The sequence below is a fragment of the Cryptomeria japonica genome, chromosome 1 (genome assembly GCF_030272615.1).
Source record: "Cryptomeria japonica chromosome 1, Sugi_1.0, whole genome shotgun sequence".
In the NCBI taxonomy this organism is placed as follows: domain Eukaryota; kingdom Viridiplantae; phylum Streptophyta; class Pinopsida; order Cupressales; family Cupressaceae; genus Cryptomeria; species Cryptomeria japonica.
Window position 1 is genome coordinate 17,187,357 of NC_081405.1, and position 72,089 is coordinate 17,259,445.

General features: G+C 33.5%; 1 protein-coding gene and 8 non-coding genes across 9 annotated transcripts; 5 read left to right on the forward strand and 4 right to left on the reverse strand.

Annotated features, from left to right (window-relative positions):
- The first annotated feature begins 3,639 nt into the window (after window positions 1–3,639).
- LOC131068207 (uncharacterized) lies at window positions 3,640–8,789 on the forward strand. The gene is made up of 3 exons (XM_058003389.2): window positions 3,640–4,821; window positions 7,831–7,937; window positions 8,118–8,789. Exons 1-3 carry the CDS (start codon window positions 3,979–3,981, stop codon window positions 8,227–8,229), a joined length of 1,062 nt encoding a protein of 353 aa, XP_057859372.2. The 5' UTR covers window positions 3,640–3,978; the 3' UTR covers window positions 8,230–8,789.
- Window positions 8,790–20,516: 11,727 nt separating this feature from the next.
- Window positions 20,517–20,588, forward strand: TRNAQ-CUG (transfer RNA glutamine (anticodon CUG)). The gene has a single exon. It is a non-coding gene; the product is annotated as a tRNA-Gln (tRNA).
- A 79-nt stretch (window positions 20,589–20,667) lies between these two features.
- On the forward strand, window positions 20,668–20,741 carry TRNAN-GUU (transfer RNA asparagine (anticodon GUU)). Its single transcript has one exon. It is a non-coding gene; the product is annotated as a tRNA-Asn (tRNA).
- Window positions 20,742–27,921: 7,180 nt separating this feature from the next.
- On the forward strand, window positions 27,922–27,993 carry TRNAQ-CUG (transfer RNA glutamine (anticodon CUG)). The gene has a single exon. It is a non-coding gene; the product is annotated as a tRNA-Gln (tRNA).
- Window positions 27,994–45,125: 17,132 nt separating this feature from the next.
- TRNAQ-CUG (transfer RNA glutamine (anticodon CUG)) lies at window positions 45,126–45,197 on the forward strand. The gene has a single exon. It is a non-coding gene; the product is annotated as a tRNA-Gln (tRNA).
- Window positions 45,198–45,579: 382 nt separating this feature from the next.
- On the reverse strand, window positions 45,580–45,653 carry TRNAN-GUU (transfer RNA asparagine (anticodon GUU)). The gene has a single exon. It is a non-coding gene; the product is annotated as a tRNA-Asn (tRNA).
- Window positions 45,654–45,792: 139 nt separating this feature from the next.
- TRNAP-UGG (transfer RNA proline (anticodon UGG)) lies at window positions 45,793–45,864 on the reverse strand. Its single transcript has one exon. It is a non-coding gene; the product is annotated as a tRNA-Pro (tRNA).
- Window positions 45,865–60,226: 14,362 nt separating this feature from the next.
- Window positions 60,227–60,298, reverse strand: TRNAP-UGG (transfer RNA proline (anticodon UGG)). Its single transcript has one exon. It is a non-coding gene; the product is annotated as a tRNA-Pro (tRNA).
- Window positions 60,299–60,393: 95 nt separating this feature from the next.
- TRNAQ-CUG (transfer RNA glutamine (anticodon CUG)) lies at window positions 60,394–60,465 on the reverse strand. Its single transcript has one exon. It is a non-coding gene; the product is annotated as a tRNA-Gln (tRNA).
- Window positions 60,466–72,089: the final 11,624 nt, after the last annotated feature.

Genomic DNA, 72,089 nt, shown 5'->3' on the forward strand with positions numbered 1-72,089 from the left:
CAAATATTGTCAAGAGGCCTAACCACAACATGGGGTGAAGTGTAATGGGTGAGCGTGTTAATTGTAACAAAAATAATTTTAAAAATAATTAAACTAGTATACATATTTTTAGAGAAATATAGGTAAAGTATGTCTTTGTTCATTATTTGACTTAAAAATAATTATATTTATATTATAATTTTAATATTAAACTATTATTATATTATGATATTGTAACCCATATTAAATTATAATTAAGATATTAGTATATTTGTATATTTCTATTAAACTCTTCAACAAAGCAAAAAAAATCTATTAAGACCCATTTAAGTGCCACAAACACGTCAAATTTAATGCTTCAAGTTTTTATTAACACATATTTGTGCATCCATACACCCTGGACGTAATAACTCATAAAGTGATATATCTAATCATCTCTTAACAATTATTTATTTATTTATTTTCAATTGAATGTAAATTATAATAAATAAAGGTAAAAATTTATTACTACTTTATACATGAGAGGTGAACAAGTTGTCACCCTCTTAAAACAATTTCAATTTTACTTTTTTTTTAAATTATAAATATGATCTTCATTTTCATTGCTTTGAAAATCACATATTAAACATACATTGAATAATTTAAATTTAATGATTGTTTAATAATTCTAAATATCTTAATAATATTCTATTATCCATACTATTAAATACATGATATATTAAAATATTAAATACACTCCTAAAAGACAAGAATACATATATGATGTATCTAAAAATAAATATTATATATAATACACATTTAAATAAATATGAATATTATATATTATAAATATATATCTACTAGATCATTGTCTATGATCTATGCAACACCTAGGATACATCTTTAATTTATTAATTGAATATTTTAATTAATTGATTATGGCGATAAATCTACTAGCATAAATACCTCAAATACATCAATCTAAAAGATATCAATCTCTAGGTCCCATGTTTAAATTTTCATAGGTAGATAATATATAGCCCCTCTTAGTTCTCAATTTCTTTTGGATAGATGAATTTAAGACATCTATGCTACTTTACTATTATGATTTGTCTACTAGCATTAATACCTTAAATACATTAATCTATAAGATATCAATATAAGACAATAAGATAATAGTTCACATATTAATTTATTAATATATGATAGTAATATAATAGGTCTTATTGTGATAATTAATTTTTTAAGTAAAATTTTGAATGAAAGCCTCGATATCTCTCGGCTTTTTTTATATATATTTCTATATATATAGGCTAGTTAATATATGATAGTAATATAATAGGTCTTATTGTGATAATTAATTACAACTATATAAAACAACAAAACTCAAAACTTTTGATAATAGACAAATTATTTGAATTAATTTTTAAAAAATGTTACTAAGAGTTAAAATTTGAAAAGAAATATATAAAGAAGTGAAAAAGATTAGATTATTTAAAAAGAAACAAATATATTTTATGATTTAGTTTAAAATATTTATGTTGATAAGCTATTTATATTATAATATTTTAAATATTTGCAATACAAATATAGTCAAGAGGCATAACCACAAAGGGGGTGGAGTATAACATGTGAGTGTGTTAATTGTTAACAAAAATAATTTTTAAAATAATAAAATAACTCATAAAGTAATATATAAAATTACTTAAGAAAATTAATCTAATCATTTCTTAACAATTTTTATTTATTTAATTTTAATTTAATGTAAATTATAATAAGTAAAAGTAAACAATTATTATTACTTTATATATGAGAAGTGAACAAGTTGTCACCCACTTAAAACAATTTCAATTTTTACTTCATTTTTTTTTAATAATAAATATGATCTTCATTTTCTTTGCTTTGAAAAACATATATTAAACATATATTGAATAATTTAAATTTAATGATTATTTAATAATTCTAAATATCTTAATAATATTCTATTATACATACTATTAAATACATGATATAGCAAACTATTAAATACACTCTTGAAAGACAAGAATAGATATATGATGTATCTAAAAATAAATATTATATATAATACACATTTAAATAAATATTATATATTATAAATATTATTACTTTATACATGAGAAGTGAACAAGTTGTCACCCACTTAAAATAATTTCAATTTTTTCTTCATTTTTTTTTAATAATAAATATGATCTTCATTTTTGTTGCTTTGAAAAATACATATTAAACATATATTAAATAATTTAAATTTAATGATTGTTTAATAATTCTAAATATCTTAATAATATTCTATTATACATACTATTAAATACACGACATATCAAAATATTAAATACACTCCCAAAAGACAAGAATATATATATATATATATATATATATATATATATATATATATATATATATATATATATATATATATATATATATATGATGTATCTAAAAATAAATATTATATATAATACACATTTAAATAATTATGAATATTATATATTATAAATATATATCTACTAGATCATTGTCTATGGAGCACCTAGGACACATCTTTAACTTTGTTAATTAATTGAATATTTTAATTAGTTGATTATGGTGATACATCTACTAGCATAGATGCCTCAAATATATCAATCTAAAAGATATCAATTTGAGGTCTTATGTTTACATTTTTATTTAAGATATCTATACTAGTTTGTTATGGTGATATATCAACCAGCATAGATACTTTAAATACATCAATCTTGAGACCTTATGTTTAAATTTTTAGAGGTAGAGAATATAGCCCCTCATAACTCTCTCTTTTAGATAGAAGGATATAGGATATCTATCCTAGTTTATTGTGGTGATATATCTACTAGCATAGATACCTTAAATACATCAATCTAAAAGATATCAATCTAGAGACCCTATGTTTAAGTTTTTATAGCCTAGAGAATATAGCCTTTCATAACTCTCCATGTCTTTTAGATAGATGGATATAGGATATCTATGCAGTTTATTATGGTGATATCTCTACTAGCGTAGATACCTTAAATACATCAATCTAAAAAAAATCAATCTCGAGACACTATGCTTAAATTTTTATAGGTAGAGAATATAGCCAGCCATAACTCTCCCTCTCTTTTAGATAGATTGATATTAGATACTTATGTTAGTTTATTATGGTGATATATCTACTAGCATAGATACCTTAAATACACCAATCTAAAAGATATCAATCTCAAGAGCCTATGTTTAAGTTTTTATAGGTAGAGAATATAGCCCTTCATAACTCTCTCTTTTAGAGAGATGGATATAGGATATCTATGCTAGTTTATTATGGTGATATATCTACTAGTATAGATACCTTGAATACATCAATCTAAAGACCCTATGTTTAAATTCTTATAGAAAATATATAACCCCTCCTAATTCTCAATGATGGATTTAAGATATCTATGCTATTTTTTATAAACACAATCTAAAAATCAATTAAAATATATAAATATGATCATCCATAATCAAATTAAAATATGCAATACAAAGTCTTCTGAAAATACGCTTGGACGGTGATAATTTTTAGTTGTTGGGACAAAGACTATTAAGTATAGAGAAAGACTTATAAGCGCTCGTGCGCTTCCAGAAGCTCTGACACATCTGATCCTTTCACTATCAATGACGACAACATAACCAGTCTCCTGTTCACACTTGGCCAGGTTGAAATGACGGAAGTCACAGGAGAAATTTAACACCATCGATGTCAACAAAACCCATTACTTAGATCTTACATTTTACCTACACGCAAAGACTTGCAATAGGTCCTTCTACCCCATCCATTCAGACTCGACACGTTTTCAAGCTTTTGAAAACTTCACAGATCTGTTATTAGTTTGCACCGTACCTGAATATTCATTTCTTATATGATATCAGATTCAACAGGGTACTTTTATTTACTGGATATATGATATTAGATTCAACTGGGTATATGAAATTAGGACTCAGGAGGGTCTGTAGCATATAGATAAAGGGATGCTGGGTGTTGATGAGAAGGGGGATAAAGCAGAGTTGCCATCTGAAGGGTGGAGTAGCCCCACCTTCATGAATTCTACAGAGATCAAGTTTCCCAGGTCTCCTGCAAGGAGCAGTGATGGGGCTTCCAGCCCTCCAGGCTTGAATTTCTCATGGGCAAGAATGGTTGCAGAGCGTGAGGGGGAAGATGAAGAAAATGATTTCTCGCCTCCCCTTTGGAGGCCTGGCTCATCCATGTCTAGTGTCTCCCACCCCATGTCAATTCGGGCTCAGGAAATTGCCAGGGGGAGGCAAGAGCTCATGAAATTGTATGAAGGTATGCCTGAGTCTGCCTATGAACTGTCTCTCAAGGATCTAGTTGACCAGAGGACTGCCATGGACAAACAGAGGGCTAATTCTGAAGGGCCCAACTCTCCTATTGGCGGATCCAGGGTGAAAAAGGCAGCAAGGGCTGGTGGGAATAAGAGCAACTATCAAAAGCATGTTATGTTGAATATATTTGTTCCAACCAGTCTAACTGTCCGCCCAACTCCTCCTCCTTCCAGGCCATTGTCTCGCAATTCTTCTAGACGGAGTAGTAGTGATCAGAATGGTAAGAATCACTCAAAGCAGATGGCCAAGCCATTGCACCATCGAAACTTCTTGATGTCTCTGTTTCGGATTAGGCCACCTAAGGCCGCTGAGCTTTCACATTGCAATAGTTTCTCTAAGGTTTCTCCTGGGCCTTATTCTGGCCAGTCTGATTCCCCTTTCATCAGCAGCCCCATTGAGGCTAAACCAAACAACTCAAGACGATGCTCGGCCTGTTCAGGGTACACAGTTTTCTTCAAGACAAACTGCCAGGTGATGCTTCTGTTCAACTGTTATTATTGTGCAATTTGGTGAATAGTAGTGTAAGAATGAGCTAGGGTGTTCGGATACTTTCTGTTTTAAAGCAATATATTTAGCTGCTTCTTACTAAATGTTGAATGGAACTCATTTATTTACAAACAAGATCAGTTGTCCTTGAAGATGATCTAGACATTTTTTTTTCTCCACCCTATAGGGCATGGAGCTACTAGTGCAAGTCTAGTTTGAGTTCTCATATAGGATTGAACCTGCACAAGGTTTACTCTTTTGCGTTTGAGATAAAGTGCATACAATTCTGTCGAAAGTGTGAGAGAAAACATATGTATTCATTGAGACAAGCTGAAGCAATTGAATAAATCAGTTATGCTCTTGTGAAAATGGGTCCTCCATAGCTTGTTTTTCCGGTACTGTAAATGAAAAGACAAACTTTCAAATGGTTCCAAAACCAATATACAGGGCAAATCGTGCTTGTTCTAAAGGATCAACTTAACCTAGTGTATTTATCAGCGGGCAACTATTTCTCTAGGTGATTACAGTTTAGGAGTAGTACTCAATGACACCCTGGGACAGCCCTTGGAGAAGACGCACTTTGTTAGTACGGTCATAGTATTCATGGTTGGCACAGACCTCTGGTTTTCTGTGACTAGCTGTTGCGTGCCATCTTAACAGGCACAATCACCATTTACTTACAGCGGCACAAGTTTCAATCAGCCATGCACAAGATTCTACAGAACATCCTTCCTATTATCTATTCTTACCCCTAGTTAATCTATCAACTGGTATTACATGTTTTCCTGGAGATTAAAGGCCCTTTTTCCAGACTGGGCACACCTCACTCAGTTAGCGAATCTTTTTCCTTACATTGACATAAGTCTCTATCGGCCAGTTAAGCATGTATGAAATCTGGCTTGTTTATCTATCGCAAAATGTTATTAGTAAAAGTACTTGTCGTTGCAGTTAATTGTGAGAGGCTTTCTTCAGGAAGGACTGATTCAAATGATAGTGACTGTACTCAAAGAAACAGAGAGGTTCTCATTCAAACTGTCGTTGGGGAAGTAAGGCTGGTGTCAATAACTGGATGACTTTCACACTGGATTTCTTCATATGCTTTCTGTTTGAGTACAGTGTCTTAGGCTTGTTTAAACTTTAAAGCTTTTTCTTGCTGCTAGATTTGGATAGTTTAGAGATCTATTTCTGCAAAGCTAATTTTACATCACCTCCGAGTTAATTTTTTTTTTGTTATTCTAGCATTTCTATCTCATGTTATTAAACCTGTGGAAGGTTAAACTTTTTTCCATATCAGTTTGAATGTATTCCAATCTTTCGAAAAAACACTTTGTATGGACTATATTTAAGAACAACCATCCAGGTCTAAGTAAAAATTTCTAGTTAATCTAGAAATTTCAGGATTAAACCCATGAAGGTTTACCTTTTTACATACGAGATAAAATGCATGCAACTCTGTCAAAAGTATATGATCATAACACTAAATCACCTGAGAGAACATATTTATTCAGTGAGATGAACAGTCAAGTCAACAGCTCTGGTCCTGTGAAATGGAAAACGCAAGTTTTCAAATGATTACAGAATTAAGAGAAAGGGAAGGCATGTTTGTTTTCAAGGAATAGTTAAGCCTGGTGAATTTTAAACAGATTATCATTCCTGTAAGGAATGAGGCTTTAGCAGCATGCCTCAATAGCTAACAGTTGTGTAACTGTTTGGAGAAAAGGCGTTTTTTTATCTAGTTTTTCAAGGTCAAAGTTTTCTTGGTTGATACATAGCTCTGGTTTTGTGTAATTGGTGTTACATGCGATCTTAAAAGACAACCAATTTCTGTACATACAATCAGGTTAGTTTGAATCAGACTTGTACAAGATGCCACAGAACCTTGTTCCTTATATCCATTATTTTCCCTTGAATAATCTTTGAACCCAGGATTACATGTTACGCAGACATTTAAGACATTTATTTCATTCTGGGAACACCTCACCTCGTTAAGGCTGGCTTGTTTATGTGTACCAGTATTTTGTAACTGAAAGGACCACGAGTACGACATTGCAGTTAATTGTTAGGGCGTATCTTCAGGAAGGAATTATCTGAATCGTAGTGGTGTACTCACAGGAACAGGTGGAATCAGGAACAGGTGGAATCTTTTTCGAATTGTAACTGGGGAATAAAGGCTGGTGTTAATACTTAAATGACTTTGGCACAGTGGATTTATCTTTTAAAGTCTGCTTCCGCCTAAAGAAACATATCTAAAATAAAAAAAATCATACTTTAATCTTCAAGCAGATGTAAATTATGTCTGGTATGCTCAAAGAAAGATAGAGAATATGAGTTAGATGAAAATTACCTGTGATAACGGATCCAAGCCTAGGATTCAGTACCTATATCAAACACACAGATCAGACATTTACATTCATGTTCTCTCTGGGTAAGAGACAATACGTTGAAAGGGAAATTCTGCACTAAAAACCACTATAACTGTGAAACAAACTTTTTTAGGCTTTGATTGTGAAGCCTTCAATTTTTCTGTAGGTACTATAATAGCCGTCCTGTTGTTTTCCAAGAAGATCTTGTAGCCAAGAACAAATTATTTGTGTTGTTCCTCGCATATTTCTTCTATCATTTAGTATTTCGTATTTTATATGTCTAATACTAAAGCCATAGCAGAGTAACATTTCTATATATTTTCTGCTTTTATCAGTTTTTAGATATCAATCTATAACGCAAGTAAACTCAAAATGCACATTTATGCAGCATCTCTGTAGTTTCATCATCCCTTGTTTCTCATCTCTGGCCCATGATGGTAGAAGTTTGTAAAATTATGCAGCCACATTCTCACCTAACAAGTATTGACAGCATTACAATCTGGCTTTCATAATGGATGTGCTTTCACATTTGTAGTGTCTCAGTGCTCCTTGCTTTCGAATTGCTAACTATTAAGCAATTGATTTTAACTTTTAGTCAAGACACTAACATTTCAGTTGATTCTGCATCCAGGCATGTGAAAAGACCTACTGTAGCAATTGTGTTAAGGAGGCTATTGTAGATACCCCAGAAGGACGAAGATGCCGAGCAACTTGTATGGATAAATTATATGATGAGAGGTAACTGAAAATAATGTGATTAACATATTGCAACATTTTTTTTTTCAAATTTAAAACAAGAGTTCTCAAATTCGCCTTCAATATTTGGTACAAAGACATTTACAACTCCAGTAGTCAAACAATGTGCAGTTTTTGAAATAGAATGATAAAAGATTGACGATTTCTTGTCCTCAAATGCAGAGACTTGGAGCCCCAGATGAAGGGTTGTTGGCCCAGTTTCTCCAAAAAAAAAGGTAAATCTGCAAGGAGGACAAAATTTTCTTTTAGAGAGGAGGACACAAAAGGTCATTGACTTCAATTGAAATTTGGTAATATAGATTTTGGGAATGCCTGTCTGTCTATTCAAGGCAAATCATTTTGGGTTGCAACTTCTGAATCCATTACCAGTCATCCTTGAATGTATTCTAGACCTCCTGTTATAACTGTAGATAACTCCAAGTTTCACTGGAAGCAATGGATTTAGAGCCTCTTTACAGTGGGCATTGAAGGTGGCATCACTGCTTTCTGTTGTTGAAAGCAAAACTTTGCTCTACTAGATTTGATTTTGTGTTTCCTTCAGTAGGAAGGAAGAAAATGGCTTGGTTAAACTAAATTCCATTTTCAGAATCACCAAGCTATTGATACTTCCAGTAAAACAAAGATCAAGTTGTGTGTATATATTCCCATTTAGTTCTATTGAGAGTGTAAAGACTCTTGTAGTCGTAGCAACTAGTTCTTTTTAATGTTTGTCTTACAATTCAAGTTGGCAAAAGAGAAGATCACAAGAGAAATCCTGAAAATTGGATTAAGCATTCAACTGTTTTGTTTTAAAGGCTGTTCAATATATTAAATAAACATATATTATAGAGTGTACTAGGTCAGAAAAGCACCTGGCAGGGGATCACACCCCCAAATCAAGGTTACAGATTGTCATTGAAATAGGATTTTGTACAATGTAACTGATCAATCCAAACATGCTCTAATTACTTTTTCGTTTAGTAGTTTTTTCAAAACTCTGATAAGACACTTCTTCTCTGGTTACGGCAAATTTAATTCTGAACATTTATGCATCACAATGCAATATTTTGGGGCAAGACAGTTTGTTTAGGAACTCACCTAAGAATTGAACCCTGACACGATCTGGTAAACCTTGTTAATTTATTTTAATCAGCATATACACTAACCTAATTTTATTTCACTGGCATGAAAGCATTTTATCTTCAAGCTCTCTTTGAAAGAAAAAAAAGAGCCTTAAGATTTTCTACTCTTCTTTTGTTCGGAGGGGAGAGGGTTCAGGCCCGGGTAAATTGAGCATGTTCCATCACTTCCACGGCTTTCCATGGATGACTCATGGGCTCGTTTCCATTTGTAGTATTCCATTACCAGATGGATTTTAAGGACTTTTCTGATTATAAACAATGAATGCAGTATATCATTCTCTATCACATCTTAACGACTTTTTGAGACAATAAGCCATTAAATTAGGTTTTCTCTTGACCGGGTATATTCCATGTTAATCAATAAGTTATAACCATTAAAAATTTCGTGGGCAATTCAGTTAATGTCTGTATTATCTATATTGATTTATAAAGCCATTAGTTTATCTTCCCTACTGTTCCCTGAATTTAGTGTCCCAGCAATTTTGCAAGCTTTTAAAGTGACACCCAATGGAGAGATTAATCCTTATCCTCCTGTGAGAAGGCAGGCATGAAGGCAAAATAAATCTAGCTCTTTCAGATTCCATCTAATGCCACCACCATCAATCTCCCAACTACTTTTCAAATCCCCATTGTTGGGTTTTGTATTTTCTTGTCAATTGGTAAATATTTTCAATTCTTTCTATAGTGGAGAACTTGTATTTTTGAAGGAGAGGTCACAAGTTCAACTCCTGCAGGGGCTAGGGTAAGTACACATGGTATTTGAAGCACAGTAGGTGCCTCCTTACCATACTATGGTAAGCGATCTGTAGACCCAAAAACAAATCACCTGATAGTAGCCATGTGATTTCTACAGTCCATAATGTTATTGTGTTTAACTTCTGGTGTTAACTGTGTCTCTTTCTGATCAAACAGATTACTTCATATTGTGGACTATAAAATAGAATTTAATTTAATTCTGTTAGTTTTGGAAAGCTCTGAACCTTAGGTTGTAACATGGCTCTGTGGTTAGTCCAAGGCTTATTCCCTTGGTTTGTTGTGGATAGTCTCTGACTATGTTAAGAATCGGCACCCTAGTTAATGCTGCTTTTTTAATCAAAAACATCGCTAATTCCCATCTGAAAATGTTACAATAGTTATTAATTTGGAATTAAATTGTTCTGTTAATCTTTTGCTTTCTGTTCATTGAATGATTCAACTAATTTGGTTTAGACTTTAATGATTTAATTGAAGGCCGAATTGTTGTTAAATGGATTATATTGGCTAATACTACATAATATTTATTAAAGTATGTGTAGACAAATGTATGCTACCATGAATTAATTATTGGATGAATTAGATTTGATCTATGAAGTTTGACGAAGTTGTAATCATGGGTGAAGCATAGGTGGGTTTGAATTTGTTATAATAATTAAATCAATTTAATTTGATAATCAATTAAAAATAAATAATATTTATCTATTTAGTTTTTAGGAATTAATCAATTTGGAAAAATTAAGTCAAGTCAATATTTGAAATTTAAACAACTTTTATTCACAATTAATTAGTAATTTATGATTGAAGTCAATAAAGATTTTATAAAACTTATTTATTTTAATTATGCATTGTAGAAAGGTTTAATTATAGATTTTAGAAATTAGAATAATCTTTATTTGGAGTTAAGTTGAAAAAAAATTTGGAATTCATTTTTTTTTTTTTAAATTAAATTCATTAAATTGTACAAAATTAACATTTATTAAAAACAAGGAAGATAAAATATTTATGTAAAACTAAATTCTTTTAATTTGTATCAGTAAAATTAATTTCTATTTTTAATTTAGATTAAATATTTATTTAAAATTAGTCTTATGATAATTTATATTTAAAATAAATTAAAAATAATAATAGAAGAGCTTTTATATGGGAAAGTGCAGAGAAAGATATATTATTTTAATTGGGTTTTTATTGTTAAAATAAAATCACATTCTTATTTTAAAGATTTTGTAATTAGGGTTTGAAGATGAGAGATAATATTTAACAAAAGGATAGGGTTTTCTTCTTTGAGGAGAGTTTGCCATTAGCAATTACATGCTTTTGGATTACCTCATAGCTTTCAATTATTTTTGGGATTTTAAGGATTCTTACATGCTTTTGGATACCTTTGAGCTTTCAATTTTTTTTGGGATTTTAAGGATTCTTGTTTGCAAAGATCTTGGGATCTTGTTTATGGAAAGAATAGTAAAGAATCCAATTTGGTTTAATCAATCAAATTATTATTTGTATTTGAAATTATATACTAGGTTTGTTTAAAAAGTCAAGTGAATCTATGTTTTTTTCTTACATAATAAATTAGTTTTAATATAGTGAAATCATTAGGAGTTTGAGTGTATATCAATTTATGAAAGAAATACAAATTTGAAGAATGCTTAATGTTTATAAAATCCAATTGAATGAACAAATTCAAAATTAATATTTTGAGGTAAGAAAATATAGGTTACCGAATCTACATTAGTAAAAAGTGGAAAAATTAAGGTGAAATCTAATAGAATGAACTAGATTAGTGTCATAATGAAACTAGACTAGTTTAATGGGGTTTCCTTTAGTGTTGTACATCTCGAACTAAAGGGCCATAAATACAATCACAAATTAATCTTGATCTCACTATATGCCATTTTCTTCTTATGATGGGTAAGGTATCAACTTTGTTTTGAATATTATCAAGCCGCTAAGGTTGGTATCAAGAGTAGTTTAAGGTGCACATTAGGAGTAGGGAGAGGAGTGGAAATATCAACATTAGAAATGATGCATTAGGTGTATTTTGGTTTGGTAATAATAAGCAAAGGTGGGATGACAATGAGAAGTAGACACAAGACTAGTGGGATGAACAAGAGAAGTAGGCACAATGAGGGGATTGAAGGGAGTGAGATGCATGTGAGAACTGGGGACACGGGGTGGATTAGTTGAAAGGTTTAAGAAACATGGAACATTTAGCATAAGTGTTTGAAAAAGAGCTATGAGGGATAATGGAAGAAGAGGCTAGGGAGGGAGGGAAATGAGACATTATTCAAAGGATTTGATGAACTTATTGTTTGGCTCATACTATTTATTAATTTTATTCTATAAGGACTGCCAATTAATAATTTGTGAAGGACATCAATCATGGTAAAGAATATACATCATAACCCAAATTTACAAGATTATAAGCTTGTTGCTTCGTGGAACAAGCCTATTTAACCTTACCCATCACTTATTCATATCAATATGCATCTTGACACACATACATTAGTAGCATTCTTAGCCAAAATAATTCATTTAATGATAATCCTTCTCTATTATATTTAATTAGATCACTAAAGTCTAATCAAATTACTTTCATCCAATGAGCAAGTAAAGAAGGATTAATGAAATAATTCAAAATCCAAATAAGTAACTATTGCAACTTATTCATTCACAAGGGGTGAGAATTAAGGATGTTACATCCTTTTCCCCATAAAAGATGTTAGGCTAGACATTATTCTCACACAATAATGGATAACATAGATGTAAGACACTTCTTAAGTAAACTCTAGCTAACCTTATAAATACACAATCCTGGATTCTGATCAAATAACAATAAAAGCTCAATCTCACATCATTAAGAAGAAACTCAAACATCTTGAATTCTCAAAATACTCTTCAACACATGGCATTACAAACAAATACAAACCAAGAGAATAATTCCAAAAGGTTTTACCAAACATTAACTCCTAACCAAATCATCACAAGTAAACACAAATCTTAAAGTGTTAATCTAAGTGTTATGTTGATGGTGGTGTTAGCACAACCAATGGCATGCGATTCAGTGATGAGTCGCCTCTCTTGAAAAGTAACAAAGTTATTCCAAGGTTCCTTTATAGCCAAGTCTTGGGTGTGTTGAAATGCCTCAATTGGTTCGTGTGGTGGTTAAACGAGGGGCATTTATTGATAATCTTAAGAAATGTAATATGCAAGATTAATGATACCAAATTTCAATCATGCGTATATTTATAAGCAGATTTGAAAGTTAAATTGCTGCTTTAACTATAAATTTGTTCTAACATGAATTGAAAGAAATAACAAAATATGATAGGGTAGCAAGAAATGATAGTGAAAATACTAACATAAATTCACTTTTCACTTCAAAACACTAGAAGATGAGACTGAATCTATCAAACCAATATTGTATTAAATAGAAATTCTTAGAATTAATTGTAAATATTGATGCAATCATCTAAGGAAAACATAAATTTTAAATATTTTCATATTTCATAAAATTAGAATGCCATACTCATGCTAAGACGAAACCGTGTGAATGAACATTCAAATGCAAACCCAACCAAGCTATCCAATACTTGAGTAAGAAAATTCACAATAATCAATACCAAATAATTGAGCAATTCGTTTTAAATGAACATAATGTTCAATTTTTTATTTACTTCTCAAAATTCTCTAGTCTCTAAAAGAAAATCACATTGATTACTATATAACACTTGTTTAAGATGTCAATAAATGAAATCCCAAACCCTAATTGTGACATGCAAGTCACTTTATATAGAGTTTACAACAAAATTTGTGATCTCATGGCTAGGGTTTTTAGCACAACTAACTAGGTGTCCAAAATTTCTAGCTAAAACTAACTTTCAATCAAACTAGTGACTATATAATCCCCAACTAAAACTAAATGCAAGCGTTGACTAGTGAAAAAGTTAGTCTTTTATTAAGAAAGACAGGGAAGGCAAAATGTGACCCTAAATAACTGCCAAATTGTTTGTTTGTGCACTGAAGGCATTCACAACCCTCTTTGATCTGTAGTTGACTTCCAACATGGTGTTGCGTACATGACGTGATGTAGTTGGCATATCCAAACCTTAGCTTGAACATCAAACATGTTGCGACTTTCTTAACTCGAATGTGACCCATCCATATGTAGGAAGGTGTGGGAAAACCAACAAAACACACTGCATCAATGAATGTGAACCAAGACACTAGTGCATCTCCATTTTGTATCTCTAACCTTCAATTATTGAACAAAAATAAGACATATTTTATTAATGTTCTCCTCCATGTCTTTGATATATCGAATGAGGCCCACTAGGAGGTGGAAGCCTTGTCCATTAGTGACTACTCGAATCACCACAATGACTATCATGATATATCTAATGAGGATCACCACCACTCACCCCTACTCTAGACATATGAGGTAGATGTGGCCAATGGTATATGTGGGCACCAATGCTACCCATCTCGTGCATCTCAAGATGTCAGTGGCTCATCGAGAGAGACTCACTCCCCTTGAATGGAAAGTTGCATAATACAGTAGATGTCGATCAATGTGATAGTCATATCCCTTGTCACAAGATGAAATAATATGGTGTCAAATTCCCACCTCTCTATGAGTAGCATCAACATAGCAAATTGAAATCTCAACTTTGGCATCTTGTAGATCCAAAAGAGGCCTACTTGGCGTAAGTGTGCACGATCGTTCGCTCTAACATCTCTTATGCACCCACGTAGGAGTGTAAGAAAATGTCCACTTGTATGCTCCTGAACCTCTAGAAAAATCTACAAAAATATAAATTTATTATACAAATATTCTACTTCTAATCTATCTATCTCTATTCTAATCAACATTCTAAGATATTTGACTCTTGTTTTTTTGTGCTTTAGCCCCTTGAACACTAGTGCATCCTTGGGAAGCTAGTGCAAATTTTGGTACTGGACAACCAATGTGTCATGAGGATGCCAACATGAATCTATGCTAGGATGAATGTGCGAGCTTTGGACACCCATATGCAATCTGGATGCATGTGTTGCTATTGTTTTACCTACTAAAATAAAATACATTAAATGAACTCAGAACAAAAAAAAATGGCCCAACTTGTCTAGTTGCTCATCCATCCCTACTATTGGAATTAAGTTCTCTCAACCTTTGAAAGTCATAACATTTCTATTTGGTTTTATTTATTTAGTATTTGGTTAAATTTATGAGCCTACAAGGACAATTTTGTTAGCACATGCTATTTCATCATCTATCAAGGGTTCACATGTTGACTTGCCATCCTACTAGGAAGGTGGCATGGCTTAATTTGTCCTCACATGGAGATAGGTGTCCCACTTATAGGACCTTGGACTTTTGTCGTGGTGGGTGACAAGTGTAATGCAATGACAAATTTACAACACACCTACCTATGACAACTTATGACAAATTTATGACACGCCAACTTATGACAAATTTTGTGACAGATTGAACAAGTGCTAGAGACACTTTTGCATGGAGAAGTTGGATACCCAAATTGGGTAATGACAAGTTATAATAGAATCTAGTACTATTAGATAATTATGATTGATTCTCTTATAGTAGTAAGTGTTGTTAGTAATTACTATTTTTATTACAGTTGTAAGAGGTGTAAGAGCATATGTTATACCCAAGGATATTAAATTTTGGGTGCCTGACTTGGGAGGTTTGATTGGGGAGTCATTTGGAGATGTACATGTGTCATTTGCATGCTTACAATTGATTTAAAAAGTATGCCAAGTGTTTTGCATGACCCCATCTTTTGTCCTCATCTAGAAGCTTCCTCGTTTGTTGTATTTCTCTATATAAGGTGGTCTTGGAAGCATTATGTATGTTGGGTTTTGTAGGTGAATTGTTATGCTTCTGTAATTAATCTAGATTGTATGTTGTATTTTGCAAATGAATTGATATTTTATTGTAACTCTTAGTTTACCGCAATACAAAGTATCATTCTTTTGGAGTGTGAGTTTTTTCTTCTGAAAGGGCTTTCCCAATGATATATCTTGTGTTCATTGTTGTATATATTTATGCATGTTCATTATCATCTTCTAAATGTGCTTCTATTTTTATAATAGTTAAGATTTGTAAGAAAATTTGCACTATCTCCCCTACTAGATTAGTGTTAGGAAGTGGTTTTCACACCTTAGCTTCTTTTAATCTACAACGGTTTGTAGCTCCTATACGTATGTCGGCTGAAAATCTCATCTACAAGACATTTTTACTTTATCTCTATAGAAATACACAAAAAATCCTCGAGATGAATAGTAAAAATGACCCTTTTGGGGCCCACTCCTTGAGTATAAAGTTGTAGTTCGCCAATTTTTGAAAAAACATTGTGGTGGCTCTAGCTCGTCTTCCTTCCTATATTTACCCTCTTGGCTAGGGGTAAAAACATGAGGAGATATATACTCCCACTTTATCAACTTTTTCTTTCTAACTCACTAACAACTCCTTAAGTATTCTGCTTGTCGAAGTAGCTTCTTCTAATTTTGGCACACAAATTTTTAATTTTGTAGTACCTAGATCTTCATGTCAGATGTAGTTTTTTTGTTGAGCACTAGGACATCATTCATATCCACCTAGTTGAACCCTACAACCTCTATAGTATCCTTTTTAAGGGTAATTAATGCAATTTACATATTTAATGTTTTTCATCTTTCTAGCTACTTTAGTGTAGTTAATCCTTCTAGATGATCAACTCACTAAAGTAGGGGCAAAATGTAGTATCACAAATTGTGTCCTATGCTAGATTCACAATTAAGCATGCACCTGGTGTATTTATGAGAAAATTTATCATTGGGATTTCACAATTCTAACATCATGGATGAAAAAGATGAAGTATTAGCAACTCGTAGTTTGAATTTGGGAATAAATTAGATAGATGAGAACATGGCACGTAGACATTTGTGCAACACTCAAGTATCCTAAAATATTTTGAGTTTCAAACAAGCATATTCCATGTAGAACATTCTAACATGTGTCCCAACATGCAAACACATTCACAATGGCTACTCCCACATATTCCATGAAACAAAATTCTCTTTCTTTCTCATTTTTTCATTCTAGATACTCTCTACCTCTTCTTCTCAACTTGTCTTCATCTCATTGAAGCTTTGTCAAAATCACTCTAGATATTGACTCTTATAGCAATAGCCAAGGCTCATCTCAAGCTATCAATCATGTTTATTATCTCAAGAGGGGAGCCACAACTGTTGGTAACACTCTGTTACAATCTTGTCTATTAATCACATATATTTATGTTATCTATTTGATCTTGTCTAGTGCCTTTATTTATCATAATAGGGGCTTTCCTCCATAGTAGGGATTGTTTCCATTGCACATATTTTTATCTGATCCTATTTGATTGTTTGTGGAGGTGGAAACACCAAAGTGGGGGTTTGACTAAGGCAAACCCCTATATAACCCCAACATTTATTTTTATCTCCAAGTGTGTAGGTGACAAATAGGTTCAAGAAGTGAGGCTAAATCCTATTGGTTTTCTAGCACTTTTTTGGGTTTCGTCCATACAAACGACATTGTGGAACACAAACATCCTCGCAACATCCTAGCATCTGAGGCCAAGGCTTTGCCCATTTGGTATCATGATCTTCACATTTTGTACTTTTTATTTCTATATTTTAAACATTTTTTAGCATATCGTATGCTCAAGTTATTGATGTTTTTCAATTTCAGTTGATAGTTTGGTGTGGTTTAAAGTTTCAATTCTAGTACGTTATCTCTAGTTCACTTGAGTTGTGTCATTCAAGGTAGTTGAGAGCTATTTTCTCCTTGATACCTCATCATCTTGAAAGTATCAAATCTTCTCCTTTACAACAAAATTGGTCCCAACATGGAAAAACATTAATCTTTTTCACATAATCCCTTTAACATGCATGATCACTACTCTCACTCTACTTCAAAAGAACTTGATATAATAGATCACAAATATCTAGATCTCAAATCGCCAATTAGTCATTCTTAGGCCACCGTGACAACAACTATGAAGCTCAAAATTGAGACAAAATTAGGGTAGTCACATGTAACCTTGAGCCATTAAAAGACATGCATGATTAAAGAACAAATAGGTTGAGGTCGAGATATAAAACACCAATCTTATGAGCATGAATATTTAATCACAAAGGATGCATTAGATTGATAACCAAGTTAGGATATGTGGTGCCAATGCAACATTCAAGTTTATAAATCATGATATAAATAAACATAAACATAACCTCAATACCAAAACAATATACATGGACCAAGACCCTAAGCACACAATGAAACTCTAGTATGAACTACCATAATTCTTACAATTATAGACTTAACTAGATCACTAAGGTAAATATAATACTAATAATATACTTTAAGGGAAGCCAACAATCATCACATTCATTTGCACACTATTCAACTTATCCCATGAACACATGCTTCATACATAGCAAACTAGTCTGTCTTGCTTATTAGGAGCTAATTGTGTGCTTTTTGTTACTTGTAAGCATAAAATTATCAAAAAATAAGAAAAAATACTCACACGTCATCATAATGGAGATATGATACACTATTTACCTTGGATAAATTTGCATAAGGAGAAAATTTTAATAAAATCCACTAACATTGGGTGCACCAAATTGACTAATACAACCCCCGTAGAATTTATTTACTATTAACTCAAAAAATGGATAAATAAGGTTTCAAATATCTCCCTAAATTATCTCATCACCAACTTGGTAAGTCATAAGAATATTTAATCATGTCCTAGAAAATTGGAAGGTCAAAGCTCTAGAGCATGGTAAAAAAGTTCCTTCTTGATGTTTCCTCTCCTTACACATTTGGTCAAGATGAAACCACCACTTTTCTTTGATTTATGATTACAAAGCTATCGATTTTCACGAAGAGGTAATTATGAAGCTACCCATTTCTTGACAAACTTCCCATTTCTTGATAATAAAAAAATCATTTTTATGGAAACCCACCACTTTTAATAGTAGGCAGTTATGAAATTGCCACTTCAAAGCAATCCTTATCGTCCAACTTCTAAATGTCATAAATTTTATTTGTAGAATCAAAATAAGGCATTTTTTTTTGTTTAAAAGTGCATATGTTTTTAGGGGAATATGAATATAAAATAATATTCATTTTTATGCCACAAAAATTTTAATTTTCCCTATAGCACAAGAAAATTATGAAGCAAAATATTGTTAAATCCAATAATTAAATAAACATTTCTCTCTTTTAGATCCTATTTTGAGATGTATTATTACATATAGAACCTTCTCCATATGAAAATATTATCATTAGACACCTTCACAACTTTATCAGAAGGTATGAAAAACAATTTATTGAAGAATAAGACTAAAAAACAATAAATTGGACTAAGAACTGCTAATAAATTTTCAACACACTAAAACAAAAGATTGTTAAGTACCAATCCTCATATTTTCAAATTGACAACCCCCTTCCATGTCCACATAGATTATTCCAACATAGTATCTAGAGCAATTTTAACATTGTAACCTTGAGGAAATGATGACCATCCCACTGCATTTGCAAGCTACAAACTTTCATAAGCAAAGAGAAACTATACCACCATTGAAGGGAGGCTCTAGTGATAATGTATGTTATACAAAAATGTAAACATAATCTCTTGTCAATGTCATTTACTTTTACATTGACCACGAACCCTCACAATATTTATCGAATGGGCCAATAATCCAAGGGAGAATATGTCAATGATTGTTTTTGTTTCAAGAGTATAATATTAACATCATGGTCAAGCTAGGTAGAAACAACCAAGGCCCAAATTACCTTTATATAGTTGACATAGGAAAAGAAACTAATGAACATGAAAAAGATCTACCTAGTGCAAGCATGTTCAAGATAATTGTGACACCCTAAGAACTTCATTATGTAGCCACATTACTCTCTACAAGTTTAAATCCATCTAAAATGTCACCACAAGATAAACAACTCTTATTGTGAAAATCTATTCATTTCACACTAATAGAAGGAGAGCTATATAAGATAGGGGGAGATGATATTGTTTGACAAGTCATATATGAACATGAAAGATAATATATACCAAGGGAGGCATATGCAGGCATATCTAGTGGTCACAACTCAGGAGATGCCACCTCTAAAAAGGTAAATTTAGTAAGATTATGGTGGCCTATACTACATAAGGATGTGAAGCAGTATGTTAAACAATGCAACAATCGTTAAAGAGTAGGAAGACCTACTACAAGGTATGAGATGTCCTCACTCCTAGTATTAGCTTATGCACCACTTGAAAAATGGGCTATAGACTTCATTGGGTCAATAGATCCACCAACCAAATTATCCAAAGCCAAATTCAATATAATTGATATGAAATATCTTACCAAATGAACTGAAGTAGAGCCCACTAAGGTATATACAACAAAATCTACCACCAAATTCATATATGAAAATATCATCACTAGATTTAAAATATCCACTGAATATAACTAGCAATCAAAGAAAACATTTTGTAAAAATAAAAACAATCTAAAAATTACTTAACAGTCTTATGACAACTCATAATAGAAGTGCACCTTGTCCTCAGAAACCTGTAAGTATGGACTTTTCGGTTATCATTATTGTCTAATACCCTCAATGAAAACGAGGGTATCAAAGGGTCCCATGGTCTAGTGGTGAGGACATTGGACTCTGAATCCAGTAACCCGAGTTCAAATCTCGGTGGGACCTTTTTCTCTTATGCACTGAGAAAAACGGCGTTTTTTCCTTAATGAGTAATAATGATAGAGGCTGTTAAACAAAACTATAAGCTGGAATAGCTCAGTTGGCCAGAGCGTGTGGCTGTTAACCACAAGGTCGGAGGTTCAAGCCCTCTTCCTAGCGTCACAAATCTCATTGCAGTTATCTGTTTTTAGTATTATGTGTCTCCGCGTCATTAAAAATATATGTATTATTATGTTGTTTAATAATACATTTTAACGAGGGAAAGTGTAAAGCTATTCAAATAAACTTTAATTTATAAATAAACTTTCGCTTTTTAACTAAAATAAACTTTTGTAGTTGAAATAGTAATTTATTAATTGTATCTAATATATTCTTAAATTTAATTTATTTTGTTTTATATTATTATTTTTTGTTAATTGTAGTTGAAATAGTAATTTATTAATTGTAACTACTATATTTTTAATTTTATTTTTTTTAATATATTATTTATCTAATTTTTTTTTTATCTATATTATAAACTTTGTCATGATACATGCAAAGTTTGGGGGATTTTAAAACAATAATATCTATAATTGTAAAATATTTGATGAATAACATATTAATAACTATATTTTAGTTATGATATGTGAAAGTTTTTACTGGTCAAGAAAATATGTAATTACCACTCCTGTGTGTTCCTTGTGTTAATTTTTATTGATATGATAAATGTTATTTGGAGTTTTTGCTTGGTGATTCCGAAAAACCTAAGATTATGGGTTGTTCCGAGAAACTCGCCTATAAGAGCCAAAAAGATATTAGCCAATCGTTTGCAACAAAAATAATTTTTGTAAATTATAATGTTAACAAATGTGCATCTATACTATAAAATAAATTAAAAAATTTTAAAAAAAGAAAAATAATTGCTTTTCATTGATCTAAATAATTTTTTTTAATAACCATATAAGCACAACAAATGAATTTTCATTACAATAGTATTGCGTAACGACAAGTACTAATAATAAACTTTAGAAATAAGTATAGCATTATTATTATAATAAGTACAAAATTATTATATTAAGCATTAAACAAATTCTTATTATAAGTATAAAATAAATAGTAATAAAGTTATATTTTCAATTATATATATAATAAAATTAATTTATAATTGTTACTAAAAAATTATAAAGTATAACTGAATAAATTTGATAAGTGAAACTTTATTCACTTTAAATTAAAATAATCTTTAATAAGTATAACATTATTTTGCAATTTTTTGTATATTTTCAATTAAAAATAATATAACATTATTATTATAAAATAAGTAATAATAATGTTAGTTTTAAAATTAGGGTTAGGGTTAGGTATATAATTAAAGATAAGGTTGGGGTAATAATTATTGTGAGGGGGGAGTTAGGGTTAGAATTTGAGTTAGGGCTAGGGATAAAATTATTATTGATGTTAGAATTTTATATAAAATTATGAAAGATATATATACTTAATTAGGAATTAGATTTAGTGTTAAATTTTAATAATGTATTAAAGTTATATATGCTAATGTTATAAATTTAATGTTATATTTTTATATAGATTGTTACGATTTCCTTTTGCTATGTTAGGAGGCTAATGATTACCTTAATGCTTACATTCGCATTTCCAATTAGATATTAAAAAGTTTTAAAATTATATAATCAATATATATTTAAAAAATAAAAGAAATAATTTAAATAAAATATATTAAGAAATAAAAAATAAAAATAAAAACATTAACAAATCTATTTAAATCACTACATACATCTCAAAAAATATTTTAATTAAATAATTAAAATAAATAAAATCACCATTAACTAAAACACAACTCTATTTCCTTAGTAAAAAAATTTAATTCTCTAGACAAGAAAATACATATATCACAAATCTGATAAAAATATCTTAAAATTAATCTCCCATCAACTTTTAATAAATATATTTAAAATATCTACAATTAATACTAATAAATAAATAATATATCTGGAATTTAAAAAACCAACTAAATAATCGCTGTGGTCTTGGCGTGAGACTGTGGGGCATGGGCTGGCAGCACATGATTATTCTCGCACGCTATTATAGGAAGGGGCCCGCTGCAAAGCCAACCTTTTGATCATGCATTACATCGGGCCATTTAAAAAATGATCACACTGCAGTAATTTAGTAATTGATTTGACAATATTTATTAAAAAATAAATAATAATTTGATTTTCACACTTACTGTTGTCAGCATAAATCAATAAGAAGAAAGATAAATGAGATTTTCTCAATTTATTAAATTAAAGAGTAATTATAAACTATAGAATTGTTTTCAAAAAATTTAAATTCTTAAATCTGATTGGTCAGTTAAAAAAAATAAATGACCTAAGTGAATGCATAAGTATCCTACTGTGGCGGGAACTAATAAATATTATATTATACTATTATAATGTTTAATTTTTTAAATCGATACTTCCATTCTTTTTCTAGAGGTGATATTAATCTCTTGCTACATTACTATTTATATAACCAATCCAAAGTTTTAGTATTCATTAATAGAAAGGAAGGATGAATAATCATTTTATTATTTTCTATCTACCAAAAGGATAACATAATATTCACAAGAAAGGTGGCTCGTAAAAGGCAAATCTTCAAGGTTTGTGTTGGTTCAAACCCAAGCAACATGAACCAACAAAGTCATTGAGGTGATAAGAACTACACCATCAAGGGGGTCACAATCATTTAGTTTATCCCATACATTATTGGGGATGAAAGCATGAATAATTGGTTCCTAACCAATAAGACCAGGACTTCTTGACCTTCATCTACAAGTTGTTGAACATAAATAGGAGAAATCACCAAATCTAAATGAGAAAACTTAGCAAAATCTAGATAGAGAAGAGCACCATTCCAATGTGAAAATGCTAAAGATGGGCAAGAAGGTTGAGACCATCCATAGGCAACATGATTCGTAGATCATTTGGAAGGTGGTTAAGAGTCATGTGATTGGGAGCGATGATCTCTTCTAGTAGGTTAACTGTGTCCATGGCTACATCCAATTGGAGGGGAATGACCCTAGCGGGAGGTAGAAGGAAATGACATTTTGACAAATGTATAAGGCACATTACCCTGGTGATTTAAAATCACTTATAGATAAGCACCTTCAAGTGCAACTTTACATATTTGCATAGTTACAGTTAAAGCTACATAAGCACATTGGAGCAAATCATAGATATAGTGTGAAAGACAAATTGAAATTCCAAGTACAACTAGTAAAAATAATAGATTTTTTATCTTTCAAAATGTTAATAAGAATCACCACCTTCAAAGTGGCCAAATCTAGGTGAATTTAAAAGGGAGGTAAGTCTAATCCCCTAACAAATTATCTCATAAAAATGGTTCAAGCTTGAATAACTTAAAGAAGCCATGCATCCAAGAGTGGGATTCTTGGGCTTAGGTACAAAACCAAAAATGATGCCTGAGAGTCTCACGTTTTTCAAAAAATAGACAATAGGGATTAAGAATACCCATATTAGATACATAGGATCCAAATAGAAGGCATTGATGCACAATTCATCAAACGAAATGAGCAAAGTTGTGTTCAAGAATAGCTAATCAAATAATCTAGAATCAATAGTGCCAAGTTCCTAGAGACGATTTGGAGGTGCTAATGGAGATTTAACTAGGTCATAGTGGGGAGATGATGTATAAGCCAAAGACACTCTTATAGGGTCTAATTATGAAATAATGTATCAAGATACCATTTCAAATTCTTTCATCTATGCTCGAAAGTCCTAACCCTAAATTTTATGAACCATGTAGGGAGGAATGAAATCAATATTTTTTTGGTTTGTCTTATGGTCTTGGTTTGATTACTACAATTTTAACTTGGCTTAGGTCAAGTTAAAAAAATCTTTGTGACTTTGCAAAAAGGATCTTGCAATATTTTAGTGTCTCTATCTGAGAAACTCAAAGCTCAAACCTAAGGGCCTTTAGCTACAAGTTTGTCTTGACAATAAAGAATTAACGTTATTAATTACGATCTTAGCATCTAATCATTATAAATAAAATAAAATGAGAATCATACAAATATAGATTTAACAAATTACACAAGATATACATGGGAAAAACCCTTCTGGGTAAAAATCCCTATAAAGCATCATTTTATTAAAACACTTACAAAATATAGTCCATTTGATAAAAATAAATGCAATCATCTATAGGTTTTCATGTACTTTGGAAAGTGTCCAAGGGGACATAGGCATTTAAAATAATTTAGTATTTATTGCCTATGTCAAAAGACAAATATAATTTTCATGAGTGGACACATATTATTTGGCATCCACATTTGGAAGGTGAAGAGTCATGATAAGGTAGAGTGAAATGGACACCTTTCTAGGTGCAAATATTGGGAATTTCAAAACTCACCTCCTTAGGTGCCCTTTTGGGAAAGTTTTAGGGAATGTCATGGGTTTTGTGTTGCAATTTTTTATTTCCATGTGTTTCTCTCCAAGAAGGGGCGTGACATTTACAAGAGGCATGCAAGTGTTATAAAAGAGAGGCTTGGGCTAGTAGTTAGGCATTTAGAGTTGAGTCCTTCAATCCAAAGCTCAAGAAAAAAGGCTTGTAGCTCCAACTTGTAGATTTGTAAAACCAATTTGGCTAATATTTTGTGAGTTTTGAATATTGTAATTTTCTATCTCATTAAAGTAATAAGAAGAAAGTATTTTCTTCTCGCATTTCTTGTTTTGTTGGTGTGTTGTTACTGTAGGTTGGAGTAGCCCTTCGTCAAGTGCTATCAGAGCGAGATTTCTTGAGTGTACAGGCGTAGCACTGAATGTGAGGTATTTTTCACCAGGACTTGTGGTTTTCGGATCATGATCAAGATGCCTCCACAACTGATTCATGGTATGTGTGGTAGAAGAAATACTAGTGGAAGAAATGTTGTTTTAGAAGAGGATTAAGGAGTTCTTAAGAGAATCGTTGAAGCATTGCAAGAGGAGTTACACAAAAAAGTAGATCAAAGAGGTCAATATGAAAGTGAAGATGGAGTTGATGAGGAAGGAATTTTCAAAGAAGAACAAGAGTCGGTGAAAGATCTTGAAGATGATAGATTTATGAGGGCCATATCCAAGATTGGGAAGAGAACAAAGGTGGGAGTTTATACATTTTTTGCAACTCTAAATCCAAAGGAGTTGATTCAATAGATCAATGATATAGAGGAATTCTTCAAGAATGAAGAGGTGGAAGATCCTGATAGAGTCAAATTGGCAAAGACCAATTTGAAAGGTCATGCCAATATCTGGTTGAGAGAAGTTTAGTCGAAGAGGCATAAACAAGATAATGAGATGGGATCATATGGTAGACAAGTTGAAGAGGTTGTTCACCCCTATGGATTATGAGTTTGAGTTGCTGATGAAGATGCAAAGTTTGAAGCAAGTAGACAAATCTATCAAAGAGTAAAAAGAAGAGTTCTATCAGATCTTAATCATAATAGGTCATTCTGAGGCCAACAAAGAGAAGATAGCCCATTACACAAAATTCTACCCCAAATAAAAAAAAATGCTTGCAAAATGGAGCCTAGATGACTGAGATATTGCTATTTGAAAATTGTTTGTGTAATTATGACACTCATATAACTGTGATACCTCCAAATTGACTAATGCAACCCCCGTAGAATTCATTTACCATTAATTCAAAAAATGGATAAATAAGGTTTCAAATATCTCCCTAAATTATCTCATCACCAACTTGGTAAGTCATAAGAATATTTAATCAATTCGTAGAAAATTCGAAAGTCAAAGCTCTAGATCATGGTAAAAAAGTTCCCTCTTGATGTTTCCTCTCCTTACACATTTGGTCAAGATAAAACCACCAGTTTTTTTATTTATTTATGATTACAAAGCCATCAATTTTCACGAAGAGGTAATTATGAAGCCACCCATTTCTTGACAAACTTCCCATTTCTTGATTAAAAAAAATCATTTTTATGGAAACCCACCACTTTTAATAGTAGGCAGTTATGAAATTGCCACTTAAGTGCAATCTTTATCGTCCAACTTCTAATTTTCCCTATAGCACAAGTAAACCATGAGGCAAAATATTGTTAAAACCAATAATTAAATAAACATTTATCTCTTTTAGATCCTATTTTGAGATGTATTATTACATATAGAACCTTCTCCATATGAAAATATTGTCATTAGACAACTTCACAAGTTTATCAGAACGTATGAAAAACAATTTGTTGAAGAATAAGACTAAAAAACAAAAAATTGGACTCAGAACTGCTAATAAATTTTCAACACACTAAAACAAAAGATTGTTGAAGTACCAATCCTCATATTTTCAAATTGACAACCCCCTTCCATGTCCACATAGATTCTTCTAGCATAGTATCTAGAGCAATTTTAACATTGTAACCTTGAGGAAATGATGAACATCCCACTGCATTTGCAAGCTACAAACTTTCATAGGCAAAGAGAAACTATACCACCATTTGTAAACATCGTCTCTTGTCAATCTCATTTACTTTTACATTGACCACAAACCCTCACAATATTTATCGAATGGGCCAATAATCCAAGGAGAATATGTCAATGATTGTTTTTGTTTCAAGAGTTTAATTTTAACATCATGGTCAAGCTAGGTAGAAACAACCAAGGCCGAGATTACCTTTATATAGTTGACATAGGAAAAGAAACTAATGAACATGAAAAAGATCTACCTAGTGCAAGCATGTTCAAGATAATTGTGACACCCTAAGAACTTCATTATGTAGCCACATTACTCTCTACAAGTTAATATCCATCTAAAATGTCACCACAAGATAAACAACTCTTATTGTGAAAATCTATTCCCTTGACACTAATAGAAGGAGAGCTATATAAGATAGGGGGAGATGATATTGTTTGACAAGTCATCTATGAACATGAAAGATAATATATACCAAGGGAGGCATATGAAGGCATAGCTAGTGGTCACAACTCGGGAGATGCACCAACCAAATTATCCACTTCATTAGATCAATAGATCCACCAACCAAATTATCCAAAGCCAAATTCATTATAATTGATATGAAATATCTTACCAAATGAACTGAAATAGAGCCCACTAAGATCTGTACAACAAAATCTACCATCAAATTCATATATGAGAATTTCATCAGTAGATTTTAATATCCACTGAATATAACTAGCAATCAAAGAAAACATTTTGTAAAAATAAAAACATCTCAAAATTACTTAACAGTCTTATGATAACTCATAATCCTCATAAAACCTTGTCCTTAGAAAATATCATCACTTTTCGGTTGTCTTTATTTCGTTAACATTACAATAAAAAATGGTCATAAGAAGGTCCTATGGTCTAGTGGTGAGGACATTGGACTCTGAATCCAGTAACCCGAGTTCAAATCTCGGTAGGACCTTTTTCTCTTACGAACTGCGAGAAACGACATTTTTTCTCTTACGAAAAATACAGTTAGGTAGTTTCACTTGTTATTGTTTTCTTATCATATATAAGTTGAAATAGTTCAGTTATCCAGAGCGTATGGCCGTTAACCACAAGGTCGGAGGATCAAGCCCTCGTTCTAGCGTCACAAAGCTTATTACAGTTATTTGCTTGTGTCTCCGCGTCATTAAAAATATATGTATTATTATGTTGTTTAACCTATTTTAATATATATATATATATATATATATATATATATATATATATATATATATATATATATATATATATATTATCATAATCAGAATAATATATTGCTTAAAATAGGAAAGATTTATATCCAAAATGCTAATAAACGGTCTGTCACTATATGGGGTCTCGCCTTTACATAACCAACAGAACCCGAAAAGACACCAGAGGTGATATTAATCTTTAGCTACATTACTATTTATATAACTAATCCAAAGTTTTAGTATTCATTACTATTCATAATAGAAAGGAAGGATGAATAATCATTTTATTATTTTCTATCTATCAAAAGGATAACATAATATTCACAAAAAGGGTGGGTGGTAAAAGGCAAATCTTCAAGGTTTATGTTGGTCCAAACCCAAGCAACATGAACCAACAAAGTCATTGAGGTGATAAGAACTACACCATCAAGGGGGTCACAGTCATTTAGTTTATCCCATACATTACTGGGGATGAAAGCATGAACAATTGGTTCCTAACCAATAAGACCACCCTCCTCTTCTTTACCTTAATCTACAAGTTGTTGAACATAAATAGGAGAAATCACCAAATCCAAATGAGAAAACTTAGCAAAATCTAGATAGAGAAGAGCACCATTCCAATGTGAAAATACTAAAGATAGGCAAGAAGGTTGAGACCATCCATAGGCAACATGATTTGTAGATCATTTGGAAGGTGGTTAAGAGTCATGTGATTGGGAGCGATGATCTCTTCTAGTAGGTTAACTGTGTCCATGGCTACATCCAATTGGAGGGGAGTGACCCTAGTGGGAGGTAGAAGGAAATGAAATTTTGACAAATGTATAAGGCACATTACCCTAGTGATCTAAAAGCACTTATAGATGAGCACCTTCAAGTGCAATTTACATAGTTACACTTAAAGCTACATAAGCACATTGGAGCAAATCATAGATATAGTGTGAAAAATAAATTAAAACTTCAACTACACAACCAATAAAAATAATAGATTTTTTATCTTTCCAAATGTTAATAAGAATCACCACCTTAAAAGTGGCCAAATGTAGGTGAATTTAAAAGGGAGGCAAGTTTAATCCCCTAACAAATTATCTCATAAAAATGGTTCAAGCTTGAATAACTTAAAGAAGTCATGAATCCAAGAGTGGGATTCTTGGGCTTAGGTACAAAACCAAAAATGATGCCTGAGAGTCTTGTGTTTTTCAAAAAATAGACAATAGGGATTAAGAACACCCATATTAGATACATAGGATCCAAATAGAAGGCACTGATACATAATTCATCAAGCGAAATGAGCAAGGTTGTGTTCAAGAACAGTTGATCAAATAATCTAGAATCAATAGTGCCAAGTTCCTAGAGATGATTTGGAGGTGCTAATGGAGATTTAACTAGCTCATAGTGGGGAGATGATGTATAAGCCAAAGACACCCCTTATAGGGTCTAATTATGAAATGATGTATCAAGATACCATTTCAAATTCTTTCATCTATGCTCGAAAGTCCCAACCCTAATTTTTTTGAACCATGTAGGGAGTAATGAAATCAATATTTTTTTGGTTTGTCTTATTGGTGCAGGAGCACTTGATCAATTTTGTTGTGTAGGTTCCAGGAGTTTGGAATCATGTGATTTTGGTTTATAATAAGGTCATTAGGTTTGTGAATAAGTACTCATAAGTTTGTAAGGACCCTAGGAGTCACTGATTGGCCAATGTTGGCATATGGGCTCTTAAGGGTGTCGGGAAGAGTACTTGGTAGAATAAGTTGATTTTGTGTTAGAATAGGATGGTTGTTGTTGTGTAGTGGTTTTTAAGGTCATTTGAACCCCTAGAAGTGATCTAGGTTTGATTTGGGCAAAAGTTACTCAACTATGTAAAAGTTGCAAAAAGTTGCAAAAGTTGCTCATAGCAACTTTACAACTTTTGCATCTTCCAAACACCAATGGCTAGTTGGTTGTCTTTTTTAGTTAAAAGACACTTGTAACTAACCCAAGGCCGATATAAGGCTTGGGACAACTGATGAGAATGTTGGTTGAAGAATTGAATTAAGGAGAGTAAGTTTTATCCTTCAATTTTAGCCACACAATGAACCGGTGTCCTGAAAAAACTTTGAGTTCTTATGTAGGTGAAAGGAGAACTCGGTTGGTGCAGGAGGAAGACAATCAAAGTGTTACCTCACCAATCAGCAAAGTTGGACCAGTTCTAGATGGAGAGAACTTGATATTAAGGGGGACCTTATTGAAGGTACAACAGGCCAAAGAACCTACTCAAAGAAAGACACTCTTCAAAACCACTTGCAGATCATGTGGTAAGATTTGTAGGGTCATAGTGGATTCAGGGTCTACTGAGAACATTGTAGCAGTTGAGATGGTAGATAAACTCAAGTTGAAAAGGTTGCCACATACCAATCCTTATAAGGTATTATGGTTGAGTAAAGGACAACATGTGCTAGTTGATGAGCAAGCTTGGATATATTTTTAAATTGGAGAGTATAAGAACAGAGTGCCATTTGTTGCTTGGACACGCTTGGCAATATGATGTCAAATCCATACATGATGGGGAGAAGAATTCTTATGTTATCACCAAGGAAGGAAGTTCCAAATGGATCCTTTGGTTGTTCAGGGAGAAGAAAGACATGTAGGATCAAGTGTTATGTTTCTTAGCGAGAAGGAGTTCATAAAAGAGTTGAAGCATGAGGGGGGACCAAGGATATGCCATCATAGTGAAACCGAAAGAAGAGGCAAAGTTTGAACCTAAATCAGTAGTACCTCAAGAAGTGAAGACCTTGTTGGACCGGTACAAGGACATTGTTGTCAATGAAATACCAGATGCTTTACCCCCATACAAAGATGTGAACCATCAGATAGACCTCATACTCGGAGCTACCTTGCCAAACAAAGTTTCTTACAAAATGACACCTACTCAAAATGAAGAATAGCAAGACAAGTGCAAGAATTGCTAGATAAGGGGTTGATAAAGAAGATTTTAAGCCCATGTGCAGTACCTAATGTTTTGGTACCTAAGAAAGATGAAAAATGGAGAATGTGCACCGACTCAAGAGCCATTAACAAGATTACCATTAGATACCGGTTTCCAATGCCAATAATTGAGGACCTAATGGACTACCTAGGAGGAGCTTGTTACTTTTTAAAGGTGAATTTGAAATCAGGCTATCATTAGATAAGGATCAGACTTGGAGATGAGTGGAAAACAGCCTTTAAGACCAATGAGGGGCTCCATAAATGTTTGGTGATGCCCTTTGGGCTCACAAATGCACCTAGCACTTTCATGAGACTCATGAATGAAGTGCTTGCATAGTTTATTGGAAAATTTGTGATTGTTTATCTTGATGACATTCTGATTTTTAGCAAGTTAAGGGAGGAGCATATCAGACATTTGGATTAGGTCTTGAGGAAGCTACATCAAGAAAAGTTGATGATCAACTTAGACAAGTGTGAGTTCTTCAAAACTAAACTAGTATATCTTGGTTTTGTAGTTTCTCAAGGTTGTTTGAAAATGGATCCAACAAAGGTAGATGCAATAGTTAATTGGCCTACTCCTAAGTCAATAGGAGATGTGAGAAGTTTTCATGGATTAGCTTCATTCTATAGGAAGTTTATTAGAGGGTTTAGTCATGTATGTGCACCCATATTGAATACCATCAAAGGAGGAATGAAATGTCAGTTTAAGTGGACTAGTGTAGCAGACAAGGGGTTTGAGTTGTTGAAACAAAAAGTAGCAGAACTACCTTATCTTAGGCTTCCTAATTTCAATCAACTCTTTACTGTGGAGTGTGATGCTAGCAAGTTGGCAATAGGAGAAGTTTTGAGCCAAGAAGGTCATCTGGTAGCATTTTTCTCTGAGAAGCTCAATGAGGCAAAGCAAAAGTATTATACCTATGACCTAGAGTTGTATGTCATGGTACAAGCCGTTAAGAAATGGCAACATGATCTACTTCCCAAGGAATTCATAGTTTATACTGACAACCATGCACTTAGCTTCTTGAATGGACAAGAGAATTTGCATCAAAGACACATCAAATGGGTTGAGCACTTGTAGGCTTATACCTTTTCCATCAAACATAAGAAAGGAGTCACCAATAAGGTAGCAGATGTCTTAAGTAGAAGAGTTCTTACCATCCAAGAGGTGCAGCTCCAAAGTGTGGGATTAAATGATCTCAAAGATCTATACCAAGGTGACAAGGATTTTGGTGAAGCATATGAAGTTTGCACCAAGTTTACTAATGTTTGTCATGTTGCAGGAAGGCCTTTTGTTTAAAGGACACTTACTTTGCATACCTCAATGCTCTATGAGAGACAATATCATTAAGGAGAAGCACCAAGGCATCTTAGGAGGACATTTTGGTCTTGACAAGACCTTAGACCAGGTTGGAAGGTTTTATCATTGGCCTAAACTTCAGTCAGATGTTAGAAGGTTTGTGGAGCAATGTCCCATATGTTAGAGAGCTAAGGAAACCTCCAACAATGCAGGTTTATATTAGTCATTGGCCATACCAACCAGACCTTGGGAATGTTTGAGCATGTACTTTGTTCTTGGCTTGCCTAGGACTCCAAGAGGGTATGACAGTGTTTTTGTCATAGTGGACAGGTTCAACAAGATGGCACACTTTGTGCCTTGCAAATGCACTAATGATGCCTCTTACATAGCAGGGCTATTCTTCAAGGAAGTTGTGAGGATTCATGGCCTACTGGTTAGCATTGTGAGTGATAGAGACACTAAATTTGTAAGTCACTTTTGGCGAACCTTATGGAAGAAACTAGGCACAAAACTCTCCTTTTCATCAGCATACCATCCACAATCAGATGGTCAAACTGAATTTGTTAACAGATCCTTAGGTAACTTGTTGAGATGTCTCACCAAACAACATGGACAAGCTTGGGATCTAGTATTGGGTCAAGCAAAGTATGCCTACAATGACTCAGTTAATAGAAGCATAGGTCGGAGTCCCTTTGAAATTGTTTATGGATGTCATCCTAGGGGTATCTTGGAGCTTAGAGACCTCAGTCCTATGGACCATAGAAGTGCACAAGGGGAAAACTTTGCAGAGAATGTAAAAGAGATACATGAGCAGGTCAAGAAGACATTGCAGCAACACAATGAGAAGTACAAGGCATTAATAGATAAGAAAAGAAGAGAAGTACACTATAAGGTAGGTGATCTAGTATTGGCCTATTTGAGGAAGGAGACGCTACCCAAGGGACAACCTAGAAAGCTATGCATGAAGAAGATTGGACCTCTTAAGGTGATACATAAATTTGGCAATCATGCCTATGAGTTAGAGTTAACTCCAAACTTGGGCATATCCCCAATCTTCAATGTATGTAATTTGTATCCATACAAGGGGTCTCAGACAACTACAAATCAAGAAGAACCTAATGCTATAGAAGATGTAGACTAGTTACAAGATTTACCTCCAAGCCAACCGGTCACATTGGAATGCATCTTGGATTCTAAAGTTGTGAAAAAGACTAGGAAAGGAGTCTATAGAGACTATCTGATCAAATGGATAGGGTTACCAGAGTCAGAGGCTACATGGATGTCAGAGAGAGATATAATACACCATGGTACCACTGTACAAGCAGCAATTTTGTTGTGTAGGTTCCAAGAGTGTGGAATCATGTGATTTTGGTTTATAATAAGGTCATTAGGTTTGTGAATAAGTACTCAGAAGTTTGTAAGGACCCTAGGTGTCACTGATTGGCCAATGTTGGCATATGGGCTCTTAAGGGTGCCAGGAAGAGTACTTGGTAGAATAAGCTGATTTTGTGTTAGAATAGGATGGTTGTTGTTGTCTAGTGGTTTTTAAGGTCATTTGAACCCTTAGAAGTGATCTAGGTTTGATTTGGGCAAAAGTTGCTCAACTATGTAAAAGTTGCAAAAAGTTGCAAAAGTTGCTCATAGCAACTTTACAACTTTTGCATCTTCCAAACACCAATGGCTAGTTGGTTGTCTTTTTTAGTTAAAAGACACTTGTAACTAACCCAAGGCCGATATAAGGCTTGGGACAACTGATGAGAATGTTGGTTGAAGAATTGAATTAAGGAGAGTAAGTTTTAGCCTTCAATTTTTGGTGTTTTCAGTGAATTGCATTGAGTTTTCATTGGTATTGTACGGTCTGTATGGACTTCCAAGCCCAGAACAAGATATGAATTGTTAGAACAGAGACTTGTCTTCCATTTCATGGTGATTTGAGGATTTGAAGTGTTATTTTTTGCAAGTTTTAATTTTTTTTGTTGCAGGCGGGTCCTAAAGACCTTGAAACAAGGGTTTTGAAGACTCTGTGGCTCATACCTAGCATTCCATGGTGGAACTCCATAATGAAACCTTGTGGAATGCTAGGAGGCCTTGAAAAGTATGCTTTTAATTTTTTTTTAAGACAAGGGAGGCTAAACTCCAGATTTGCCACCATACCCTAGGCTTGGCACGTTGAGTTGGCAAGCAATGGGGATCATGGACAACAGGCCCTAGATGGGTAAATTCGTTGGATGGATTTGAATCCAGGTTGGATTGGACATCCTCATGGGTATAGAAACCTAAGACAATCATCAGAATCCTTGGCCATTTGGACTGGTTAAGGCATTTGAGCAAAACCCTATTTTGTAGGCTTAAAAGGAGGAATTAGGCTTAAAAAGGGTTAGGATGGTTAGTGACCAGACCCATTAACAATTTTGTGATATAGTATGTGTTGGTATTTTGATGATGATTAGTTGTGATTGTCATTGATGGACACACACTTATTTGATGTATGAGTTTTTCTCAATCGGTAATTGTTCCAATCAGTATTGTATGCCATTAAATGTATAGCCTTTGTTTGTTGAAGACTATCGGTGTTTTGCAGAAGATGCTTATTGGTCTCAACATGACCGAAGACCCCAAGCGGTATGAAGATCTCAAGCAAAATGAAGACCCCGAGCGACAATTAATCTTTTGATCATAACACTATGTTCCAGTTTTCCAGTCTTCATTTGTCAACTGTTAATCGGTATATTGTATTAAACCGGTATAATTGTAATGTGTGATGAGTTATCACCCACTGACACTTTGGTGGTGTTTCTGTGTCGTGTTACCAAATGTGTCTAGATGCACTGTACCTAGAAAATTGTAGTCTAATCTGATTGGACCGAAAAATCAGGCTCCTATATGAGGGCATCATATCTAGGGTTTTAAGGTAGTTGTTGTGTACGAACGTTGGAGAGAAGATTAGGTCTATGCGAGAAAAGGTATCTCATAAAAGAGATAGAGAGTGCAAAATATAGAAGATTGAAGTAATGCTTGAATGCATTAACAGGGAGTTGTCAAGGATCTAATCAAGCATTTTGTGCTACTGTCTAGATCATTCACTTGTTGATTACTAATATCTTCGACAAGTCTGAAAACCTTAATCGGGTAGGCCCAGCCAAGCCTATTCTAAATCCTCTAACAAGGTGGTTCACAGTTGTGGATCTGAAATCCTCTAACAGGGTAGTCTTTAGAAAGACTTATCTCCTAACAGAGATCTGGATTCCTAACAGGATCTGTTCTAGTGAAGAACGTTGTAAGGCCTTAACCAGTCTGACCTTAACTGATCTGGTTACTATTCTGCAGATAGTTGACTTGTGAGTTTTACTCACCATGGTTTTTCCCATTTGGGTTTCCATGTCAAAACATCTTGTGTTATGGTGATTGTGCTTCTGTGGGTGAATGCTTTATTTGCTATTTGGCTTATTTATGTTTTAACCGGTTTATTGTTTAATTTGCTACACCGGTCTGTAGTTAATCTGCTTAAGTGTTTTTTTAAGTTATTGTGTATACTAATGCACCCCCCTCTTAGTATTCATCACAATCCTTGGCCATTTGGATTGGTAAAGGCATTTGAGCAAAACCCTATTTTGTAGGCTTAAAAGGAGGAATTAGGCCTAAAAAGGGTTAGGATGGTTAGAGACCAAACCCATGACCAATTTTGTGATATAGTATGAAGCATCCAAAAGGGTATCTGAAAAGATAAAGAGTTCATACCGGTGTTCAGGACTTCAGGCAGATAAGTGCAAAATACCTCACCGGTAGGGCTAATTGGACTAGGTTTCCTAGTAGGCCTAAAAGAGCAAATTGGTCCTAAAGCTTAGAATTGGTAATCACCAAAGTCCATAATTGAAGGGATAGGGTTGGAAATCAAAATAAAATAAACCCTAAGTGTGTTGGTCATGTGTAATGAAGATCCTATGGTAGAGGGGGTTGGCTCATGGGGAAGGTGTGAGAAGTTGTTGGGTTGGAAAGTCTCAATTGAGGAGTGTTGGACACTCACAAGTCTAGGGGTGATCACCTTAGTCATAGGACCTTGGGAAGGTCAGTAAAGGTGATCCCTACAACCTTTGGAAGGTTGGATTAGTGGGAACCATTAGAGGGTTCATGAGACAGCCTAGAGAGACATCAAGAATAGGCAAACCCTGAAGGAGTGACCAATCTCTCTACATCACTTATGGTCTTGGTTTGATTACTAAAATTTTAACTTGGCTTAGGTCAAGTTAAAAAAATATTTGTGACTTTGCAGAAAAGATCTTGCAATATTTTAATTTCTCTATTATAGAAACTCAAAGCTCAAACCTAAGGGTATTTAGCTACAACTTTGTCTTGACAATAAAGAAATAACGTTATAAATTACGATCTTAGCATATAATCATTATAAATAAAATATAAAACAAATAAAATGAGAATCATACAAATATAGATTTAACACATTACACAAGATATACATGGGAAAACCCTTATGGGTAAAAAAATCCCTATAAAGCATCATTTTATTAAAACACTTACAAAATATAGTCCATTTGATGCAAGAGAATCCACGAGCATAGAGAAATCTTGCATTAACCAAAAATATTATTATGTTAGTTTTCTATTAAGTTTGGGAGGATAAAAATAAATGCAATCATCTATAGGTTTTCATGTACTTTGGAAAGTGTCCAAGGGGACATAGGGATTTAAAATAATTTAGTATTTATTGCCTATGTCAAAAGGCAAATATAATTTTCATGAGTGGACACATATTCTTTGGCATCCACATTTAGAAGGTCAAGATTCATGGTAAGGTTGAGTGAAATGGACACCTTTCTAGGTGCAAATATTGGGAATTTCAAAAGTCACCTCCTTAGGTGCCCTTTTGGGAAAGTTTTAGGGAATGTCATGGGTTGTGTATTGTAATTTTTTATTTCCATGTGTTTCTCTCCAAGAAGGGGTGTGACATTTACAAGAGGCACACGAGTGTTATAAAAGAGAGGCTTGGGCTAGTATTTAGAGTTGAGTCCTTCAATCCAAATCTCAAGAAAAAAGGCTTGTAGATTTGTAAAACCAATTTGGCTAATATTTTGTGAGTTTTGAATATTGTAATTTTATATCTCATTAAAGTAATAAGAAGAAAGTATTTTCTTCTTGCATTTATTGTTTTTTTGGTGTGTTTTTATTGTAGGTTGGAGTAGCCCTTCATCAAGTGCTATCAGAGAGAGATTTCTTGAGTGTGCAGGTGTAGCACTGAATGTGAGGTATTTTTCACCAGGACTTGTGGTTTTGGGATCGTGATCAAGATGCCTCCACGAGTGATTCATGGTATGTGTGGTAGAATAAATACTAGTGGAAGAAATGTTGTTTTATAAGAGGATTAAGGAGTTCTTGAGAGAATTGTTGAAGCATTGCAAGAGGAGTTAAACAAAAAAGTGGATCGAAGAGGTCAAGATGAAAGTGAAGATGGAGTTGATGAGGAAGAAATTTTCAAAGAAGAACAAGAATCAATGAAAGATCTTGAAGAGGATATATTCATGAGAGCCATATCCAAGATTGGGAAGAGGACATAGGTGAGAGTTTATACATTTTTGCAACTCTAAATCCAAAGGAGTTGATTCAATAGATCAATGATATGGAGGAATTCTTCAAGCATGAAGAGGTGGAAGATCCTGATAGGGTCAAATTTGCAAAGACCAATTTGAAAGGTCATGCCAATATCTAGTAGAGAGAAGTTTAGTCAGAGAGAAATAGAAGAGGCATAAACAAGATAATGAGATGGGATCATATGGTAGACAAGTTGAAGAGGTTGTTCACCCCTATGGATTATAAGTTTGAGTTGTTGAAGAAGATGCAATGTTTGAAGCAAGCAAACAAATATATTAAAGAGTGCAAAGAAGAGTTCTATCGGATCTTAATCAGAATAGGTCATTTTGAGGCCAACAAAGAGAAGATAGCCCATTACACAAAATTCTACCCCAAATAAAAAAAAATTGCTTGCAAAATGGAGCCTAGATGATTGAGATATTGCTATTTGAAAATTGTTTGTGTAATTATGATGCTCATATCTTCAGGATACCTCCAAACTTCAGTTGCCTATAGATTTGGCCTTTAGAGACTAATTTGGATGAAAAAAAGGCAAAAATCACTTTCTCAAACCTTTTGATCCAATGGTGACCTTAGGTTTGACCCAACAAGCTCTATTTTTGACTTGCACTACAAAGCCACAAAAACAAAAACCCCAAAATGCACCAAAGATATCTCAAAAGACTAATCGGTCAAACTCTAAAAGCTCTAATACGATGTAAGATTTGCCTATGAAGGTAGCCACCCAAGATCTAGAGGCCTAGGAAAACACAAAACATGAGATGATCAATATGACAAGAATAAATTGTATTACGGCTATCAATAATGCAATAGAATCCATGAAAGTACATAAGAGACCCATTAGTTAAATAGGCCAAGGTGAAACATAATATGATATAAGATTATGACATGATATGTAAAGTGATAACTTATCACCCACCTAAAGTAGAAAAGTGATAACATGATATGTCCACTAACGGTGGAAAATTGATAACATGATAAAACCACCAAAGGTAGAAGTTCCACATGAGATGGAAAGTGATAATGTGATAAGTCCACTAAAGGTGGAAATGTCCTATGCGGTCCCTACATAAACTTAAGTAAAGTTGTAATTAGAACCTAGTTGAAGAAATCACAAGGTACAACACCTTAATTACACCAACAGGGAATACCAATAGCCTACTTTAGTGAAAAGCTAAATGAGGCCAAGAGGAAGTATTCAATGTATGATCAAAAGTTGTTTGCTATTGTGAAAACACTCAAGAAGTGGAGACATTACTTGCAACTCAAGGAGCTTATCCTCTGCACCAACAATCGTGCCTTAGAATTTATTAATAATCAAGGTAAGTTAAACCAAAGGTATATGAAGTGCATTGAAATTATTCAAAGTTACTCATTTGTTCTTAGACATAGAAATAGCAAGTCAAATTGAGTAGCTAATGCATTGAGTAGGAGGTGCTTGTTGTTGAATAAAATACAAGTGTTATGGGTTTTGAATCAATGAATAAAATGTATGAAAAGGATCTTGATTTTTGGTGTAGCATAGGTAGCTTATAAATTTCCAATTGAAAAGGATATAAACAAGTCTAGCTAGAATACTTCATTCAAGAAGGGTTGTCATTTAGGGAAGAGTAGTTATGCATTCTAAGAGGATCAACAAAATATAATTTAATTTGAGAGAAGCATGGTGGGGGACTTGGTGGGCATTTTGGAGTGGATAAGACCTCGGGGTGGATAAGTGAAGCATATTATTGGCCAAATATGATTAAGGATGTAAAGGACATAGTTGAAGGATTCTCAATATGCCAACATGCTAAAGGAACCAACCAAAATATGAGATTATATTAGCCTTTGCCTACACTAGAAAGACCATTGGAAGAGGTGAGTATGGATTTTGTTCTTGGACTCCCAAAGACTCAAAGGATGAATGACTCTATTTTTGTGGTGGTAGATAGGTTATATAAAATGGCACATTTCATCCCATGCAAGAACAAAAATGATGCCATACACATTGCAATTTTTTTTTAAGAAAGTAGTAGGGCTACATGGTTTACCCAAAATCATTGTTTCAAATAGAGGTACTAATTTTGTTGGTCATTTTTGGAGAACATTGTGGAATAATTTGGGCACAAAATTGACTTTCAATTCACCACACATCCTAAAATAGATGGAAAAACAAAATTAGTTATACTCCTATGAATTTGCTAAGGTGCCTAATAGATGGAAAACTAAAGAAATGGGATGTAGTACTTGAGCAAGTATAATTTGCATACAATAAATCCATCGATAGAAGCACAAGTACGAGACCATTTCACATTTTCTATGGATTTGGCCCAAGGGGTTTTCATGGATTAAGAGATAATGCATATTTAGGGAGGAAAAGTTTAGTAGTTGAAGATTGTTGATTATTTGCATGAACTAATCAAGGAAGTTAAGGAAAGGTTGGAAGCAAGCATTAAGAAATACAAGGATTTTTTTGATTTAAAGAAAATAGAGGAAGAGTTTTAAGATGGAGACTTAGTTTGAGCTCATCTACAAGAGGAGAGATTCCCTTGAGGCACCCACAACAAGTTGAAATGGAAAATATTGGACCATGAAAGGTACTCAAGAAGTTTTCAAGTAATGCATATGAGATAGAATTTCCTTGAGGGGTAGATATTTCACCAATTTTTAATGTGGATAATTTATATCATTTTCATGATAGGGAGACAAGTGGGAAAAATTTTGATGTTTCAGATTGCTAAGACATGATATAATAAGAGAAACAGTTTCTAGAAAAGAAGTGTGAATAAATTGATGCAACGATGGACTGTAGAGTGGTAAAGAAGACATGAGGTAAAGAATATAAGAATTATTTATTAAAATAGAGAGGAAAAAAGATGGATGAAACAACATGGGTGGTAGATCTATAAATTCTCAAGTTTGGGATTCTAATACTAGATGAATGTACATGAGTTGTCACTCATGAAACATTCTTTCTCATTCATGAAACATTCTTAATTACCAATTTGATTGATGTAAGATCATTTGTGTGCACAAGCAATACTACACATCCAAAAAAATTATTTTTCCTTTTTGTTTCTTTTTGTGTTGCGTTTTTTATTTGATCTTGTACGAAAGATTTTATGCTCTCTTTTCTCTCCTCTATCTCTCAAAAAATTAATTCAAAATTTGAGGAGTTTATTGGAGACATAAACTTTGTTTAATTATTGTTATTTTAAATTTTGATCTTCATCAACACCTTATGGACTTCTCTATCAAGAAAATAACATCCTACACAAACCACTATCAAGAGAATACCACTAAACTATTTATGTAATGTTTAAATTTTTATTTTTTTTGTTATCCTCAGGGTATCCCTGCGTCTCAACCCAACGCTAAAACCTGGAACCTTACCTTGGCCATTAACAACTGAGTTGGGGCTTAGGAGAGAGGCGAGCTAAGGCGAGACTAGTCCTTGGGGCCATGCGACTATCAACACTCACCTCCAAGTGTGCGCGGAAAAATAATTCACGGGCAAGGGAGTCAAACCCAAGACCTCGAGGAGCAAACCCAAGACTCAAGCCAACTTCGCTAGCCCACGGGGGGCTATGTCTAAAAATAGAATTAGCTAATTTTAAAGCGCATGTTGTTTTTGGGAACTTTTAGAAGAAGTTATTTTTAGTTGAGAATACTTATTTCTAGTTGCAAGAGAAGCTTTGTCCAAAGGATAATCTATATTGAAACTGTATGTAAGAAATGAGGGTTAGTCAATCAAGAGAACAAACAACCTGCATACCAATGAAATATTATATGAAAGAGATCAAATGAACAAAACAAGTTAAATCATTAGTCTCCTAAAATCATTCCATTGTTCTCTATCTCCAAGGATTCTTCAAATCAAGGTTGTTCTTAGATTACTTGAGCACTTGATCTTTAGAATGACTACCTAAAGAACGAGGGATGAATTGATAAATATCTAAATTCAAGTGCAACTAAGATCTATGATATGATATTGAGAAGCTATGATATGATAAAGATGATGAGGCTAAGAAGAGATTATGCTAACATGATATGCTACACTAACATGATATGCTATGTTAACATGATGATTTTTACCACTAAAATGCCCCTAAGTGATCAAACTTGCAAAGAGAAGCAAATAGGACTCCTTGTTAACCCGCACACAAGAAAATTAGATAACCTGGATGTAAAAACTTGGGATCTTGATAATGAAGAAATGAGGCCTATTTATAAAAGAAATGGGCAATTGGATGACCAAGATTGAATTGTCTTATGAAGGGCTGGGATTGAATGATTTTCAATCCATGTGGGAGTTTCAACCCAATCCCATGTTGACAAGTGTCACCAGAAGAAGGCTTGAGAGGAGGTGAAACAAGCATTAAATGTTTGGGAAGACATGAGGGTTACCCTCATGTGGTTGGGTTATTGGATAAAGCTATTATCCAATGACAAAAGTTATTGACCAATGGGTAAACTCTTGTGCAAAGTTTAACCATAACCATGGTCAAGGGGACAAGCCATGTGGATTAGTGTGTTGAAGAAAGGAAGTCTTGTAAGAGCATTAAATTCTTTTTGGAGACTTTGATGGTTAACTTGCTTGAAGGGAGAAAACCTTCAAGGCTTATGTAAGAGCCTTACAAGTTTGAAGGACTTTGCAAGCTAACTTGTTGGAGAAATAAGTCCTTTAAATGATTTTGGAAGACTTTCTCCTATTTTAAGAAATGACTTCCTCTTATTTAGGAATGTGACAATGATTAGGATAGAATTTGGTTAATTAAGAGGGATTTTGGAAGTTCTAGAAGAATGATTAGCATGCAATTAGGTTTTGTAGGAGAATGCAAGTGGGAGGGATTTTGGGATTTTCAATTAAAATAAAATCATTTATTTCAATTAAATGGTGCAACTTACATTTGTAGGAAAATACAAGTGGGGGATTTATAAAAAAATATTGATTTATTTATATGGAAGAATTGATTTAATCAAATGTAAATTTAATTAAATATGGGAAAGGGGATTTAATCAAATAAATATGATTTATTCAATTAATAGAAGAATTTGGCTAGGTGAATTAAATCAAATAAATTGAATAAGTTATTTAATTAATAGTAGAAAGGTGAAAAGGGATTAATTAATCAAATATTGAATTTAATTAATAGTTGGATAAATGATAATTAAACAAATGTAAAACTCATTTAACTAAGTGAACAAAAATAGGTGTCTACATAAACTATTTAAAATTCTCATGTAACCTTTCTTTTTTCAAAGAAAAAAAAATTAAAAATAATATTGTGTAAAGTGAAACTTTCAAATCCTATTGTAAGGAGTAAAAGTGTATAACCTTCGCCTTAAATTATATATTTATTTTACACTTATTTTTTGTATTGTCATGGATACATAATTGTAGTGCTCAATTTGTCTTGTTTGGTGCATTAATTGATTTTAATCTTGAACCCATTAAACTCTAATTAGCTTTATTATTTCTATGAATAAAAATGATCTAGATGTATTTGTATCTAGGATAACTTAAAGAAATGGCCCTTAAAAAGATTATAAATTCTTAGTAAATCTTTTTTTTTTGGAAAAAATATTGATTCTAATTGGTGAATCTTTTTTTTTTTAACAGCAAATATTAATTTTATTGAAAAATTTATGCACATCACTCAAAATTGATTAAAAAATCCTAGCAAATCTTAGCAAACACTAGTTATGAAAATTAATTACTTTGGCAAATACTTTTAAAAATATATCTTTCTCAATGCAATCCCCTAATATTTCTTTTTCATTTTTTCTTAAAGTAGAAGTAGGGACTCAGGGGTCATGATCATTAGTAAGGTCAAGAGGTAGTGAACCCATTTGGGGTCAAGGGGGCAACACCCTTTTATCAAGGTTGAGGGGGTAGTGTAAATATATTATTAAGAAAACAGTTAAGTTCACACTCATTGGACACTTTCAATCAAAAGCATATAAGAAAAATGCTTATATAATGACCCTACTCAAAGCTATAAAATTGTCTCTAATCTAACAATTACCTTTGTTTTCTTGGAGTTAAAATGTACTTCAGATCAAAATCCATATTCGGCTATTGATCTCCTTTAATCAAATAGTTCTCATTTCTATTTGGGAGATAAAATGTAACCATGCTTTTGAAATGTTCATTGAACTTGAAATTCCTTTTAGAATGTTGATCTATCCTTGCGTGCCTAAAATCCTGCCAAATATTACATTTCTTCCAACCAATAACACAATGGCCTTATGTTCTTAGATCAGCAATATCCCTAATAAGATATATTGAGTGTCTTTCCTTTTTTATGTGAGGCCCACCATTATCAACATGTTGATATTTGACCATTGACGTGATTTTGGACATGCAAAGATAGAGCGATGAAAATTAATGATAAAAATAAATTACATTAGCATACCTCTAAATAGAAAAGTGTATCGAAGAATATATTTTTCCATAAATTAAGACCCAATTTTGTGAAAAATAAAGAAATAACTATATACTCCTTTACAAAAGAAACATAATATAAAAATATAAAATGAATAATATTTTAATTCATATTATCACAATCTTTTCATAAACTCTTTTTTTTTTTAATTAATCCCAATATCATCCATAGTGATAATACGATTAACATTCAATAACATTTATTATCCATATTCAAGACATGTTGAGATTTACATAAGTGCATGCTTTTTACTAATTCTCTTTCTATGAATGCATGCTAATATTGAATTGTTTGATTGTCAATGTCATTAGATTTCTGCAATCCATTAGTCTATCTGTAAATACTTTTGGATTTGATTGTGTGAGTTTTTTTGCATCAACTTTTCGGATTACACTTCATCACGATGATAGTAGAGAACACCAAGATTGAATTGTTTGATTGTATTTTGAGTGAGAGTTTCAAGGGTTTTTCAATTGATTGTCCGTTTCTCCAAAGGGTTTTTCAATTGATTGTCTTTTTCTCCAGAGTCTAGTTTAATGAAAAAATTTTTAATAAAAATGAAAAAAAAACATCAAAAGGTCCCATGGTCTAGTGGTGAGGACATTGGACTCTGAATCCAGTAACCCGAGTTCAAATCTCGGTGGGACCTAACAGAAATTGAAAAAAAAACAATTCTGTAGCCATTTTTAAGTTCTTTTGCCAAAAAAATCACAGTGAGCAGACATTGAAGAATTAAAACAAATAATCCTTCCCTTGTTAAAGAACTCAAATGTAATGCAATACACAGAAGCTACTTCTGCAACTGTTGTGGATTTATCTATACACTGTGCACTTTTATTTATAAAAATTCTAGGTAGTGATGCCTACATTAAAACCAAAAAAAAAATTATAAATAAAATAGTGAAAAACAAATCAAATGTTCAGCAAGATTGATCTGCATTTACTCCGTAGAATTAATTCATTCATCCACTGCAACAACAGACAATAAAGGTGGACTTAAAATAGCAATTATGCTGACAACACCAATCACACGCTAGAAGGAGGGCTTGAACCTCCGACCTTGTGGTTAACAGCCACACGCTCTAACCAACTGAGCTATTCCAGCCGATGCAACGATATTCTGTTGTTAACATCTACAAACTCTAAGGAAATTAGCTCTTCCAGCTGATAAAGTTAAATTTAAATAATGAAATAAAAATTAAGAAAACAAAATTTAAATAATGCGATCTCGAAAAATTTTAGAAGGGGCATTCCGAGAATCGAACTCGGGACCTCTCGCACCCAAAGCGAGAATCATACCACTAGACCAAATGCCCTTAGACATTTAAAATGTTCTAAGTTAATTCTTTAACTGAAATTCTAGAAAGAGAAAAAAATTAATATAAAGATTAATTTTGTGTTAAGAAAATTAATATAATGCCTTTTCCATTATGAAATTCCTCACCACTAGACGATGTATTTTTGTTCTCCCACAATACAAAGCTACTCTCTCACCAAATATTTCCTTAAATATAAAATCAAACAATTCCAACTTGACCTTATGTGATTGAACATCTTAGAATACCATCTTTCTCTTTGTATAATTTATTTGATATAATGTATGTAAATATCAACCTATTTAAACAGTTATGATATATGAAGAAATGTTTCCACTTACATAGGAGATTATTGAATTTCTAAGTGACTTCCAAGTTTCATGACATAAAATACATCTAATTTATATATACATTTCTAGGATAGAGCTAATTATTCAATGAATTAAATAGGTAACAGATAAGTAGATAGTATAAGATATAAATCATACTCAAACTTTTACAATATAAGTTTCTTGTTATCGTATTTCTTTTTATCTATTCTTTTTAAATTGGCAATCACATTTTAGTGTATAATAGATGTGCTAAAGAAGTCTTAGAGGTCAATTACAGAGTCCTTAATTATATGATGTGTTGCATTGAAAGTAGTCTACCATGGACATGTTGCAGCTTTTAATTATATGCACAAAATAATTGATCAAAAGTCGATTCATGCGATCACACTACACAAACCCTCTTATTGTAGTTTTAGTGTAGGTTTCATGTTATAAAGCTTCATTACTTCTTGCTTAAAAATTAATGGGTGAAGACCTGTTTTGTGTGATGCTTAGAGCTTGCAATCATATGTGTCTTATAATTTTAATTGCTAGATTGAATTTAAAATATGGAGTACCAACATTTTTTATAACTCATTAGGATAGGCTAAAAACTATTGTTGTAATGCTTGTGTAGATGATATTCAAACCATGAAGATGATGTGTTTGTAATGCATTAAATATCAAGTTCAACTAACAAGAGAATGCTACCTAAGAATAAGATAACATTGTTAGATCTTTTCAATGCTTAACAACTAATCTTGTTGTACTCGATCAAATACTCGATTTTTAAGGAACACTAGATTAATATATACATTAAATGATGTGGTTCTGATATTTCACTATCAATGGGTTCAAATCTTGTTCATACTTTTTATTTTGTTAAATAAAATCCATAACAATGGTGAGTGCATACATAATCGTGTTACTAACCTTAAGAGAAAATTTCACTGAAGCTTTTCCATCTTAATAACCTTAAAAGTTGTATCATGGGGTACAATTGTGAAAAGAAAATTTTGACTAAGAATCGCATATTGGCTCAAGTATATGGCTAATTAAGAAACATGAGAAACATTTCCTAAAGACTATCTGGATTGACATCCTCACAAGGATCTTTTGAAGTGTATATGCTTCAAAATAAATTATCATGTCCTTAAGAAAATCCCTAAGCGTAGTTCCTCATGGAGATGTTTTAACTTTGGATTATAGGTATTGATTAAAAATCTCTCTCACACACAATCCTTTTTCTTTATTTATCTTCCTTTATGTTTCTCTCTAGCTCATTTTAGTGTGTAATGGGTATTGCCAAAGAGGTATTCAAGGTGAATTATTTTGTCCTTAATAAAATGGTGTGTTGTCCTTGGCATAGCTCCTCATGGAAATGTGTCATCTCTAGATTATTGACACAAAATAGATTATCAAAACTCTCTCTCTCTCTCTCTCTCTCTCTCTCTCTCTCTCTCTCTCTCTCTCTCTCTCTCTCTCTCTCTCTCTCTCTCTCTCTCTCTCTCTCTCTCTCTCTCTCTCTCTCTCTCTCTCTGTGTGTGTGTGTCTGTCTGTGTGTGTGTGTATGTATGTATGTATGTATGTATGTATGTATGTTTGTATGTATGTATGTGTGTGTGTATATATTTATACATATACATATGTGTGTGTGTGTGTATGTGCATGTATGTATGTGTATGTATGTATGTATGTATGTATGTATATTTATACATATACATATGTGTGTGTGTGTGTGTGTGTGCTATTTAAGAGTTAAGTTAGACACAAATTGACTACTCATAACACCACACACACTATAGGGTCAAGGGCATAGCATTGCCCTCCTCTTTACAAAAGAATTGTCATCAATGCTAACTTTTTATTTTTCTTCTTTTTTATTCTTTTTTGTTTCTTCTTCTTCTCTTTATTTCTCTTTTTTTGGTTCTTGTTCTTTCTCTTTCTCTTTGTATTGTACTTGCTCTTTTTCTTTCTCTTACTCTTGCACTTGTTGTTGGTCTTGCTTTACTTATTGCTCTTTATCTTTCTCTTTTGCTTGCTCTTTTTCTTTCTCTTGCTTCTTCTCCTTCTCTTTCTCTTACTATTATTCTTCTACTTCCTTTTTTTCTAATTCTTCTACTTCTTCTACTTCTTATTTTTCCATTTTCTTCTTCAAAAAATTCAACAAAATAATTATACAATAGTTCACTTATTTTGCTCCAATTTCTCAGAAATTTTAATTCTAGACTCTCTAATGGCCTCCTCAAAAACCCTTTAAAAATTAATTACAAATTCACTCAAGTGTGTGAGATATATGTTTTGCAAAAATTTAGGGCACAAACCCTAATTCTATAATAATTTGCTCACTTTTGCTCCAATTACTCTAAAGATTGGACCGAAAGTGCTCCAATATGCTCTTCAAAAACCCTTTAAATTTTTATTTTTTAAAAAATATATATTGCTCCAATTTGAAAGATATGCGATTACCAAAATGACCTCCAAAATTGATGAAAATGCCTTGCCTTCACAGTGACAAGATCATGCTTTGACACCACTTGTAGTGAAATAACTTACACAAGAAGAATAAAATAGGATATATGCTACAAATAATTGATACTAATAATATGCCACTTCGAGGGGGAAACCTCCTAATCCACTTCGAGGGGAACACATCAATAGTCTTCAATAACAACTCAATGCTCAACATGATGACAATAACTAGCCTATACCTCCTATATATACCATACTTATGTCTTGAATACCACCTAGGACAACTTAGATACTTAAATATAACTCCTAAGCTGACTGAAATACATATATATGATTATAAAAATGATTGTGTATCTTATTTAAGACTTAAGGTAGCCACAAGCTAACTACTCATAACACAATACACACTATAGGGTCAGAAGCATAGTAGCAAGGGGGCATGTAAGATGAATGTCATTGCCCTTTTTTATGAGACTACTATCATGAAAGTTGTACAACTTGTTGGGACTCATTTTGACTATGCCAAATTTTACTTGAAAGCTAGTTTCCTTTTATATTTTTCCTTTTTTCCATTGATGATAACTAACATGTTATGAATTCTAATGGGTCCCTCTTTGGTCAAATTTTGTATGTGTTCCCCGTAGTCACTCTTATGTGCCTATCAATTTATTGGAGATGATAGTTAACCCCATAGCTCCCAAAAATCATCTGCAACTAAAAGGCCTATCACATCTAAAGAGAAAATGACATGATTGTGCTATGCAACCTTGAGTGAGATATAGATCCAAAGAGGAATGTGATATTGATATTAACATATAACAAATTTCATTAAATTGGATAGATTGCAATTTACGCTTATCCATTTGAGTTTAGTTCAACATGTTAGAGAATAGCTCAAAATTGAATTATGCTTGTGTTACATTTATATATCATCAAAGTTTGAATAGGTGTTTGTAAGGAACAATAAAGTTGTCTTTAAGTTCCAATTTGCTATACAAAATCTACAATTAGATATCATATTTGTTAGCATAAGTATAGGATATTGTTGAAGTCGGTTGTATCGACATATGTGTAATATCTTGATGAATAATTCAACAAGTCCTTTGACTTTTCCATTTTTTGTGTTTTTTCTACAAAAAAAAAAAAATTATTATTTTTTTCCCGAAGTAGTATTGAAAAGCTCTCATTTGAATCAAATTATTTTGTATTAGTCTTTGCATTAAGTTGTTTTGATGCTATGATGACTTTCCCATGTTTTTCATCTACATGTGATTTTTTGATTGTTCATGTCCATCCAAAATCCATCAAGAGGATTTTTAATTAGTTAAGAGAGAAGATACAATCAATGTGGTACAATAAAAGAGTGGAAGGGTCCTAGCCATCCATGAAGGAGGCAATACTAAGCATAAAATTTATATTTTTTATTGTACCCTAAGGTGGAAAATGAGCCACCAAAAGTGAATAAGAAGCCAATGATCAAGCCAAATCCTATTGCAAAGTAGCCTAGCCAATTATGAACCAATGAAATTATAGTTATTTGTAATCAAGGGACTGGTTAAAAAATTAGCCTTCTTAAAATGACAAATCTCATGGATTTAAATCTAAGGGAATCAAATAAGCTAGATGGTACAAATTATGTTAACTATCAGTTTAGGATGCAAACTTCAATGGAAGGGTACAATGTTTGGACCATTGTAAATGGTACTAAGGCTAAACCTACTATGTCTAAAGTTTTTGTTCGAGATTAGGAGAAAAGAGAAACTATATTCACATACATATGTCTATTAAGGACTCAATCATCCCTCATATACCAAATATCACTGCCATCATCCCTCACATACAAGATATCACTACCTCTATTGGCAAATGGACAACTTTGAAAGTTGTGTATAAAATTACAAAAACAAAAAAATATATATATATAAAGAGACACTTTCAATTAAAATGGAAGGCCGTAGATTTGATTCCTAGTTGGTCCATATGAATTATAGCTCAATATGTGGTATCAGAGCCACACTATGAGCCCCAATCACTTGTAGTGTGGCTTAGGGGAGTGTTGGAAGTAAGCTACACCTAATCCAATGATGATGGGCTAGCCAAAGAGGTGTCAGGAGCTCAGTTGGTAGAGAACTCCAACAAAAAATGGAAGGTCCTAGGTTCAAATTGAAGATGGTCCATATGAGCTATAACTCAAAACATTTGTAGAAATATTTATAAATGGATAAATAAAAGATAATTTTTGTCATTTTTGTAAAGTATATATGAAATAAAGAAGACTAATTTTAATGTGAATAAATAAAAGTTGTATGTTTGGGTCTTTGAATCGAACCTTCTTCTTTTAAATTGTGTTTTTTACATGTTAAGTGCAATTGTTTACTTTTTAAACTTTTTTATAACTTGCAAATGTGTGTAATAGTATTTTTCTTAATAAATTTTAAAAAATCACTTGTGTTAGGTTTATTAAATTCACACTTCTATTTAGTTGAATCCACTTGTATATGATCTCCCTATTTTTAAAGCATCTATTTTATTAACTTTATAAAACTATTTAAAATCTTCATATGTAAAGTTGTACAATGAATATATTTTACAATGTTGGTATGAGTTTTTCTTAGTCCATTACATAGATGTGCAAGGCTCTAGTTCAAACTGTCTATATTTTAAGCTTTTCAAAATACATTCAATGAACAGTCATCAAAAAGAGGAAAATATACACAGTTTGAACTAGAATCTGGCACATCTATATTGTATATATTTTTAAATTTAAATTTAAATAAAGATAATCTAACGATCTTAAGGTGATGCTATATTATTGATCACTTTACTTCATATTATTAAATTCAAATCAGATTTATGTTCTTTTAAAATTCATGTGCTTCAAGTCACAAATTATGATCTAGTCATTTGTTTTTAAAAAAATCAGTGCATGATTTTACTCCACTATTAAAGAAATTTTAATACATTTATAACCTTCTTGTTCTTATTTCAAATTAGAAATTCCATTTTTTAAAATAGAAAAACTATTTTAATTTTAAAAAGAAACAACAAATAAAATATTAAAGAAGTAGCGTTGGAAAGAAGAATCCCACGTGTATGTGGTGTCACATGTTGAGGAGGATTATTGTTTAAAAAACAAAATGAATGTAGAACTCATACTCTAACATCATATTCCAGACTTTTTTTTGTGCTCCCAATTGAGGGAGGAGCAAAGGAGGAAAGTAAGACCAACAATCACTTAGATAGGATCAAGTTTCGGTTGCTTCAACTTCATTGGCATGATATTGTATGTGCAAAACAACTTCAACTGATGTTAAAATTCAAGATATTATGTTTGTTTTGATATTGGGAAATAACTTAAAGAAGGATCTTTAGCCCAACAAACCAAAGGCCAAGTGAATTTGTTGCTCAGATTTTAGAAGATTTGTCTTTTTGCCACAACATTTATGGTCTTCTTTTCAGGTTCATGTTGTAGACGTATAAAAATGACCACTTTCCTAAGTGAATATTAAATATTCATTTTTGTTGGTGTAAATAATTATTCATCATGGATATTATTACACTTACTTAAGTTTACTTAGGATAATGCATTTCATAGTAGTTTGGATATGAGACACTTGGGTGTTTGTACCACATTGGGATAGTGTGTGTAGGAGAAATTCCACCTCTTATGGTGTTGATCTTATTATTACACTATCATATCCACTTATTGTGGAGTGATAATTCCACCTTCGGTGGGTGATCCACCTCATGTGGAATATTATATTATTTCTCCTACCTACCCACACCTATTTCCTACCTACCTTTTTTCTCATTGAGCCACATGTCATGTTTGTGTGCTCATACATATCCCTAGCCTTGCCTATATAAGCAGGCACATCTACATTGTATGTAGGTTGTTGATCATTTTCTATTGATGAGAATACAGTTTATTCTTGTCCCATATTATGTCTCTATCTTGTACATTTCATTGACCTCTTGATCTTGGCAAAATCCAACATGGTATCAGAGCTATTGGGGCTTCATTGATTCGTCTTGAAGAGGCATTATTGTGACGTCAAGAGGCAGATCTGAGGAGCAGCATCTTTTGGAGGCGTCCTAGACCAGATCCGACCTCACCATTGCGTCCGGAAGGCCATTTCCATGAATTTTGGTTATAAAGTTGGCCTATTTTGGTGAGAAAAAAATTTTCTCCATTTTTGCCTATATCGTACGGATTTCGAAATTTTTTTTATTAATATTCAAAAAAAAAATTTCTTTCTGAAAATTGTTTTTCGAAAAATTGAAAAATCAAAAATAAAAAAAAATTGAAAAAATTCGAAAAAATCAAAAAAAAGTTGAAAAAGAAATTAAAAAAAAAAAAGAAAAATCAAATTTTGGGGGGTCCGCAGACCCCCCCCCGTGCTGTACCCGTACCTGTTTGCAGGCTTTTCGCAGGTGTACCACTCTCCGCAGAAAGTACCTGCACGTCCGTCCGTGCCGCAGAGTACCCCGCAGACCGTACCTGTCTGCGCGTTGATGCCGACCGCTTCCCGCGCCGCTCCGAGCTCCCCTGCTCCGCCCGCCGGTTGCTGCACCCGCACCGCCACTGCAGCGTCACATCCCTTTGCCCGAGCTCACGACCGCCGCTTCGGCATAGCATCCTCCCCAGCTCCCGGCGCCGCCCGAGCCCGGACTCCGGTGCCTCCCGCCGCCCCCTGCACGCCTCCACTCGAACGTCTGCAGCCTGGTTTCCAGCGCCTCGTCCACACAGCCGCGCCGCCCAGGTTTCTTCCGGCGCCCGTCCCTCCACCCAGCGATGCCCGCCTCCTCCCAGCCCGCGCCGCCAACTCTCCGGCAGCATCTCGGTCAAACTTCCGACCCACAGGTACACCCGTCCAGAGACAGCTCATCCGCCACGCGGACCTTCCGTACGCCAAGTCAGCTAATCCGTACGCCACATCAGCCTACCACGTCATCGATTCCGTACAGTACGGTTTGTACAGTCAGCATGCGCACACCGATATTCCGTACAGTGACACGCAGCATTCCGTACGCACAGTCACCTGGACACGCCATCTGTCCGTACAGTACAGACATCCAGTCAGCAGAGGCGAAGTTTTGGCGACGGTCATACGACCGTCAAATTTAACACAATGTTGTGCTAACGTCAGCGCCACATCAGCAGGGTTTGAAAATTTTTGGACCCCCCTCTCATTTGCATTTTTTATTTTGCAGTTCAACTTCAAATGGCCATAACTTGCTCATTTTTGCTCCTTTTTGGGTGCAATTTTTTTTGAAATGGGCTAGAATTTCGTGCTCTCCGCAGTGGTGAAATAATTTTTTGATTTTGATGCACGGATTTTTCAGAAAATGCAGTTTTTGGTGACTGTCCCTGAGTAATCCCCGTTTTTGCAACTTCAGAGGCTTCGTTTGGGGTCATCCGACCTCCTTTTTAGGTGCCGTTTTTTTTGAAAGTGCGTATTTTTTCGTCTAATTTCACATGATGCTATCAGATTGATTTCATTGTAAGTATAAATTTTACTTTCAGATCTTGGCCATTTTTGGCTCTCTTGGTACTTGTATATTTGCTTGAATCTCAGTTAGATTCATTGCACTATTGATTGAAGTCTCTTGTATCTCATTTGAGAAGTTGTAAAATTTGCATCATAAGCCCACTTTGCCTTGTTTTGCAAGTGGCTCATTGTAATCGCACTAAGTATAAAGTGCCAAAATCATCACTTTTGGGGGGGTACTTTGATTGATTGAATTTGGGGGGTGTCTCTTGTGCTTTTGTGCTCTTGTGTTCTTTCCTTTTTGCTACTATGGGTTCTTCTAAGTTTCCTCTCTTAACTCCACATAACTATGCTACTTGGAAAATTGATGCATGGAGTAAACTTATGGAAAAAGGACTCACTCATTACATTAATGGAACTATTGTTGCTCCAGCTGATCCTAAGGCTGATCCAGTTGGTCACTTAGATTGTCTCACTAAAAATATCATGGCAATTGGTACCTTAAGAAAGTATGTATCAAAGGATCTCATTTTTCATATTGAGAAATGTACTCTAATCAAGGATGCTTGGCAAAAGTTTCAAGACTTGTATGGTCAAGTTGATGAGATTAGGGGATATCAAATTGATAGTGATCTCACCATGTTAGATCCCAAGAACTTTGATACTATACAAGATTATGTCACTAAGGCAAATGAGTTGAGGGCACAACTCAAAGATTGTGGCATTGATAAGAAGGATACTCAATTGATATTCAACTTGATAGGAAAGCTTCCACAAGAATATGCAGCATTTGTTTCTAGTTTCCAAACTCATAGGATGACAATGGGTTCAAGCTACAAAATGCCTACATTTGATGCTTTCAATGAAATGTTGATGATGGAACAAACTAAGTTGATAAGCATGGGCATTCTTAAGGCTTCTTCTAAGTCTCAAGCATTAGTGGCAAATCAAGGGAACAAAGGAAATCAAGGAAAGGACAACTCAAACAAGAAGAAATGGCAATCAAAGCCTAAAGAAAAAGCATCATCTTCTCCACAACAAGGAGATTCATCCTCTTCCAAGAAAGATAATTCACCAAAGAGAGAGAGACCTACTTGTGCTTATTGTAAAAAGATTGGTCATGAGGAACATCGTTGCCATACTAAGAAGATTGATGAGCTCACACATATAATCAAAAAGCATAACATTGATTTGCCTAAAGTCTACAAGAAGGATGATCCATCAACTTCCACTTCCTCACATTCAAAAGGAAAAGGGCAAGCATTCATGGCTTCTACAAGTGGAAAGACTCACTCTTTTGGAACAAGAAAAGGAAAAGCTCTATGTGCTACTATCAGTCATACTTCAGAGAGATGGCTTCTAGATTCAGGGGCTTCTCATCATATGGCATCTTCACAGTCTATGTTCTCTACATTTGAGCCTTGCACCATGCCACAGATTTTGATGGGCAATCATACATACATGGATGTGATTGGGAAAGGATCTATTGACATTGGGGACAACTCCTTCAATGATGTGTTGTGTGTACCCCACTTGACAAACAATCTCCTTTCTATCTATCAAATCACACATGGCGCAACTAAGAGAGTTGTGGAGTTCACACCTGACTCAGTTTTTATTAGAGACATGGAGACTAGAGCTATCATTGCAACTGGGGTGGTTGATCATGCATCTCGGTTATACTCCATTTCAGATTTTGTTGATGATGATGATTTCACATTTGATGATTCTACACATGATGATCACACTTATTATGATGATTCAGACTTTGAGGAGAACTTTGGACACTTGAACATGGGGATTCTCACATGTGACCCCATTCTTGAGTCTTGTATTTCATCTTCTCATATTGATATCACATCACCTATTGCACCTGATAATGCAGATAGTGCGACAGTTTTGCCTTCATGTGATTCAGTGCAGCAGGATATACATTGTCTTCCAGCTTCAGATTCATGGGATGATTACATGACAGATATTGCAGGTTTGTTTGTGGAATCCTACATTGCAGATTTGGGAGACATCATTGCTGACATACATCTTCTCTTTGATGAAGGTGATCCTTCTTCGATTGTTGCGAGGGCACACTCTGACCCTCTTGTTCATTCTCTACATGATCATTCTTTCGAGGTTGACATGATTGTGGATACTTATGTACATCAGTTTGAGGAGGTCTCTTTATGCTTTGAGGAGACACATGAGTCTTTGGATATTGTTCTACATTCATCTTCACTAGATGTTGGAGTTCTTTTTTCAGTAGTGTGGAGCAGTTCACCACCTTTGGAAGGGGTATCTTTTAGCATCGACATGAGGACACTTGAGCAGTTTTAAGAGATTCCTTTCATCATGAGTTTTCTTCATACATCTTCCCTTCATGATTGGGGAGACTTCATGGATACACCTTTGGTTTTGTTTCTTCCTAAGGGGAGGAATGTTGTTCGACGTTCGTGGAGCAGTTTCTTCATACATCGAGCTTCTATCATTGGTGCAGATTCTTCATTGAGGGAGGATCACAGTTTGACTTCTCTTCTTCTCTCATATGGGGGGGACTTTTTCCTCACATGGGGTTTTGTTCCTCACATACTTCTTTGAGAGTTCTCTTGTATAGCTTTCATCTCTCTTTTTGGGGGAGGGTTTTTTCCCATTGGGTTTTTCTCTCTTTCCCCACTTTGTGAGAGATTTCATTGCATTGGTTTGCATGCATTTGCATTTGTGCATGGGTACCTAACATGGCCTCGTAGCCGGGACCCATCTTGCATTGCTTAGTTGCATTGTAGACTTAAGTGCATTCCCCTAAGTTGCACTTAAGGGGGGGTGTTGGTGTAAATAATTATTCATCATGGATATTATTACACTTACTTAAGTTTACTTAGGATAATGCATTTCATAGTAGTTTGGATATGAGACACTTGGGTGTTTGTACCACATTGGGATAGTGTGTGTAGGAGAAATTCCACCTCTTATGGTGTTGATCTTATTATTACACTATCATATCCACTTATTGTGGAGTGATAATTCCACCTTCGGTGGGTGATCCACCTCATGTTGAATATTATATTATTTCTCCTATCTACCCACACCTATTTCCTACCTACCTTTTTTCTCATTGAGCCACATGTCATGTTTGTGTGCTCATACATATCCCTAGCCTTGCCTATATAAGCAGGCACATCTACATTGTATGTAGGTTGTTGATCATTTTCTATTGATGAGAATACAGTTTATTCTTGTCCCATATTATGTCTCTATCTTGTACATTTCATTGACCTCTTGATCTTGGCAAAATCCAACAATTTTACTCTCATTCCTCTATTTAATTAAATTAAATTAAATTAAATTAAATTATTCACATTCATCTATTTGATTAAATAAGTTATTCAAATTATTTAATTAAATTCACCTAGGCCTTTCATATCATTTACTTAAATAAATCACTTTATTTAATTAAAACCCCTTTCTACCCTTTTTAATTAAATTTACATTTAATTAAATTGTTCACTACAAATAAATAAATCTAATTTATTTATTTAAATCCCCCACTTGCATTTATGCAAATTGCATCTATTTTTGTTGAAATAAAGCAATTTATTTTAATTAAAATTACCCTCCATTCACTTGCATTCTCCTACATCTCCCACTTGCCTCTCTAAGCCCCCTTCTAGATTCTTCTAATCACTTCTAAATTAGCCTAACCCATCTACTAAATATTGTCACATCCCTAAACAAAGGGAAGTCATTTTTCAAACCCTCAAAGTCTTCAATAACCATTAAAGGTTTTATGTTTTCAACAAGTTAACGTTGAAGTCTTCCAAACCATTCATGGTTAACCCAACCCTCTTGCATGATTAAAGACTTTATCTCTAACTCAACCCACATCTAACCTAAGGGTCTCATCAAGCATTCATTGCTTTGACCATGGTTATTCTTGTAACCCTTGCACAAGAGTTTATCCTTTGGGTAAAAGCTTTGTCCAATGGATAATCTTAACCTAACCTTAACCCTTACCTCCTAAGGTAACCATGAGGTCTTCTCAAGCATTTAATGCTTCTTACATCTCCTCTCAAGCAGTCTTATGTTGACAATTGTCACCATTTCATTGGTGAGAATTGAAAACATGGATTGATAACTTTCAATCCTGGCCCTTGATAGGATTATCCAATCTTGACCATCCATTGCCCTGTTTTCCCTATAAATAGAGCCTTCATTTCTCCATTTTCATCATCCAAGTCTTTAGTATCAAACTTATAGACATTTTACTCATATCCAAGTCTTTAGCATCACGCTTATAGGCATTTTACTAAGCATTTAGTCTCTCTTTGAATATAAATAATCTAATAAACATTTTAGAAGCATTTCTATTATCATAAATAATCATTTTAAGCTAAGTGTATCATGTTAGGATAATTCTTTTACTAATCCTTTCATCTTACCATCATATACATGCTAGTTTAATTCATGTTTGTTAATATCATGCACATTTAGGATTGCATTCATGTTAGATTGATCAAACATCCCTCATTCTCATGATTGTCATCCCTAAGCCACTTTGCTCAGTGATCTGAGAGCAAAGGCCTTGGCTTGAAGGGTCTTGTGAGATAGAGAACAATGGAACATCCCTTGGGAAGTTGAGTTATTAAATATAACTCCATAACTTGCACCAAGAGTCCCATTGGTGTGTGGACAAGTCTTGAATTCGCGTTTTTCGTTTCATCGCACCACTTTTCCCACACACACATGTCATTGCCAGTGCATCTTCGATTGTGAGTTGCATGATTTGTTGTTGTCTTGTGGCTATATTCTTCATTATATGCCCTTTGTATTGCCTCTACTACAAGTTGTTATGTTGTTATTATCTCAGCCTTTAGACTATGGTTGTAATTTCTGCTATTTTGTGTCTAGGTTTTCACATCAAAAGTCTATTGACTATCTTAATTTTGTAATTATTTTTGCATTTTTCCAATGATAATAAAAAAATGAATATAGAATAAAAAGATGAAATGTAAAATGGCAATTAAAAAAAAAAAGAATTAAAATTATATTCTTATTTTTTTATAGTAATAAATTCATATAATAAACATCATTTAAAAATTATTTATGATTTAAATTAGAGGTAGTTTATTTTGTGGCTCTAAAACTTTATCTATCAAGAGTACGAGAGTATTCTTTATTAGCTTAAGGATTCTTTATAGAAGTTAATAATTAGATTGGGGTACATGGTGAGGGAGTTTTAAGCTTCTCCCTTTTATTAAACTATGAATCTTATATCTTATTAAGGCATAAGAAAAACATGCTATAATCATACTTCATAATATCTTTCAATCATATAATTACATATGTAAAACGAATAATTAATATATACGCGATGAGGATGTTATTTGCAATAATAAAAAGAATAATTTTGGGAGATAATAGTACATGTCCATGTTTTTAAAAAAATAAAATATTAAGTTAAATATATTTAAATATAAAATGTTATTGCAAGTATTGTGACTTTTAAAATATAAGTATTAATTGTAAACAATTATTATACTGCTAAATTTAGCAATTTTAGTTATTTAGATTTCTTTAACAAATACTATTTTGTAATAAGGTTGTTGAAATAATTGTTTATTGAGATGGCAAAAATATAAACGACCTACTAATCTAAATGGTTTTTCCTACCTATTAAGCTAAACAACTATTAATGTGACTATCAAAATGAAATCTTTTGAAGTCATCTCTAAATGAATTTAATTTACTCAACACAATGACATATGAATGAATAATACTTAAATTTATTTTACATTAATAAAAATTGTTAAAAAAATGACTTTCAGGATATTACATGTTTAAAACTTAAATATTGATAAAACTCTCTATTAATAAATATTATAAAATTTTAAAACTTAAATATTGATAAAACTCTCTATTAATAAATATTATAAAATTTTAAAACTTAAATATTGATAAAACTCTCTATTAATAAATATTATAAAATTTTAAAACTTAAATATTGATAAAACTCTCTATTAATAAATATTATAAATTATAAAATTTTATAATTGTTAATTTATTCTTTCATCTTTTAACCGCATGTTAAAGAGAAACGGGGCATTCCGAGAATCGAACTCGGGACCTCTCGCACCCAAAGCGAGAATCATACCACTAGACCAAATGCCCTATAACATTTCAAATTAGGTTAATTTTGTATCTGGTCAATATATCGGTCCACAGAAACAAGCCAAAAAGTAATTAATGGTCTTTCCGCTTTAAAAAGGTTCCACCGAGATTTGAACTCGGGTTACTGGATTCAGAGTCCAATGTCCTCACCACTAGACCATGGGGCCTTAACATTAGTTTATTTTGATAATTTACCTTCATAATCCATGATAACAGCTTTCAAGGAACGATCGTGGAGCTAGTCTCCATTGAAAACCCCTTGAAACTTAATTTTTCTCGCCCACCGAACAACCCAATTTCTTTTCTTTCACAAATTCAAACTTGGCATAAATTAGTAAAGATATCTGCTACCTTACATTGTGTGATTGAACCATGTAACAATACCAAACTTTTTCTTTCTGATTAAATTATTTTTGACATAATGTATTTTTTTTTATTAATACACGCGTCAAAATTTATTAATAAGAAAATATAATATACATATCCACAAAAAATAAAATATTATAATACGGCATAATGTATTTTAATTTCAACTTGTTTAAGCATAGATGATTGAACTTCTTAGGGACTCTCAAACTCTTATGATATGGAACCTATGTAATCTATCTATCTATCTATATAAACATAGTTAATTAATCAATAAATGAATTAGAAACAAATAAATAGAGAGTATTAAATATCAATTATGTATTTTTCTCAGTAATATCATGTATAGAATGAATAGATAAATAAATCACATTTCTTATTTTAGTTTTATATTTGTCTCATAAAGGTCTCAAATATATTATAACTTCATTTAGATCTTTATATAAAAAGTTGTGCTTTGGGATTCTACCTAAGTCTTAATGGTATTGGAGTGGTTCATCTTCATCTTGCATGTCTTATAAGAACGATTAGAATACCTAAGTCTCATCATCATACCTTGAAACCCATCAAACTACCTATTGACTTGTTTCAAGATGGTCAAACCAACACAAGATGAGATACATGTAATGATTGATTCAAATTGAAGAAGCGCTCATGCATTAGCAATTTTTTTGTTCATCTAGTTTCTAGTGGTCCTCAAACAAGTGGTAAAATCTAACTCATCACCACACAAATATTTTAGAGATCTAGTGCCTCTTAGTTTCAAGTAAACCTAGACATTCCTATGTTTGAGGGTAAGATTAACACAAATGTTATAGATAACTAGTTATATCAATTAGAATTTTACTTTTTCATATGACATTTTTTATGAGGAGAAAATCAAGATTGTGTTCCTAAAATTAAGGTAGGACCAAATAAAAGGCAAGTTTGACATAGCTTAGGATCAATTCTTAGAAGCTCTCAAGTATGAGTTCTATCCTCAAGATGATTATGTTGACCACTACATGCAACAATTATAATTGTGTTAAAGGCATGACCAATTGATCAAAGCTTCCGCCAATGCCTTTAATGAGCTCTATGCAAGGTTGGATTCATGTGATCTAGAGTATCATCAAGTCCTCAAGTGTCACAATGATCTCTAACCCCCATCTATTCTAGACTAAAGTTGATTGAAGTCAATAAAATGGGAGGAACCCATAACCATGCAACAACCATTTAGGAGTTCCACTAGAAAGGTAAGAGGAGAAAAAATTTCATACAAAAGAAAACATAGCCTTTCAAGAGGAGAAAACCATCCAGGATATATAAGTGGTGTGACATGCACAACAGTTATAATAATTTCACTAAGTGAGTACAAGATCATGATGGGCCAAATTGTACATCTACGTGGTAACAAAAATATAGAAAAAATAGTTAAGTAACTTCACACAAAAATTTGAATAAGTTATTAACACAATTTGAAAATATGTAGGAATATAATTTGTAATAAATTGAATATGGTTTGTTAGGATACTTATTTTCAAAAAAAAAAAGTAAATTTATTTGGAGAATTTTTTAAATTTCAATGAAGCAACACTATAATTTTTTTTTTTAAAAGAAGCAGGTGTCATTCCAGCCAATCTAAGTATGATATAAAAATATTAAAAAAAAATTAAATCTAATGTAAGTAAAGAACACATGTCATGATGTGACACATATTTTTTCTAAAAAAAATACAAGCAAATAATAGTTATGAATGTTTTAGTAGGACTTTTTAAAAATATCCAAAAAAAAATTGACCAATGTAACTTGGTTAAAAAAATATGAAATTCATTTTTTTAAAATCTATAATTAGTGAAGCATAAAGTGTAATGCATCTTTCAAATTGGAAAAGGTGAAATGATTTTCAAATTGGAAAAGGTGAAATGATTTTCAAATTGGAAAAGGTGAAATGATTTGAAATTTATGGATTTTTTTAATCAAACTATCAATTAGTTGTTTAGACAATGTGCATTTAGAAGATTATTAATAATTATCTATTAAATTTAAAATAAAGCATATCTTATATCTGTAAAATGTGACAATTTCATCAATAAACATTTTTCATTTTAATTGGATTAAAAAGGGATTAACTCAAAAGTTGAAGTCTAAAAAATAGAATGAAACCTCTTAACATGTTGAACAATCCCAACACTAATCCCAAAGCTTTCCTAAAGAAAAAATCAAGGCAATTTTTTTATAAAGAAATGAAATCCACTTCTTAAAAAAAAATTCTTATTGTGTCATGAGAAATATATATTCATTTTTCAAATTTTTTTGTTGCATTATGTTGTGAGAAATAGATATTTGTTTCTCATGACATAGTTAAAATTATTTTCAAGAAATGGATATTTATTTTATTTTTGGGAGAAAAACGGGCAAAACTTATTGTTGGCCCTACCAAAATCCCCCACAAACACTATTCTCTCAAGAAGCTCATGATTTCTACATATTGTAGAAAAAATATTATGGTTTCATATACTCTTTCACTTAAAATTTGATTATATCAATCATTGTATAATGGGAAACAATAATTGTCATAAAGCCAAAAGGAAGATGAAACTTTGAGTGAAGGAAATTGAAGCGATTAGGGAAGAAAATAGAGTAAGGAAAAAGAATGGAAGAAAATGTATGTTGAATAATCTTAAAGGTGAGAGTTCTTCTTTACCCTTAAATGGCATTGAAATTGGAGTTTCTAATGTTGAAAATAATGAAATATTTGAAAAATGAAAGTGATTGTGATATTAAAAATTAAAATGTTGAACATGAAAGTGAGAATATTATAAATTGTGATGAAGCACCTATTAATAAGAGTAACATCTTTGAAGAAGAAAAATAAATATGTCAAAAATTTCTTCACCAATGTGAATATGAACCCCATGAGATTGAAGTGCACTCCATAAACCACTTGTTCATATCTTTTATGAAATTGATAACTGTAGCGTCCTAAAATTGTGACACTTGCAATTTCGACCGCATTTGGGTCTTCACGATGGCGACGCAACACGCAACCTGAATGGAGACCCCGAAACTTGCTCATGACACCAAAAACTGCATTTTCTTGCACCCTGGCCTAAACCTCCTTTGCACCCTGTTGTCCCGGGAGGTGGGACCAGAGCGCCCACCACCCTGGTCCCTTGCCCTATTTTGGGCCCGGTCTCCTATGGGACTTCGGGCCTTTTTGTTTGCAAATTGGAAAATTAACATTTCCTAGTCGGCCTAAGGTCGGGAAAATCAGTCTATCAGCCCTAATTGACAAGTATATAAACTACATTTTCCTCTTTCATTCGATATGAGGGAAAAAAAGCATGGAAACTATACTCAAGCATTCAAGCATTCAAGCATTCTTTCAAGCAATTGATCATTCTAAGTCTCCATTCAAGGCTAAGTGTTGCATTCAAGACAAGGATTCAACCATTGAAGAGCAGATCACATACTACATGCTACATACAACATACAACATACAACAAACAACAACATCTATACCTTCGCACATAAGGATACAAACATCCTTACAACAAGGTATTAGTACTTGTTTTACATTACATTTACAGCATTTCTCATTTCTTGGTTAATTCCAAAACCGGGGTTTGACCTAAAGGCAAACCCCTAATCCCTAACCCTCCAATCGTCTTCGCTTTTCTGTGTGTAGGTTGCAGGTACGCGGCTGAAATTGAAGATCTGGAATCCTTGTGCAGAGACGAACAGATCCCCCTTCGTTTCGCGGATTTTTCGGAGGACCGTGTGCATGCCAGGCGCCATCGTCCCGTCAACTTTTGCTCAAATTTGCAGGACAGCGCCATATCGACATTTTACTGCTAATTCCAGGTCCGCAACTTCATCCTATATCCCTATCTCAGTTTATAAGCGAATCTTTGTCACTTTCTATACATTCCTAGCTTAATTCTTCTATCAACATTCTTTACAAAAGAGGGTAGCCTTGCTTTCTTAACCCTTGAAACACATTTAGCATCCAATCTTGCATTGTGTGGGATTGGATCTTGTGGGTTTCAACCCCTCTTTTGAATGTAAAGTCTCTCCCCTAAGTGAAAACCATCAACCCTAGTGAATCTCCCTTCTCTCTCCTTGGAGTTGGAAGAGGGGAGAGCAACTAGGGTTCAATCGCGATTTTCCGCTTTACATTTTGGTGAACCCGACATGAACATCCTTTCTGATTATTCATAGTTAGATCTGAAAATTGGATTCCTTGATTACATTTCCATGTTTGATCTTTTGCAAAATTTTAGAGGTTAATTGCATAAAAACCCTAAATTTTCTTTTTAAGTAATTAAACTTGTGAAATGTTTAATTGTTAATGCTTGTTTCAAATCTGCCCTTCTATTACAAATTATCAATTCATATTTGTGCTTTGATTTTGAAAATTAAGTGGTTAAGTGTCAAAACCCTAATTTTTGAAACCTTCTTGATTCAACCTTTGACTGATAATTTCACTAATCAAAACATCTCCAAATCAGCTGTAACTTTGGATTCCGCAATAAAATCACAATATCTTTCATCCCTGAAAATTTGGAAAAAAGTTGTGAGGACCGTGTGCACTCCGAGCGCCATCGTCCCCGACATTTTTTCCGAAATTTCGGGAGCGAGATCTTACTGTATTTTCCTGCTAAAATCCAGAATTTTGGCTGATTTTATCAATTTTAACACCTTCAAAATTACAGTCAAAGTTGGTCTAGTGATTGCTTGGATTGAGGCTTCTAATCATTCAAAAATTGTTGAAATTGAAATTTGTGTCAAAATTGTGTTTCTTACTATCCTAAATCTGAAAAGTGTGTTATTGTTCATTCGAAATTTCAGTGATTTATCCAAATTTTTGCAATTTGTGACTTTTGAAATTAAGTGCTTAATTACAACAACTTTGATTTCCGCTTTTAAAATCGAATTTTGCGTGAAATTAAGTCAATTTTCAAATTTCAAAACTTGCATTGCTTTTGGTATTCCCTCTAAAATCATAAAATTCAAAATTTCAGTTTCCCTCTCTTTTTCAAAATTCAAATTTTTGCATTTTTCGACAATCTTGGTAGGGTTCAATTTTGAGATTGCAACTTTAATTTGGCCTATCTACAGATCGTAAAATCACTCAATTTTTTTTAGGTTAGCTGTAAAATCATCATAACTTTCATCCCTGCAAATTTCAAAAAAAATTGCGAGGACTGTGTGCACTCCGAGCGCCACGGTCCCGGACATTTTTTCCGAAATTTCGGGAGATTGTCCTGATTGCATTTAACAGCTTAAATATGGAAGATTGGCTGCTTTACTGAAATTTGCTACCTTTAAAATTCAAAATCTTCTCTCTTTCTTTAGTGCATGAGTTTTACAACAATAAGTCCTACTTACACTATTCCCGTTAGACGAAGCCTTAGAATTAAGTCCTTCCAAGGTTTAATTACTGAGGAGATGGAACCTAATTTGAATGGCCTTTTTAACGAGGACATGGGTAATTCCTCTAATCCTCTTAATGATGAAGAAGCTCTCCATGAGGTTTCTGTAGAACAACTTTCAAAATTGGATAACCAATTTGACGATTTTCGACAATGGATGTCTCAAGAATACCCTGATAGTCAAGCTCTTCCTTTAATTGAGGGTCTAAAACGTATGCTTCAAAGTGATAAGAATGGAATTGATATTTTGCGTGGTATTGCACACATTGTGGATTCAAATGTGATGCCTATGAAAAGTTGTGCCGAAACCTTAGGTTATACACAACCTCCTACTCAAGACAATCATTCTATTCCTTTGACGACTTCTATTGCTAGTATACCTACTTTTACATCAAACATAATGACTACTTCAACACAAGACATTCCTCCTATGATCACCAGTCATGGGGGCAATCCCTCTTCTTCAATTAACCCTCTTCCTTCATTCAATCCGACTTCTTCATTCATTCCTTCAATGAGTGTTCCTATTATATCACCGCAAATGAACATGACGCAAGGGGGCAATTCGTTTTCCATTCCTCCTTGTAGTGTTCCTCCTTTCCAATCATCTCCTATGACTAACTATCATAGTGTCCCACCACCTTACTCTCTACCTTCTTTCAATAACATAACACCTCCATCACAATCTAACACGTCTAATATGAACTCTTCGACTAAAGCGACCATTAACAATCTTGCACAAACTGTCTCTTCTTTACAGCAACAAATTGCCTCTATGAATCAATCTAAGTTTAGTGTGCCCACATTTGATGTTGCGAGCCCACTTTCTCTTGACATTGTTCGAGCTATCCCCCCTAAACATGTTGAAATTCCACATTTGGAGCTTTATAGTGGTAAGGGTGATCCTCTAACACATGTTAAGACCTTTCAAACAATATGTACTGATTTTGCTTATGACCAAAGGTTGCTTGCAAAACTATTTACTAGAACATTAAGAGACAAAGCCCTACAATGGTATTGCTCGTTGCCTTCCTATTCTATTACTTCTTTCGAACAACTTGCAAATGCTTTCATTCAACAATTTCAAAACAATATAAGTCCTAAAGTTACTTTGATTGATTTAATGCATTGCAAACAAGGTGTTAAAGAAAAAGTGACTGATTTCATTGGTAGATATAAGCATTTGTATGCTCAAATTTCCTTTCCAGTGCCTGACAATGATATTCAAAGAATCTTTATTTCTAATTTACAAAAAGACATTAGAGAAAAACTCCTATTTTCTGAGTTTACTTCTTTCCAACAGTTGTGCGCAACTCTTCACAATTATCAACTGACTGTGAGTCAAATGGAACAATCACATCCTATGGCTCTGAGTGATAAGGGTGATAGTAGTCAACAACCATTTGGGAAGTTTAAACCGAACAGAGAGTCCATTAAATTCAATGAAAACATCATCAACAACAATGTGAATGCAGCATCAGGTGTGTCTCCTATTTCTAAGTTTTTCAAGAGAGAAAGAAAGTTTACTCCTTTGAATGAATCATTGCATAGTATTATGAATAAGTTATTGGAACAAAATGTGCTTACTCTTCCTCCTATAAGGCAAATTGATCCTGCAAAGATTACTTCACCTTATTTTGATAACAAATCTTTTTGTCAATTTCATTGTCAACCTGGGCATGATACTGAAAAATGTTTTGCTTTAAAGGGGAAAATTCAAGATTTGATTGATAATAATACTATCTCTGTTTCTGGTGTGAATGATAAAGGCAACAAATCTGTAGCTCTTCCTAACCAAAATCTTCAGATTTTTACTGATCCATTGCCTTCTCATACCTCTAATGCGATTGATACTACTGATTCCTCTGTCTCACCTGATGATCTTGTGTCCATGACTCCGAATGTGATTAACTTTGTAGAGCAGCAGAAAATCCCTAAAGAACCTTCCATCACATTTGATTCCAGTGAAACTATCAGGGCACCTGATGGTCCTTTATATATAGTTGCAAAAGTCAAAAATACACCTTGCCGTGGAGTGCTTATTGATCCTTCTTGCATGGTTAATGTCATTACTGAAGAATTCCTTTTTACTTTGCAATTGAATCAAGTTATCTATGACAAAACAGATGTGGTTGTGAAACTATTTGATGCATTTTCTTCTCCTACAATTGGTTCTATTACATTACCTATTGAGGTCCGTAACAAATCCCTTGATGTGGACTTTGCTATTATTCCATCTTCCGAACAATTTCGTGTGAAGCTTGGCTATCCTTGGCTATCTTCCATGAAAGCTATTGCTTCTCCTATTCACAAGTGTTTGAAATTTCCCCATAATGGTGAAGTTGTTACTGTCAATCATAGTCTCTTTAAACCAGCTGAAAGAACTTCTAGCGTTCCTCTTGATTACTTTTGGCCTAAACAATTCCAATCTCTTCCTCCGCGAAGTGATCATCTTTTCAAATCTTATCAAAAGTGGAAAACAGATATGATCCTATCTCTAAGTGAACCTAGAACACCCAAACTTGACATTCCCATCATTCTTGAGAAGGAAGTTCTTCCTTTGAAAGATAAAACTAATGTCTTTCCTCAAGAAGATTCCCAACCCATCCCTATGGATGTGACTATGCCTATATCTAATAAACTTCCTAAAAGTAGACCTATCCCTCCTTGTCATGATGGACTTGGTCTCCTTCCTAAATCAAATATTCCTCCCTTATATGGAGCAGTTCCTCCTCCTTCCTCTTATGGAGAGAAGAGACCTTCCTCTTCTCCTATTGTTCAACCTAAGAGACCACAACCTAAACACCCAAGTGATAAGGATGAGAACATTCCTCCTCCTCAATCTTCTCAACTTCCTACTAAGACTAGACGAAATCGTTCTGCACGTGAACGCCGACGAAAGCATCGTCTTAGAGCTCAGACAACTGCTTCTCAAACTTTGCAATCCCCAAAAACACCTTCAACAAGCATTATTCCATTTTCTCCTCAGCCGACGATTGAGCCGAAATCTCCTAAACATAAGATGCATGATGGTCTTGATCCTGTGCGAGTTAAAGATCCTATTTTTATAAATCTTGATGATGATATAGATGAAAATGTTATTCATGATGCAAATGTTACTCCTGTTCATTCTGATAGTGAATATAAACTTGTTGATGTTGATAACCATTTATCTAACGCATTTTCTAAAGCACTTATCCTAGCTCCTAGACAAGAACACCGTGGCTTGGGATATGAACATAGCCCTTGTTTGGATCTTGTGATAGCTCCATCTGCTATGTTGGATGTTCCTCCTCTAGCGTGTTCCCTACCTTCCCGAAACATTGATCAGCAAGATCGGGGGGTAGATGACGTGCTAGACTAGTTTCATTAGCATAGCAGATTCTCTCCCCCTCTCTTTTGTTACTTCTTCTATGTGTTATTCTCATTCTTCTATTTGTTGTCCTTAGTGTTGTCTACTTGAGGACGATGCAAAGCATTGAGATCTCTCGATCTCTCTCATGTTGACTCAAAAGACACATGTGTTCCCTTCTTCTAGGTGACCTTCCTTGATTGGGGAATGAAGAACAATTATGCATACATACATATGATATACATGAATTATCATATAGCATACTGACCCTGAGGAAAGCGAAGTCACCTCGTGCTTTGTGTTTTGTGTCTATTATCCTTGGGCTTATCTCACACTTGGGGGCTAAATCCTTGTGATAACGTGCTCCTTTCCCCTTTTCATTTTCTTATATGTATCACTACCTTAAAGAAATCACCCCCGGTGAGGCGTGTGCGATCGCTTTAACGTAGGGGGGCATACATCTCGTTCATATCTTTTCAAGATACTTGAAAATTTCTTGACAAATTTAGCTTTGCCTTGAAAATTTTTGATATCTTTCTTGCATGACTCATAGTGAGGGAACCTTACTACTAACAGTCATGGTTCTCCCTCGTGATCTTCCCTTTTACTTTGTCAATCGAAGTCGTAAGATCCTTAGTCCACTGGGGGCTTGGTGTATCTTGCCTCCTTGACGTGGTGAAAGTCTTTCAATGTTGTTTCCTTGTACTTTACCGGAAGTATGAGCATACGCCTATACTCCCGCTAAAGTGGGGGCTAAATGTAGCATCCTAAAATTGTGACACTTGCAATTTCGACCGCATTTGGTTCTTCACGATGGTGACGCAACACGCAACCTGAATGGAGACCCCGAAACTTGCTCATGACACCAAAAACTGCATTTTCTTGCACCCTGGCCTGAACCTCCTTTGCACCCTGTTGTCCCGGGAGGTGGGACCAGAGCGCCCACCGCCCTGGTCCCTTGCCCTATTTTGGGCCCAGTCTCCTATGGGACTTCGGGCCTTTTTGTTTTCAAATTGGAAAATTAACATTTCCTGGTCGGCCTAAGGTCGGGAAAATCAGTCTATCAGCCCTAATTGACAAGTATATAAACTACATTTTCCTCTTTCATTCGATATGAGGGAAAAAAAGCGTGGAAACTATACTCAAGCATTCAAGCATTCAAGCATTCTTTCAAGCAATTGATCATTCTAAGTCTCCATTCAAGGCTAAGTGTTGCATTCAAGACAAGGATTCAAACATTGAAGAGCAGATCACATACTACATGCTACATACAACATACAACATATAACAAACAACAACATCTATACCTTCGCACATAAGGATACAAACATCCTTACAACAAGGTATTAGTACTTGTTTTACATTACATTTACAGCATTTCTCATTTCTTGGTTAATTCCAAAACCGGGGTTTGACCTAAAGGCAAACCCCTAATCCCTAACCCCCCAATCGTCTTCGCTTTTCTGTGTGTAGGTTGCAGGTACGCGGCTGAAATTGAAGATCTGGAATCCTTGTGCAGAGACGAACAGATCCCCCTTCGTTTCACGGATTTTTCGGAGGACCGTGTGCACGTCGGGCGCCATCGTCCCGTCAACTTTTGCTCAAATTTGCAGGACAGTGCCGTATCGACATTTTACTGCTAATTCCAGGTCCGCAACTTCATCCTATATCCCTATCTCAGTTTATAAGTGAATCTTTGTCACTTTCTATACATTCCTAGCTTAATTCTTCTATCAACATTCTTTACAAAAGAGGGTAGCCTTGCTTTCTTAACCCTTGAAACACATTTAGCATCCAATCTTGCATTGTGTGGGATTGGATCTTGTGGGTTTCAACCCCTCTTTTGAATGTAAAGTCTCTCCCCTAAGTGAAAACCATCAACCCTAGTGAATCTCCCTTCTCTCTCCTTGGAGTTGGAAGAGGGGAGAGCAACTAGGGTTCGATCACGATTTTCCGCTTTACAATAACACGCATGAAACAATGAAACTCAATGTATCTCAAAATTGCATAAGAAGAGATGACCTTTGTGAAGAAGAAAATAAAATCCCAAATCCATCTTTTTGTAACGAGTTCAATAAAATTTCTAAATATTCAAGAACCCCAAAATGGATACTTTAAATTCATGAGAACTGAACATAAAGTCTTGAGGGAAAGAGGTTATCACAAACCATTCAATTGTGAACTTTGAAACTTTTCAATGAATACTTTTCCAATAAGACATTAACTAAACAATGTCGATTTTTTGTATAACTACTAAAGACATACAAAATGAACTAGAGAAATTTAAGATTCATGTAAAAAAAAGGTTTGGTTGAAATAATATTACTATTAAAAGTATTTTTAATGCACTCAAATCTATCAAAAAAACTACCAAGGAATAAGATAAAAGAGCTTCATATAGAGTAACAACTGCATTAGTAAGAAATCAATTAAGAAAGGCTTGATTATTGAAGCAAAATTGTCCTAAATTAAGCTTAAATTATAAAACATTGTCAACAACACTAGCAATAAGATCAAGACTAGATAAGGCTCAATTATCAAGGCAATTTTTTTTTGAACTAAGCTTAAACCGTAAAACATTGTCAAAAGCAGTAGCAATAAGATCAAAACTAGATAATGATCGATTATTGAGGCAAACTTGACTTGAATTAAGCTT

What these genes read in the sequence shown, in the direction of transcription:
- LOC131068207 (XM_058003389.2), top strand. Translation starts at nt 3,979, where the DNA reads ATGCTGGGTGTTGATGAGAAGGGGGATAAAGCAGAGTTGCCATCTGAA. An exon ending in TCTTCAAGACAAACTGCCAG is followed by an intron (nt 4,822 to 7,830) that starts GTGATGCTTCTG and finishes TTCTGCATCCAG; the next exon opens with GCATGTGAAAAGACCTACTG. An exon ending in GATAAATTATATGATGAGAG is followed by an intron (nt 7,938 to 8,117) that starts GTAACTGAAAAT and finishes CCTCAAATGCAG; the next exon opens with AGACTTGGAGCCCCAGATGA.